Source organism: Pseudophryne corroboree, chromosome 2 (genome assembly GCF_028390025.1).
Source record: "Pseudophryne corroboree isolate aPseCor3 chromosome 2, aPseCor3.hap2, whole genome shotgun sequence".
Classification (NCBI taxonomy): Eukaryota; Metazoa; Chordata; class Amphibia; order Anura; family Myobatrachidae; genus Pseudophryne; species Pseudophryne corroboree.
Genome location: NC_086445.1, coordinates 570,503,933 through 570,576,021, shown reverse-complemented (window position 1 = coordinate 570,576,021; position 72,089 = coordinate 570,503,933). Strand labels below are relative to the sequence as shown.

At 45.2% G+C, this 72,089-nt stretch overlaps 2 pseudogenes; one reads left to right on the top strand and one right to left on the bottom strand.

Moving 5' to 3' along the window:
- Window positions 1-46,249: 46,249 nt before the first annotated feature.
- On the bottom strand, window positions 46,250-46,368 carry LOC135051742 (5S ribosomal RNA; annotated as a pseudogene).
- Window positions 46,369-49,185: 2,817 nt separating this feature from the next.
- Window positions 49,186-49,304, top strand: LOC135051741 (5S ribosomal RNA; annotated as a pseudogene).
- Window positions 49,305-72,089: the final 22,785 nt, after the last annotated feature.

Sequence of the window (72,089 nt, the reverse complement as noted above, 5' to 3'; positions counted from 1 at the left end):
CAGGTGACAGATGGGGGTAGTAGCAGGGGGTAATAACAGGGACACAGGTGACAGATGGGGGTAGTAGCAGGGGGTAATAACAGGGACACAGGTGACAGATGGGGGTAGTAGCAGGGGGTAATAACAGGGACACAGGTGACAGATGGGGGTAGTAGCAGGGGGTAATAACAGGGACACAGGTGACAGATGGGGGTAGTGAAAGTAGTATTAACATAAGGGAATGGTCAGACTAATTTGAATTAGAATTTATTTATGCATTAAGGCACATTTGACATATTTATAAAATCATATAAAAGTTAACACAAGTTATCTTTGCATAACCTATTAAGTACAACAATAAAATGATTATGGCAACTTGATGTCTTTCGCCAATAATTGTATCAATGTGCCAATACTTATAGTTATAATTTCATATTCGTCCCAAAAAGCATAGGACACAGGAAAAATAAAAGGTCCCGAAATCTGTTTATCCCACACGGGTGACACTAAATGTCTTTTATAAAAGCAGTCTTTAAATGTTAGGGACTTCCCTATAAAGACATACAGCCGTGTGTGACCTTGTCCCAGCAGCTCAATTGAATAGCTGATGGACTTTTTGGGATGGTCACTGAACTTAAATGTCTAGGTGGCTCCCAGCCCTCCTCTTTCCTACACACCTCAAGTGTGTGAGCTGGTGCTCGTAAGATGACAGTACCTGTGGATGAGCAATGTCCAGAGTCCTCCGTGCCTTCCTCTCCCGGGTCCGAATCTCGTGGACCTCCGGTGAAGCCGGGCAGCCGATTCCCAGAGCTACGATACGGCTTGTACCGTCTGGCCCGCAAGCGTGGAACGCAGGCCAGTCGCTTCCGGTTTCGCGGCTTCCGACTTCCGGGATAGCGAGTCGTCAACGGGTCAGTTGAAGTTAGAATTGAACTCCTATTCCTTCGTTCAGCATGCAGTGATCCAACGCGTTTCTCCCATACAGGGCTTCGTCAGGGATAAGTGGCATGCTGCAAAGGGAGCCTTATATACCTGGTGTATTCCAATAATTGGTCTCACCTGTAGTGGTCCCATTGTGTGTGCATTAACTCCTTCCTTACAGGAGTAATTTTGTCATTTCATTAAATGATTTACAATTTCATTAAAAAGGTGGACAAATTAAAATTTCAATTATATAAGAATCATATGAATTCATGATCGAATCAAAAATCCATTAGCCATTATTTTAAAAAATCAGTCTGACCAGAGGAAAAACAATGAAAGGAAAAGAATAAAGAAAAGAAAGAAGAAAAGGGGAGAAGAAAATGAATGAGAGACAGAGGGTGTATTACCCCTTATTTCTGATCCATAGGGGAGATCCGTAATTGTTTGTGTGGAAGATAGCTTGAAAGAATCGTTTAAACAGTATGTCATTCCAGGAAGCTTGCTAAGTCGAAATCGATATTTAAACCTTTAGGAGTGATGGTATCCATTTGGTAGATCCATTTTGCTTCCTCCTTTGAAATTTGGGCCATTTTGTCCCCACCTCTCCAGTTACTTTTGATCTTCTTTATACCGATGAACTTTAAACATGTGGGATCACTGTTATGATACTGTGCAAAATGTATTGGAATGCTGTGGGTTTCTACTTTGTTTCTGATATTTCTAATATGCTCTGAAATACGATTCTTTAGGGGCCTGATGGTCCTCCCTATATACTGTAGTCCGCATGGACACTCTAAAAGGTACACTACTCCTTTTGTGTCGCACGTTATTTCTTCTTCTATTTTGAATTCTTTTCTATTGGATTTGGAAAAAAAGTTTTGAGTATTTTTGGTACTGGTGTGGTTAGTATTTTTGCAATTCTGACATCTTAAACAGTGGAACAACCCCTTTGTTCTCCTTCCCTTATCTAACCAGGTGGGGTTTTCAATTTCCTTTATCCCTGATTCCATTTGGAGGGCGCTTTTTACTAGTGATGACTTGATGCTCCTCGCTTTCTTATATATCACCTTAGGTTTTTTTGGAAGGATTTCGCATAATTTTTCATCCTTCAGTAAAATTTCAAAGAGTCCAAGATGGAGGACGAGAGAGGATAAACTCTCATTCAAGAAACGCCCCTAGAAGATTTGAGAGAAGTCGATACATGAATGGAATTAACCACGAGGAGAAGTGGAGAAGACAGCACTCAGGAACGAGAGGGCGTCAATACCGCAATGAATGGGAAAGCAGGGGTGAATATAGAAGAAATAGAACAAGATCAGGCTATCAATATCAGAGGAATGGGCAGGAAGAAAGAATGAACTATCGCCAACATCTGACCAGGGCACTAGAGGGCTATAGAAAAGGAGTACATGATGCAAAAAAAGAAAGCGCAGCTACAAGGAAGGAACTCCTCGCAAATATAGAAAGGTACACCAAAGGAAAGGAAAAAGAAAAAGAAATTGATGATTCAAAAAGGAGAGAGGAACAGGATGGATATGGAAGTGCAGATGAACATATGGACCATTTTTTAGGACTCGCAATGCAGGATGCCTTCATCAAGAAAACAGACTGGAGAACGAATCCTACGCAAAAAAGAAAACTAAGACAAAACGAGGAAGAAGAGGAGGAGTTCTCACTAGGAGCAAGACCAAAAATAAGGAAGTAAAAACGGAAGGAATATATAACATCAGTAAGGTGCTATTAACAAAGGAACAAGAAAAAGTTTTAAGTAAAGGGCTCAAATATGCCCCAAGAAAGAATCTCAATAAATTGGAGACTTACATAAGCCTCCATAAATTCATACGCAAATTGACTTTGAAAAAACACTACTTGGGAATAAAAACAACGAAGGATAAGGAGAAAACCGAGTCAATATACCAACACACGAGCTTGAGGAGTAAATCTAAGTTCTATCCAAGCCAGCAAAAGGGTCCCTTCGTGGAAACATTTCAACGAATGGTAGAAAAAGAAATAGAGGAGATGAGCACCAAGAATACACATTACAATTTGACCAAGCAGGAATCCGAAGCGTTGAAAGAACTGGAAGCCAATAAAGAAATCTGCATCAAGCCGGCCGACAAAGGAGGAGCGCTTGTGGTAATGGACAGGTCATAATATGTGAACGAAGCAAATAGAATATTACAAGATACCACAACCTATGAACGACTAACCAAAGACCCCGTAAAAGAATATCAATTGGAAATGGAGGAGCTACTAGAGGAAGCACTCCTTATAGGAATCTTGAACAAGAAAGAGTTCAACTATATAAACGTAGAACACCCAACATTGCCGGTGTTCTACATCCTGCCTAAAGTCCATAAGAACAGAACAAATCCACCGGGCAGGCCGATAGTGGCAGGAATAAATTCCCTAACTTGTAATCTGTCAGAATACATCGATGGATTCCTCCAACCAATAGTAGCTAAACAAAAGAGCTACTTAAGAGATTCAATGGATGTTTTACGCATCATGAAAGATTTTGAATGGAAGGAGGGTTACATTTTGGTGACTTGTGATATCACCTCCCTCTACAGCGTAATTGGACACACAGTAGGATGTGAGTATGTGGAGAAGATCCTATGTGAAGACAGTGACATACATCATCGCCAAATAAACTTTCTCATAGCAGCAATTAAGTTTATCCTAAATCACAACTACTTCTGGTTTGAAGGAGAGTATTACAGGCAAGTACGGGGAACCGCGATGGGTACCAAATTCGCACCGGGGTATGCGAACTTGTTCGTAGCGGAGTGGGAGAACCAGAAGATATGGAATTCAGATCCATCGCTGGAGAATATAAGACTATGGAAAAGGTTCATAGACGATGTCCTATTCGTATGGTCCGGGAGTGAAGAGGAGCTGGATATTTTTATTGAACACATGAATCAGAATGACCTTAATCTCTACTTCACCGTGAATCATAGTAAGGAGAAAATCGTGTTTCTGGATTTGGAGATTTATGTGGAGGAAAACACACTTGACACACGGACACATATTAAAGAGGTAGACTGCAACACCGTTATTGAAAGAACAAGTGCCCATCACCCAAATTGGCTTCGGAATATCCCAAAGGGACAGTTCAAACGGATAAAAAGAAACTGTTCTAAAATGGAAGATTACAAGAAGCAAGCACAGGAAATGAAGACCAGATTTGTTGAAAAGGGATACGATGAAAAAAGCCTTAGAAAAGATTACGAAGAAGTTCTGAATCTGGAACGAGACAGCCTCATGATCCCAAAAGAGTCGAAGAAGGACAGTATGGAAAAAATGAAGAATGAAATATTATTCATTACCCAATATAACTCACAGTCAAAGAAAATGGAGGGAGTTCTAAACAAATACTGGCCCATTTTACTGAAGGATGAAAAATTATGCGAAATCCTTCCAAAAAAACCTAAGGTGATATATAAGAAAGCGAGGAGCATCAAGTCATCACTAGTAAAAAGCGCCCTCCAAATGGAATCAGGGATAAAGGAAATTGAAAACCCCACCTGGTTAGATAAGGGAAGGAGAACAAAGGGGTTTTTCCACTGTTTAAGATGTCAGAATTGCAAAAATACTAACCACACCAGTACCAAAAATACTCAAAACTTTTTTTCCAAATCCAATAGAAAAGAATTCAAAATAGAAGAAGAAATAACGTGCGACACAAAAGGAGTAGTGTACCTTTTAGAGTGTCCATGCGGACTACAGTATATAGGGAGGACCATCAGGCCCCTAAAGAATCGTATTTCAGAGCATATTAGAAATATCAGAAACAAAGTAGAAACCCACAGCATTCCAATACATTTTGCACAGTATCATAACAGTGATCCCACATGTTTAAAGTTCATCGGTATAAAGAAGATCAAAAGTAACTGGAGAGGTGGGGACAAAATGGCCCAAATTTCAAAGGAGGAAGCAAAATGGATCTACCAAATGGATACCATCACTCCTAAAGGTTTAAATATCGATTTCGACTTAGCAAGCTTCCTGGAATGACATACTGTTTAAACGATTCTTTCAAGCTATCTTCCACACAAACAATTACGGATCTCCCCTATGGATAAGAAATAAGGGGTAATACACCCTCTGTCTCTCATTCATTTTCTTCTCCCCTTTTCTTCTTTCTTTTCTTTATTCTTTTCCTTTCATTGTTTTTCCTCTGGTCAGACTGATTTTTTAAAATAATGGCTAATGGATTTTTGATTCGATCATGAATTCATATGATTCTTATATAATTGAAATTTTAATTTGTCCACCTTTTTAATGAAATTGTAAATCATTTAATGAAATGACAAAATTACTCCTGTAAGGAAGGAGTTAATGCACACACAATGGGACCACTACAGGTGAGACCAATTATTGGAATACACCAGGTATATAAGGCTCCCTTTGCAGCATGCCACTTATCCCTGACGAAGCCCTGTATGGGAGAAACGCGTTGGATCACTGCATGCTGAACGAAGGAATAGGAGTTCAATTCTAACTTCAACTGACCCGTTGACGACTCGCTATCCCGGAAGTCGGAAGCCGCGAAACCGGAAGCGACTGGCCTGCGTTCCACGCTTGCGGGCCAGACGGTACAAGCCGTATCGTAGCTCTGGGAATCGGCTGCCCGGCTTCACCGGAGGTCCACGAGATTCGGACCCGGGAGAGGAAGGCACGGAGGACTCTGGACATTGCTCATCCACAGGTACTGTCATCTTACGAGCACCAGCTCACGTGTGTAGGAAAGAGGAGGGCTGGGAGCCACCTAGACATTTAAGTTCAGTGACCATCCCAAAAAGTCCATCAGCTATTCAATTGAGCTGCTGGGACAAGGTCACACACGGCTGTATGTCTTTATAGGGAAGTCCCTAACATTTAAAGACTGCTTTTATAAAAGACATTTAGTGTCACCCGTGTGGGATAAACAGATTTCGGGACCTTTTATTTTTCCTGTGTCCTATGCTTTTTGGGACGAATATGAAATTATAACTATAAGTATTGGCACATTGATACAATTATTGGCGAAAGACATCAAGTTGCCATAATCATTTTATTGTTGTACTTAATAGGTTATGCAAAGATAACTTGTGTTAACTTTTATATGATTTTATAAATATGTCAAATGTGTCTTAATGCATAAATAAATTCTAATTCAAATTAGTCTGACCATTCCCTTCTGGTACTCTTTTCTTTAACCCCTGGTGCGCCAAGGTATTTTTCTATTTTTCTATTTCTGATTCAGTTCATACTAGTAAGGGTACTAGTCTACCTGTTGGCTTGCACCATTTCCAAAATCTTTCCAGCTACATCCCATCCCAACTATATCCCACTCTTTTCTCTATTTTCTTTTCGAAATTAACATGCATTTATACTAAGGGGATTTGCGCAGATAGTGTCTGTTTTTATGAAAGTAGTATTAACAGCAGGTTGGGGAAAGTAGAAGTGACATCTGGGGGTGTTGATAGTAGTGCTAGTAGTAGAGACTGTGTGTGTGTGTAATGGAGGAGGAGGATCATACAACATAACGGCGGTGCAGTCGATACCTGCCCTTCTGGAAGCCGGGATGGACCATCCTTCATTGGGCACAAGCTCAGTACAGGCGCTTTTGTGGGGCAGCTGTAGGGAGTGAGCACGCTCCACTCTCAGCCTCTCAGTTAGGATCTTCCCCAGCGTCAGTCTGTCACTCTGAGTCTCCGCCCCTGAAACAGTTAGCTCCGCCTCCTGCAGGTTCAGTCAGCAGGTGATAGAAGAAACGCTATGCACCAGCACAAAGTGATCCGACCCAGTCCGCGCCTGAGAGGACACGCTATTCCTCCACATACCTGTATTGGTTGAGGAGCTGTCAGTCTCCCACCGGCCACCACTACCAGCAGCAGCAGGACGCAGGAGATGATCAATGGTGAGTAGAGGAGAGCTAATGATCATGACTGGCAGCTCCGAGTCCCTTGTCCCGCCGCCGCTTATATGTGATTGGACCAGCGGATCCAGCACTGGATCCGCTGTCCAATCATATCTGCCTTGCTGACAGGGATGTGCTTTCCCTGTCAGCGAGGCACTTATATAAGTGCCGCTTTTATCACTGTTTTCAATGGGCTTTCACAGCCCAGTGCTTGCTTCCCCCGCTGTGTCCCCGTTCTCATTGTCCATGGGAGGCACTTAGTGTCGGTGCCTCCCAAACTTCTTTAATACATTGCAAAGATTAGAATAATATAAGGAGGATACTTATGACACTGAATATGTGTCATAGGTATCTTCTTTGTATTATTGTAATCATTATGACAGGGGAGGCACTGCCTCCCCTGACTGCACGTCCCTGGTTTGCACTTCCTTGCTTATAAATCATAAAGGGCTGCATTTCGAGTGTGCATATACAGTACCAGTTGTTTTCTGCAAGATGAGATGGTGTAGGCAAAGATGCACAGACACTGCACATAGGGCCTAAGGGGGACATTTACTAGGAATTGATAAGAGCGGAGAAGTGAGCCAGTGGAGAAATTGTCCCATCAACCAATCAGCAGCTCTGTATCATTTTATAGCATCAGTGATCGCAAAAAACACGCCATAGCGCATATTTTACATGATATTGTGGACCAGTGACTCACTTTTTCTGAATGGGTGGGTCCCCGGGGACGCGCTCCACAGGGATTGGCAATAGGTTTAGTGATTGATGTCTCACTTGACCGGCAGCAGAGAAGACTGAAAAAGTGGAGGAGGAGCCAGCTGGGCAAGGGAGACATCAATCACTAAACCTCTAGCCAGTCCCAATGGAGCACATCACCTGGGACCCACCCATAGGGGCTGGGGATGGTTGCATGCTCCCAAAACTCCCATCTTCGGCCCCAGGGATTCACGGTCTCCTGCACCATCTCCTGCCGTGATCCGCAGGGCCGCAGCCATGGGGGACCCACCAGGCGCCTAGAGACGCCGCCGGCTGCAGCGACGTGTCCTGCTGCTTCTGGGTCCGGGAGCTGCGCTGCGGCCCCCGCTACCTCCCAGCACTCACCAGCCTCGGCATCGCCCGCACACTCCGCCCGCTAGTCTCCTTCCTCATTCCGCCAGCTGGTCGGCTGACTTTCAACCTGCAGTGTCTGTCAGTGTACTGCGCGCCCCCTCCACTTTGTCAGTGAACTGTCCCCCCCCCCCTCTCCCTCCCATGTGTCAGTGAACTGGTCCCCTCCCCTCTCCCTCCCATGTGTCAGTGAACTGTTCCCCCTCTCTCCCTCCCATGTGTCAGTGAACTGTCCCCCCTCCCTCCCATGTGTCAATGAACTGTCCCCCCCTCTCCCTCTCATGTGTCAGTGTACTGTTCACCCCTCTACCTCCCATGTGTCAGTGAACTGTTCCCCCTTTCCCTCCCATGTGTCCGTGAACTATTCCCCCTTTCCCTCCCATGTGTCAGTGAACTGTTCCCCCCTTTCCCTCCCATGTGTCAGTGAATTGTTCCCCCTTCTCCCTCCCATGTGTCAGTGTACTGTTCCCTCCTCTCCCTCCCATGTGTCAATGTACTGCCCCCCCTCTCCCACCAATGTGTCAGTCAACTGTCCCCCCCCTCTCCCTCCCATGTGTCAATGCACTGCCTCCTCTCTGCCCATGTATCAGTGTACTGTTTACCCCTCTCCCTCCCATGTGTCAGTGAACTGTTCCCCCCTCTCCCTCCCATGTGTCAGTGTACTGTGCCCCCCTCTCCCTCCCATGTGTCAATGTAGTGCCCCGCCTCCCTCCAATGTGTCAGTGAACTGTCCCCCCCTCCCACCCATGTGTCAGTGTACTGTTTCACCCTCTCCCTCCCATGTGTCAATGTACTGCCCCCCCGCTCCCTCCAATGTGTCAGTGAACTGTCCCCCCCTCTCCCTCCCATGTGTCAATGTTCTGCCACCCCTCTCACTCCAATGTATCAGGGTACTGCCCTCCCCTCCCTCCCATGTGTCAGTGTACTGCCCCCTCTCCCTCCCATGTGTCAGTGTACTGCCCCCCCTCTCCCTCACATGTGTCAGTGTACTGCCCCCCCCCCCTTCCTCCCATGTGTCATTGTACTGTCCCCCCCCTCTCCCTCCAATCTGTCAGTGTACTGACCACTCCTCTCCCTCCCATGGGGTAAATTTACTAAGATGGGAGTTCTATTTAAGATGGGATGTTGCCCATAGCAACCAATCAGATTCTACTTCTCATTTATCTACCACCTTCAAGAACAGGGGTGGTGACACAGTAACAGAACGTGGGGGGGTGTCACGGTGACAGAACACGGGGGTGACAGGACACGGTGACAGAACACGGGAGGTGACACGGTAACAACACGGGGGGGGTGACTTAGTGACAGAACATGGGGGGTTACACGGTGAAAGAATCCAGGGGAGGGGGGGGAGTTGGGGGGTGGTACAGCAAGCATTAAAGATCTCCCCCCTAACCTAAAAACAGTCTGACGCCACTGCCCGCACACACAAACATATACACACACACAAACACACACACACACACACACACACACACACTCTCTCATATACACACACACTCTCTCATACACACACACACACACACACACACACACACACACACACAGACAAATACACTTTCTTTCCCTCACTTTTTCCATTAACTTACTGATCTGTGTCTGGCTGGCAGTGGCAGGAAGGGTGGATCTCTAGCAGTGGCTTTTGTAGCTCCGCCCCCCTAAAGCTCTGCGTAGCCCCGCCCCCTCATCTCCGCATAGCTCCGCCCCCTTTTTTGTCTGATCGCTGCCTTTGCCAATGGGGTCTCTGGAGGATGTGTGTCAGGCGCCGTGCAGCAGCAGCAGGGGAGACAGGCGCCGGCAGCTTGGAGTACTGCAGAGCAATGACAAGCAGATCAGTCAGTCGGGCCGCTTGTCATTGCATGCTGGTGGGAAGCAGTGGGCCGGTCAGGATCGGTTTGCAGGCCGCATCCGGCCCGTGGGACGTATTTTGCCCACCCCTATTCTAGAAGATAATACCTGAACTCTGATTGGTTGCTATGGGCAACATCCCATCTTAGTAAATTTACCCCCATGTATCAGTGTACTGCCCCCCTCTCCCTCCCATGTGTCAGTGACCACCTGGATACCCAGTGCCGGCTTTTCATACTGGACCCAGGAACAGCTCGTGGATGCTGAGTAGGATTAAATAGCTTATAGAACAAGGTGCCCCACAGAGGGTATCACCGTGCCCTTCCTGTCTGATCTCATTCAGTTCCCTCTATCAACTGTCACCCACTGTCTCCCTAGTCACCCACTATCTGCCTGTCACCCCCAGTACTGCCCCAGCTCATGTCTGCACTGCCCTTACCCCCAGCTTTCGCCCCATGATATGTGATGGGACCCAGAATCAGTGGAGTAGGACCCCCATTTTTTAAAGCAATGGGTCCCTGGGACCCACATTTTTTTTTGCTCAGCGCGCTCACTGAGTATGCAAATTATAGATGTTACTTCAGTGCTGATTGGTTGCCGTGGGCATTTTCTCCACTGGCTCACTTATCTGCTCTTATCACTGCTTAGTAAATGCCCCCCTAATTCAGAGTTGTTCGCAGCAGCAAATTTGTTAGCAGTTGGGCAAAACCATGTGCACTGCAGCGGGGGGGCAGATATAACATGTGCAGAGAAAGTTAGTTAGATTTGGGTGGGGTGTGTTCAAACTGAAATCTAAAGTGCAGTGGAATAAAGCAGCCAGTATTTACCCTGCACAGGAACAAAATAACTCACCCAAATCTAACTCTCTCTGCAAATGTTACATCTGCCACACCTGCAGTGCACATGGGCCCTCATTCCGAGTTGTTCGCTCGTTCTTTTTCATCGCATCGCAGTGAAAATCCGCCTAGTACGCATGCGCAATGTTCGCACTGCGACTGCACCAAGTAACTTTACTATGAAGAAAGTATTTTTACTCACGGCTTTTTCTTCGCTCCGGCGATCGTAATGTGATTGACAGGAAATGGGTGTTACTGGGCGGAAACACGGCGTTTCAGGGGCGTGTGGCTGAAAACGCTACCGTTTCCGGAAAAAACGCAGGAGTGGCCGGAGAAACGGTGGGAGTGCCTGGGCGAACGCTGGGTGTGTTTGTGACCTCAACCAGGAACGACAAGCACTGAAATGATCGCACAGGCAGAGTAAGTCTGGAGCTACTCTGAAACTGCTAAGTAGTTAGTAATCGCAATATTGCGAATACATCGGTCGCAATTTTAAGAAACTAAGATTCACTCCCAGTAGGCGGCGGCTTAGCGTGTGTAACTCTGCTAAATTCGCCTTGCGACCGATCAACTCGGAATGAGGGCCATGGTTTTGCCCAACTGCTAGTAAATTTGCTGCTGCGATCGGTCTGAATTACCCCCATGGCCACAAAGGTGTCGAATGCTCTGGTATCAAGTTTCTTCTTATTGTAGAGGTGTGTCCTTTTATGTCCGGTTATGCAGAAGTGCAGCAGGAACAGATTAGCAAGTGCAAACTGAGTACAGTAAAATTATTGCAACGTAATTAGACATGGTCATATCCCCAGGTGCCAAGGGCAGAGATACCATAGGTGCAGGCAGTGCAGCTGCTATGGGGCCCAGACCTGAGAGCAGGGCTGCCAAGAGAAATCCTGGGCCCGGTACAGTAACTTCCCGGGGCCCCCCCTGCAGCGGGTGTGGCCACAAACTGTTAGTTGCAAGGCTGCACCACTTTAGGGGCGTGTCTAGCACACGAGAAGCACCCACTCACAGGAGCATGACATACCTCCCAGCAATTGGGACAAAAGTGTTCACTATTAGGATGGTGGGACCAGGCCCGCCATCAGGGGGGTACTGCGGGCACAGTAGTCCCAGGCCTGGCCTCTCTAACAGATAGGAGAGGGCCCCGTGCTGCTCATGTCGCCATCCACCCACCGTTCTGCTCCGCCCCCTTTTTGTGCTGAGATCCGACTCTGTCACAAGAGGTGAGGACGCCAAAAGCATCAATTGTAAGCGTCCCTCCCAAAATGGCCGCCACCTGATAGGAGACAGTTATTAAAGATACTAGAGGAGGCTCCTCTAGTATCTTTAATAACTGTCTCCTCTGAGGCGGGGGCCATTTTGGGAGGAATGTTTTCAATTAAAGCTTGCAGCGTCTTCTCCCACCTCTTGTGACAGTGTCAGAACTCGGACATGAAAAGGGGCTGGAGCTACTGGAATGGAGGGGGCGAGGCTACATGGGACCAGGCTGGCTGCTACTACAGGAGAATCTGCAACAGCTCCTGCCAGCCTCTGATAGGTAAGTTGAGGGAGAGTGAGTAAGAGAGAGAAAGTGTGTGTGTGTGTGGTCATTGGGGGTCATTCCGAGTTGTTCGCTCGTTGCCGATTTTCGCTATATTGCGATTAGTCGCTTACTGCGCATGCGCAAGGTTCGCAGAGCGCATGCGCTTAGTTATTTTACACAAAAGTTAGGTATTTTACTCACGGCATAACGAGGAATTTTCATCGTTCTGGTGATCGTACTGTGATTGACAGGAAGTGGGTGTTTCTGGGCGGAAACTGGACGTTTTCTGGTTGTGTGCGAAAAAACGCTGGCATTTCTGGGAAAAACGCGGGAGTGTCTGAAGAAATGGGGGAGTGTCTGAAGAAACGGGGGAGTATCTGGGCGAACGCTGGGTGTGTTTGTGACGTCAAACCAGGAACGAAACTGACTGAACTGATCGCAATGGCTGAGTAAGTCTGGAGCTACTCAGAAACTGCTAAGAATTTTCTATTCGCAATTCTGCTAATCTTTAGTTCGCAATTCTGCTAAGCTAAGATACACTCCCAGAGGGCGTCGGCTTAGCGTGTGCAATGCTGCTAAAAGCAGCTAGCGAGCGAACAACTCGGAATGAGGGCCATTATGTGTAAGCGGCGCTACTATTAGAGGCATGAATAAGCGCCACGGCTACTGGGGGGCATTATGTGTATACGCAGCACCGGTACTGGGGGCATTAATATGGTTCAAGGGGCATTAATAAAGAGTTGCTTCGTATGTGCATAGGATTTATTTATTTATTTATTTTAAAGCAGAAATACCACAGAGCTTTCAGGACTTACCATGACTAATGTTGAATAAACTGAAATGTTGACTTGCACATTAGTGGTCATCACCAGAATATATTGTTACATTAGTAAGTTCCGAGAGTGCCACAGTATTTCTGCTTATACTACCTGTCATCTAAGGGCACCCGGGCAATTGTGCAGTATTTTGGACAGAGTGCCAGCCAGAGATATAGATAGATAAATAGATAGACAGACACACATACACACACATGTATATACTGTATATAGATAGATATTACACACACACACACACACACACACACACACACACACACACACACACACACACACACACACACACACACACACACACACACACACGGCAGTAGAGAGTCTGGCTGGGACCAGGTGCCTTTCAGGGGTCATTCTCTATTCACAGGAGGTGTGGTCATGCACCCTTTTAAAAAAAAACCCGGAAAACATTGTACTTTAATCGTGGGCTGGGCTTAGGAGAAGAGGTAAGTGCAGGAGTTAGGCTTGGAAGGGGGGGGGGGGGGGGACAACTGACTGTTGGTATTTTGACCACATCCCCTGTACACTGCACGCTAACATTTCACTGCACTGTCGGGATTTCGTACCCAACCCTAGTACAGTGATGGTAGGATCTAGTGCAGTGCAATGTTAGTGTGCAGTAATAGTAGATGTAGTGCAGTGAAATGTTAGTGTGCAGTAATAGTAGATGTAGTGCAGTGCAGTGCAATGTTAGTGTGCAGTAATAGTAGATGTAGTGCAGTGAAATGTTAGTGCGCAGTAATGGTAAGGTGCAGTCAGGGGCAAACGCAGGATGTTCATGGAGGGGGGGTTCCGCCATACGTGTGTGTGTGTGTGTGTGTGTGTGTGTGTGTGTATATACTGTATATGTAGCACATATACACATAGCAGACACACACAGCATACTTACAGTACACACAGGATATTTACCACACACACACACACACACACACACACACACACACACACACACACACACACACACACACACACACACAAGAATACTTACACATTGGTTTTGTTGTCTGGGTTAGGCTATTAGGGTTGGTTTAGCGGTTTGGGTTAGGGTATTAAAGACAGTTTAGTGTTCTAGGCTAGTGGTTTGGGTATTAGAGCTAGTTTAGGGGATTGGGTGAGGGCATTAGAGATAAGGTATTAGGCTTGGTACAGTGGTCTGGGCCAGATTAAGTGTTTGGGTTAGGGGCTAAGGCATTAGGGACAGGGCATCAGGGTTGATACATTGGATTCGGCCAGGGCACAGGGTTGGTTTAGCGGTTTAGTTCAAGGATCAGACCTCACCACACATGATGCTATGCCTGCACCTTTTCTTTCCTGCAGCAGTGCATCTTGTATAGGCTGACACTACATGCTAATTGGCTGGTCACAGGACAGGCACAGATGAGTAGCTCAGAGTCATAATCACTGTACTTCTCTGTCAAACAGTGATCCGATCGGCAGTGGTGGTCTGTCCCTTCTCTCCCAATCGTGGATGCCTCCCTCCACCCCTCAATGTCGGACCCTGCTCATAGATGCCTCCCTCCACCTCATAGACCCCACTCGCGGATGCCTTCCTCCTCTCATGGACAGACCCTCCTTCCCCACTCACGGATGCAGCCCCCCTGCCCCCGATCTCAGCTTAAAATGCCCTCCCCTAATTGCTGGTTCCCCCTTCCCCCGTTCTCTGCCACTGCCATCTGTACCACTTTAACAAACAGGTTGATGTCAAACCTGGCTGACGGGCGCTTCAATAGCGGCATCGGGTGACCTGCGACCAGTGAGAGACAAGGTTCAACCCCTCATGTGCGTCACCACACCTCCCTCCTCACCTTGTGTCCGTCGCTGCGCTAGGAGCTACTGTATGATGTACAGCAGCTTCTCTGAACCCGGAACCTCCTGGCTACCCCTGCCGCGATCCCTGTCTGTAGCCCTAATAGCAACGCTGCTGCTACATCTAACAAAAACATCAGCACGGCAGCAGCATGGATTGGCCTAGCGAGGGTGGGGAAGTTCTAAGCATGCAGCATGCACCAGTGACATCGTCATAGTCAATAGATCGGCGCATAGAGGGGGCTTCCAGGAACTCGGAAACCCCCCCTGCGTGCGCGTATGCCGTGTAGTATAATGTTAGCAGTGTGCCGTGATGGCAGGGGTCAGTGCATAGTAATGTTAATGTGCAGCATAGATCAATGGTGGTCATTCCGAGTTGTTCGCTCGTTGCCGATTTTCGCTATGCTGCGATTTGTTGCTAAATGCGCATGCGCAAGGCACGCAGGGCGCATGTGCTTAGTTATTTAACTAAAAACTTAGTAGATTTGCTGTGGAACCTGCGGCGCTTTTCAGTCACTCTGCTGATCGGTGAGTGATTGACAGGAAAGGGGCGTTTCTGGGTGGTAACTGAGCATTTTCCGGGAGTGTGCTAAAAAACGCAGGCGTGTCAGGGAAAAACGCGGGAGTGTCTGGAGAAACGGGGGAGTGGCTGGCCGAACGCAGGGCGTGTTTGTGACGTCAAACCAGGACCGAGCTGATCGCAATCTAGGAGTAGGTCTGGAGCTACTCAGAAACTGCAAATAATTATTTAGTAGCAGTTCTGCTACTCTTTCGTTCGCTATTCTGCTAAGCTAAGATACACTCCCAGAGGGCGGCGGCCTAGTGTGTGCACTGCTGCTAAAAGCAGCTAGCGAGCGATCAACTTGGAATGAGTGCCTATGTTAGTGTGTAGTGTAGAGTTTATGTTGTATCTGTGTGAAGGGTGTAAAGCAGAAGGGTCCATGTATATTTATGTGTGCTTAGCGGTCCCCTCCCCCCCCCCCCCCTCTCCACCCCCTCTTCTCTACTAGGTAGACAGTGCATGGGCTGCAGCTGCCGCTGATGGGATATCAAACCATGATTAGTGAAATTACTGGCATATATCTGTTATGTTCCACAAAAGAGTTATGATGTATTTAAAGAACACAAAGGGTAATAGGAAATCAACAAGAAAAGAAGACACTTTTTGGGGGGTGAAATAAAGGTAAATACAATGACACTTAAAGTGATGTAAAGATTGTTAGGTTAAAACGTAACTCTTATTAAATCTTATGTATGAAAAAGATATCTATGAACGTGATATCAAAGAAAGTTCAGAGACTTAGGGGGACATGTACTAAGCAGTGATAAAAGTGGAGAAGTGAGCAAGTGGAGAAGTTGTTACGTCAATGTTAATTGGTTGGGCAACTTCTCCACTGGCTCACTTCTCCACATTCATCACTGCTTAGTACATGTCCCTGTTTTGTTCATATGTTTGTAAATCCAGTCATCAGGACACAGAGACATGTGAGTTCACTGCTGTGCTGTTTTTATTCCATCACCAACTCCAGACACACTGCACACTGGACCACCCACTTCCCAGCATCCCCCTGGTCCTAGGGACCATCACTGAAGATTCAAGCTTACACAGATTAGTAAGGGAGTGTCTACAAATATTAAGCATTCTAATACACTAACATCACATCCACTTTTCTTTAAAGATAAGCCCTATACGCTTCAATGCAACAATTAACAACATCATATTAAGAACATCATCTAAAATGTTTCAATGAGTCTCTCAGGTCTGCGTATTTCCCTTTTGGGTCTTTCACACACAGTCTGTGTTTCATCGACCATGTTGGACCTTTCTAGAATCGTGGTTGGTTCACCATTATGAGGATCATCATACATGTCAGATGAAGTATATTCTTCAGTCATGTTGTCTTCATTATGGTTAGGTTGAGATCTTAAATCCACCCGATTTCTTCTTACTTCCGTTCCATGCTCTGTACGTATAGTATAAGATCTTGGTGCTACTTGTGCTTGCACAATACCTTTCTGCACCCAAATACCTTTCTCGCGATCTCTGAGACGGACTTGGTCACCCGATTTTAGATCAGATAAGCGTCTTGTTCGCCTGTCATGGAACAGTTTCTGTTTCGCCTGTTGACGTTCCTTACTCAGTCTGACCAACGCTGAGTTACGTGTATTAAGCAGTTCATCATGTATCGGGAGATTTGCTCTAATCCTCCTTCCCATCAGCATTTGTGCAGGAGAAAGTCCATTCTGTAAAGGTGTACTGCGGTAGATTAAAAGACTTTTGTAGAAATCTTCTTTACCTTCTTGAGCTTTTTTCATGAGACTCTTTACAGTTTTTACTGAACTTTCCACCAACCCATTTGAGCGTGGATAGTGGGGACTTGACGTAGTATGGACAAATTCCCACTCATCAGCAAATTGTCTAAATTCAGCACTGGAAAACTGAGGACCATTGTCAGTGAACACTTCCATAGGAACACCATGCCTTGCAAAGATTGACTTCATGTAATTGATTACGGCTTACTAGTAGTTGTATGTAGTGTCTTCACCTCAGGGTAGTTAGAGTAATAATCAGTCACGACAATGTACGTTTTACCATTACAATCAAACAAATCTGCACCAACTTTCTGGTACGGTCTCTCTGGCACTGCGTGAGGACTCAGTGGCTCGACTTGTTGTTTTGGTCTATACGTAAGACATAATTCACATGTAGCTGTAGTCTGTGCTATGTCTTGGTTCATTCTTGGCCAATACATAACTTCACACGCTCTCCGCTTACATTTTTCTTCTCCTAAGTGGCCTTCATGTATCTTGCACAGCATAGTTTTTCTTAGTTGTGCAGGTATGACAAACCTATTGCCTTTGTAAATAATACCACAGACAACTGTAAGGTCACTGCGGTACATCCAATAATCATGGATAGACAGCGGGCATGCATGTTTTTCTGCTGGCCAACCTTTCAGAATGATATCTTTCAACACTTTCATTGTGTCATCTGTCTCAGTTTCTTTCCTAATCTGTTCTTGTCTTGCAAGAGACACTGGTAGAGAAGCTACGATCAAATTAACATAGGCTTCTATCTCTTCATCTATCAGACTTTTGGAACCTTCACTTTTGTCCACAGCACGAGAAAGTGTATCAGCAATGTACATGTATTTGCCGGGACAGTACAGCAAGTGTACATCATATTTCTGTAGAAAGAAGAAAAAACCACCCTATTTCTGTAGTCTGATAAGCATTCGTTGAATTCTCATGGGACAGTCATGTAATGATTTAGTCATGATAGCTACCAATGGCTTGTGGTCAGTTTCCACTGTAAATGTTTGACCATACACAAACTGATGAAATCACTCACATGCATATGTGATCACTAGAAGTTTTTTTTCTATCTGAGCATACCTTGTTTCAGCACTTGTCAGTGCTCTTGATGCATAGATTACTGGTTGCCATGTATCCTCATGTTCTTGTAAAAGCACTGAGCCTAGGCCAAATTGTGAAGCATCTGCTGAAATTCTTATTCTTTTCACAGGATCAAAGAATTTTAACACTAGTTGCTCTGTAATGATCTGTTTCAAGTTTTGCCAACTTTCTTCTTGTTCATGTGACCACATCCACTCGTTATCATTTTCCAACAACCATCTAAGAGAGGCTGTTCGTTCAGAGAGTTGAGAAATAAACTTTCCTAAGCAAGTAATCATTCCTAGGAATCTTCTGACGTCGTCTTTGTTGTTAGGACGTTCCATGTTTACTATGGCTGATATTTTCCTTGGGTCTGGTTTTACACCTTGATCCGAGACCACGTCGCCCATAAAGGTAAGTGTATTCACGCCAAATTCACATTTGTCCTTGTTTAGCTTTAGATTCACTTTCTTTACAAGTTCCATTACTTGTCTCAATCTAGAATCACGTTCTTCCTTTGTAGATCCCCAGACAATAATGTCATCCATCATTGTTTCAACACCTGGAATATGTTCAAAAATCATGTGTATCTTTTTGTGATATACTTCTGGAGCAGACAATATTCCATATGGTAGTCGAAGAAATCTGTATCGACCTTCTGGTGTATTAAATGTACAAAGCTTTGAGCTGGCCTCATCTAGCTTCATTTGCCAGAATCCTGAAGATGCGTCCAATTTACTGAACCATTTTGCTCCCGCAAATTGCGACATGATTTCATCTCTGGTTGGTAGTTTGAAATGTTCACGTTTAATAGCTTTGTTTAAATCTCTGGGGTCTAGACATATTCTGAGTTGTCCATTTTTCTTTTCAACAATTACTAAGGAGCTTATCCATTCAGTAGGCTCATCAACTTTCTGTATCACACCCAAGGCTTCCATGCGATTTAACTCTTGTTTCAGTTTTTCTCTCAGCGCAAACGGCACTTTTCTACAGGGGTGTATCACTGAAGAAACTTGCGTGTCTATATTTATTTTATGCTCTCCAGGCAAACAACCTAGACCTTCAAACAAGTCTCTGTATTCTGTAAACATCGATTTGCAGTCATCTTCTACTTGTGATGTCACCATAAAAACTTTCTTTAGCAAGCTTAGTTTCTCACAGGAACTTAATCCTAGAATCGGTTGCACATTTTTATCCACAATCAGTAGAGATGTTTTAAACTGCTGTCCCTTATATTCCAGTGTCACTAAGCATGTACCTTTCACAGGAATTTCCTCCCCAGTGTACCCTGTAACCTTCACTTTGGCTGGATGAATTTTAGGTTTTACTCTAAAAGTCTTATAGTCTTGAAATTATATTAAATTCACCTGCGTGCCAGTATCAAGCTTAAAGGGAATGACAATCTCGTTCACAGTTAAAGGGACAATACATTCTTTCTTATCTGCACTGCAAAGTTCAATGCAATCCACAAAGAATTCCTCTGTTTGTTTAACAGCATGCACTTTGGTTGTTTCACTTTTCATTTTACAGCATTTGGCAAAGTGATTAAGTCTACCACATTTCATGCAGGTTTTACCATAAGCAGGGCACATTTTAGGACTGTGAGCATTTCCACATCTACTACACATTTCCTTGTGAGACTGTGGCTTAGATGGCTTCATTCTTGAGAATGGAGGTTTGCTTGGCTCTGTTTTCTGCACTACATGTACAGCACCATCAACTTACTTGTGTAACATTTTGGCTTGAAATATAGTTATTTCTGCAGATCTGCACATAGTCACTGCCTTATCTAGTGTTAGGTCTTGCTCTCTCAGCAGTCTCTCTCTGAGTCCATTATCAGGTATTCCACAGACAATATGATCTCTAATCAGTGAATCCTTTAAATCACCAAACTCACACGTTTTACTGAGTGATTGCAGCTCTGTAACGTACTGATCAAATCTATCTGCAGACTTCTGATCACATGTGAAAAACTTATATCTTTCATATGTCACATTTTTCCTTGGCACAAAGTAATCTTCAAACTTTTGCATTATAGAAGATAGCATCATATTCTGTCCCTCATCAAACTGAAAACTATTATAAATGTCCAGCACATCCTCTCCTATCACATGGAGGAAAATGGATGCCTTCGTTTTGTCAGCCTCTGTATAAGCTCCACATGCAGCAAGATATATATTAAACCTTTGCTTAAATCTTTTCCAGTTTTCAGACAAGTTACCAGACATCAGCATGCCGGTTGGAGGAGCCAGTTTATCCATGGTTACTCACTGTTTGAAGAGAGGAGCACACGGCAGGCTTTGCAGACACTATCACAGCCTTACAGACTGCTGCAGGATTCTTTCACACTCTGAGAGCACTAGCAGTCCAAGTTAAACTTCTTCTGACACCATGTTTTGTTCATATGTTTGTAAATCCAGTCATCAGGACACAGAGACATGTGAGTTCACTGCTGTGCTGTTTTTATTCCATCACCAACTCCCGACACACTGCACACTGGACCACCCACTTCCCCGCATCCCCCTGGTCCTGGGGACCATCACTGAAGATTCAGGCTTACACAGATTAGTAAGGGAGTGTCTACAAATATTAAGCATTCTAATACACTAACATCACAGTCCCCCTAAGAGACTATGGGCCTAATTCAGACCTGATTGCAGCAGCAACATTGTTCTCTAATAGGCAAAACCATGTGAAGTGCAGGGGGTGGTGGTGCAGAACCATGTGCAGTGCAGGGGGGGGCAGATTTAACATGTGCAGAGAGAGAAATCTAAATTACAGTGTAAAAATAAAGCAGCCAGTATTTACCCTGCACATAAACATTATAACCCACCCAAATCTAAGTCTCTCTGCACATGTTATATCTGCCACACCTGCAGTGCACATGGGGGGTAATTCCAAGTTAATCGTAGCAGGAAATTTTTTAGCAGTTGGGCAAAACCATGTGCACTACAGGGGGGGCAGATATAACATTTGCAGAGAGAGTTAGATTTGGGTGGGTTATATTGTTTCTGTGCAGGGTAAATACTGGCTGCTTTATTTTTACACTGCAATTTAGATTGCAGATTGAACTCACCACACCCAAATCTATCTCTCTCTGCACATGTTATATCTGCCCCCCCCCCCCCCTGCAGTGCACATGGTTTTGCCCAACTGCTAAAAAATTTCCTGCTGCGATCAACTTGGAATTATCCCCATGGTTTTGTCCATTAGAGAAAGGTTTTGCTGCTGCGATCAGGTCTGAATTAGGCCATATATATCGGAGGCAGTAAGACTGCAGCATTAAGGTGTATGCTGCACACAAATATTATGCTGGGTGATCAGGTCCCACCGTGCTCAGTGGCACGCTGTTGCCGTGACTGGTATGAACAGATTACGCATTTCACCGGCATGGGCTTGATCGCATTGCATTGTGTATCAGTCATGTACCTTGGGAAATTACCAATTTGCTGGTACTTTGTATCAGACTACACAAGAGCTTTCAATTTCAAATACAGTATATGTAATTAGTAAGTTTTAGCGCTGATTTGTGTTCCTGCACATGTTGAGTTCTATTTATTGTTACTGAACACTTGTATTATAACTTACCACATGGAATCTTATTCTAAGGGACTCAGCACTGTGGTGTTATGTATAGGGGTATACGTAATTGCAGTCAAATTCCGGCTGGAATTTGACCGTTTTTTAATTCAACACAATTCGACAGTCAGACAGACACCCTCCCGCCGGGACCCGAATTCGACATATTCAATAAAAAAAGGATTCGACAGTCCCGCTGTCGAAAAACGGACCAATTGACGATAGTGTGCATCCTGGATTCGACTTCATGGACGGCACAAAAGTGTTTAAAAAACCCTGAAAAAAAATGCGTGGGGTCCCCCCTCCTAAGCATAACCAGCCTCGGGCTCTTTGAGCCGGTCCTGGTTGTAAAAATACGGGGGGGGGGGGGGGAATGACAGGGGGTCCCCCGTATTTTAACAACCAGCACTGGGCTCTGCATCCGGTCCTGGTGCAAAAAATACGGGGGACAGAAGACGTAGGGGTCCCCCGTATTTTTCACACCAGCACCGGCCTCCACTAGCTGGAGAGATAATGCCACAGCCGGGGGACACTTTTATACCGGTCCCTGCGGCCATGGCATTAAATTCCCAACTAGTCACCCCTGGCCGAGGTACCCTGGAGGAGTAGGGACCCCTTAAATCAAGGGGTCCCCCCCTCCAGCCACCCAAGGGCCAGGGGTGAAGCCCGAGGCTGTCCCCCCATCCAAGGGCGGCGGATGGGAGGCTGATAGTCAAGTGTCAAAATAAAGAATATAGTTTTTTGTAGCAGAACTACAAGTCCCAGCAAGCCTCCCCCGCAAGCTGGTACTTGGAGAACCACAAGTACCAGCATGCGGGGGAGAAACGGGTCCACTGGTACCTGTAGTTCTACTGCAAAAAAATACCCAAATAAAAACAGTACACACACACCTTGATAGTATAACTTTATTACATACATGCACACCGACACACACATACTTACCTACCTATGTTGACACGAAGAGTCGGTCCTCTTCACCAGTAGAATCCACAGGTTACCTGTAAATAAAATTATACTCACAAAAATCCTGTGTAGATCTGTCCTCTTCTGCTTGTAATCCACGTACTTGGCAAAATAATAAAACGCAAAACCCGATCCACGCACTGACAGGGGTCCCATGTTTACACAGGGGACCCCTTTCCCCGACTGCCGGGACCCCCCGTGACTGCTGTCAAAGAGGGTCCCTTGAGCCAATAAGGGAGCGCCACGTCGTGGCTGTGCGCGTCTGAGCTGTCAGGCGGCGCACTCGAGATACAATGTAGCGCATAGGCGCTCCATTGTATCCAATGGTGGGAACTTTGCATCAGCGGTTGAGGTTACTCGCGGTCAACCGATGACCGCAAAGTTCCCACCATTAAATATAATGGAGCGCCTATGTGCTATGCGCCGCCTGACAGTGCACCTTTTTACACATTACTGCAGACAGCGTCCCCTTTTTACACATTATGGCAGACAGCATCCCCATTTTTACACATAACGGCAGACAGTGTGTCCTTTTTACACATTACGGCAGACAGCATCCCCCTTTTTACACATTATGGCAGACAGAGTCCCCTTTTTACACATTACGGCAGACAGCGTCCCTTTTTACACATTACGGCAGACAGCGCCCCCCTTTTTACACATTACGGCAGACAGCGTCCCCCTTTTTACACATTACGGCAGACAGCGTCCCCCTTTTTACACATTACGGCAGACAGCGTCCCCATTTACACATTACAGCAGACAGCGTCCCCCTTTTTACACATTATGACAGACAGCGTCCCCCTTTTTACACATTACGGCAGACAGAATAGATAGAAAGAAAGAAAGAAAGAAAGAAAGAAAGAAAGAAAGAAAGAAAGAAAGAAAGAAAGAAAGAATTATACTTACAGTCTCCGCTGGCAGTCAGACTCCTCGGGCAGGTTCTTCTAGCAGAAATCCCGGGCAGGGGAGAAGGAGGAGGAGGGAGGTGGAGGAGGGAGCCGCAGCAGCGCAGTGTTATTGGTGGAGGCGCTGCTGCTGCTGTCCCTGTCCTTCATCATAGGCTGTCCTCCGCCGCTGTGAATGCTGGGATGCGCTTCCCAGCATTCACAGCAGCGGAGGACAGCCTATGGTGATGGAAAGGGACAGCAGCAGCAGCGCCTCCACCAATTACACAGCGCTGCTGCGGTTCCCTCCTCCACCTCCCTCCTCCTCCTTCTCCCCCGTGGCCGCTGCACTCCTCTCCTCGGCGGAGGATGTGTGCTGCGGGCGGCGTTTGCCCGCACCACACAGCGGCATGTAATGAGTCAGTTTGACTCATTACATGCCGCGCTGCTTTGGGCCCCTGGACAGTGGCGGGCCCCAGTGCAAGGCACTGCTTGCACTGGCAGTAGTTCCGCCACTGAGTCTCTTAGTTCCGTGAATTATCTTTGATATCATGTTTATAGATATCTTTTTCTGCATAAGGTTTAATAAAAGTTAAGTTTTAACCTAACAATCTTTACATCGCTTTATGCGCGGCACTGTATTCAGCGCCGGCAGGGCCGGTGCTAAGGTGTTTGGCGCCCTCCTGCAAACAATAAATTTGCGCCCTCCCTCCATTACGTAATAAGGGACAGTGCGTACTGCAGTGATTGACTGTCTGCCGGGACGTCTGCGAGGTAAGCCGCGGGGTGGTTAGGTTTAGGCTGCGGGGAGACGGTTACGGTTAGGCTGTGGGTAAGTTTAGGCTGCGGGGAGGGGGGATATGGCTGACACCACTGGGGAGGGTTAGGGTTAGGCTGCTGGAAAGGGGGTTAGGTTTAGGCTGCAGGGAGGGGGGGTTAGGGTTAGGTTGCAGTGAGGAGGATAGGGTTTGACATCACCGGGTAGGGTTAGGTTTAGGCTGCGGGGACTGGAAGGGGTTAGGGAATTTTAAACACTGGGATGCCATGGTCGGTGTTCTGACTGCCGGCATCCCGCACGCCGGCATTTCAGCCCCAACCCAAACACCTAGGTGACCAACAGATAAAACGGGGCTCTAGATAACACCAAAGAATCCTTTTAGTAATATGCAGACCAGTATGTAAAATCTATTCTAAAATCTCCTCAGCACTAGGAACTGGTCACATAATGCTCCATGCACCCAACCAGCTCATAATTATTTTCTTTCCCTGGATTGCGCTCCGGAGAGAGTCCCCAGCACTCTGCCCCATTCAAGCTCAGCAGGGACACTCAGCAAACACAGCTCCGCATGCTACAGTGCATTTGCTTTGAATTTACCTGAACGTTCTTCAGCCATGTCCTCTTCTGCCAGCAGTTTTTGAGCAGGACGACGAGTGGGGGCGGGACGGATACTCTCACCTGCCTTGGTCGGAAGGAACTGCTGCAGCTACACTCCGCCTGTGTCAGCATCTCCAGCCTCCTCCACAAGCAGTTCTCCAAAACAGTAGTGCTCCGGCAGGGTGGTACACCAGTACGGCGGTTAAAAGAGGGAGTCAGAGGGACCTGACCCTGAGAGCCGATGCCGTGCACACAGTAGGACAGGCGCAGTGGCAGGCAGTAGCCGGCAGCAACATCAGCAGGGTTGCAGAGCGGGGAGTGCGCCTCCTCAGCCATGAGCCTCCCTGCATTGCATACCCTTGCTGAGCGGGTTGCGCCGGCTCTGAGCACCAGTGCTAGGTTGTTCGGCGCCCCCCTGCAAACTATAAATTTGTGCCCTCCCATATTTTATAAAGGGACAGTGAACATTGAAAAAAGGGGGTGTGGTTTCAAAAATAAGGGGCATGGCTACACAATAGTATCCCGCCGGAATCCCGACAGCTGACAATGGCGACAGCTGGTATACCGGCGCACAGAGGCTATTCCCACTCGTGGGTGTCCATGACACCCATAGAGTGAGTATAGAACCTGTGACGAGCGTCGCGAGTCACTGAGCCTGCAAGGGGAGTCGAAATGATAACCCAGTTGACGGTATTCTGGCAGTCGGGAAGCTGCCGTCCGGATCTTGACAGTTGGCATCCTGCCAACCGGTAATTAGTATGTATTCCACATTCTTTATAGCAGGATGGTATCAAATATGGAGGAGGCTACATACAGCATACCTCCCAACTTCTATAGAGGGGAACTTGGGACACCCTCACACAGTGAAGCTACGCCTGGATGAAAAGGGGCACGGTTTATGGAAAATGGGTTGTGGCTTCACTGGAGTACCACGATCGCCTGCCACGCACCAACATTTCGTCACTATAGGGGCATGGCCAGTACTCTGTGAGCTGCTGGCATGCCCCCAGACCCTCTCGTCTCCGTGAATAGACACTGTGCGCATGCGCACAGTGTCTATTTATAGCTGCTCTGCTACGCAGGGCAGCGAGTGACAAGAGCCTCCCAACTGCCCCCCCACCGTGGGACCCTGCGGCACGTGGATGGGACAGCGGGACAGTCCCGCGAAAATCGGGACAGTTGGGAGGTATGCATACAGTACAAGTGTAAACCTCCCTGCATGCAGCATTCTCTGCCTGAGCAGGGAAATGAGGACTGGCAGCCATGGATTTTGTCCTCAGTCAGCCCCCAGACAGGTCTGTTAATAAGTTGCAGGACACCCCTACCCCCTACCTTGGGTGAGTGGTGGGCAGGAGGTAGGGGTAAGATGGCACCAGAGAGTGCTGTGTTTTTACTTCTCCCTCCCCCTCACCCCACACAATAACACACATACTACACAAACACACAGTGTTGTACTGGGGCATGTAGGGCCCACCGGGGGGATGCAGTGGTAGGGACCCATGTTTAGGGGTGTGGCCAGTCTGCAGGGGGGTGTGGCCTACCATCTCATTGGTTTGACTAACCATTATAGAGTGCATAAATATATAGAGTAAATTCAGCTGCTGCATGCATGATAATGTACCAGATTAATAACAGCAATGCACTGTCGAAAATAACAGTATTTCACCCTGGAGATTCAATGGACAGTATTTACTAAAAATCTGAGTTTGGGCGATTTGTGTTTTTTTTTCTAAGTCCCAATCCGGGAATTTACTAAGCACCAATCTCGGCAGTGTCTGGTCTATTCGTAATGGTTTGAATGACAGCCTTCCGAAATACGAATGAATAGACCATCGGTCAAACGTGGCTGTTATTTCATAGAATACGGCCATTCACTATTCTTTCGTATTTGGGTGTTAGTTTCTGAGTGCTCAAGTGCGGGTCTGTTTTTTTTCGAATCGTTTAAAAAAGCAGCAAAAAAATAGACCTGCTTGTTCCAGTCAAGTTTGGATAACCATGCACGGATCAGTGAGATCTGTGCATGGTTATCTATGGGAAAGGGTCTGTTTAGTGTAAAATCAGTTAAAAAAATTGCGTGGGGTCCCCCCTCCTAAGCAAAACCAGCCTCGGGCTCTTTGAGCCGGTCCTGGTTTAAAAAATATGGGGTAAAAAATGACAGGGGTTCTCCCATATTTAATCAACCAGCACCGGTCTCTGCGCCTGGTCCTGGTTCCAAAAATACGGGGGACAAAAAGCGTAGGGGTCCCCCGTATTTCTGAAACCAGCACCGGGCTCCACTAGCTGGGGAGATAATGCCACAGCCGGGGGACACTTTGATATCGGTCCCTGCGGCCATGCCATTAAAACCCCAACTAGTCACCCCTGGCTGGGGTACCCTGGAGGAGTGGGGACCCCTTCAATCAAGGGGTCCCCCCCCCCTCCAGCCACCCAAGGGCCAGTGGTGAATCCCGAGGCTGTCCCCCCCATCCGCTGCCCTTGGACCCGACCACGCACTGAAAGGAGTCCCATGTTTACACATGGGACCCCTTTCCCCGACTGCCAGGACCCCCCCTGACTCCTGTCAAAGAGGGTCCCTTCAGCCAATCATGGAGCGCCACATCGTGGCACTCTCCTGATTGGCTGTGTGCTCCTGTAGTGTCTGTCAGGTAGCACACGGCAGTGATACAATGTAGCGCCTATGCGCTCCATTGTAACCAATGGTGGGAACTTTGTGGTCAGCGGTGAGGTTACTTTCGGTCAACCGCTGACCACAAAGTTCCCACCATTGGTTACAATGGAGTGCATAGGCGCTACATTGTATCACTGCCGTGTGCTACCTGACAGACACTACAGGAGCACACAGCCAATCAGGAGGGTGCCACGACGTGGCGCTCCCTGATTGGCTGAAGGGACCCTCTTTGACAGGAGTCAGGGGGGGTCCTGGCAGTCGGGGAAAGGGGTCCCATGTGTAAACATGGGACCCCTTTCAGTGCGTGGTCGGGTTTGCGTTTTATTTTTTTGCCAAGTACGTGGATTATTCAAAGGCCGGATTCTTCACTGGATTATGTGAGTATAATTTTTTACACAGGTACCCCAAGGATTCTACATGGAGAAGAGGACCGAGCCTCGTGGGAACATAGGTAAGTATGTGTGTATGTTGGTGTGCATGTATGTAATAAAGTTGTACTGTCACGGTGTGTGTGTCCTGTTTTTATTGGGGTATTTTTTTAGTAGTAGTACTACAGGTACCAGCGGGCCCAGTTTTCCACCACATGCTGGTACTTGTGGTTCTCCAAGTACCAGCTTGCAGGGGAGGCTTGCTGGGACTTGTAGTACTGCTACTAAAAACAATATTCACACTTTCACACTTGGCTATCAGCCCCCCATCCGCCGCCCCTTGGATGGGGGGGACAGCCTCGGGCTTCACCCCTGGCCCTTGGGTGGCTGGAGGGGGGGGACCCCTTGATTGAAGGGGTCCCCACTCCTCCAGGGTACCCCGGCCAGGGGTGACTAGTTGGGGTTTTAATGGCACGGCCGCAGGGACCGATATCAAAGTCTCCCCCGGCTGTGGCATTATCTCCCCAGCTAGTGGAGCCCGGTACTGGTTTCAGAAATTCGGGGGACCCTACGCTTTTTGTCCCCCGTATTTTTGGAACCAGGACCAGGCGCAGAGCCCGGTGCTGGTTGATTAAATATGGGGGAACCCCTGTCATTTTTTACCCCATATTTTTTAAACCAGGACCGGCTCAAAGAGCCCGAGGCTGGTTATGCTTAGGAGGGGGGACCCCACGCAATTTTTTTCAGATTTTTAAAGACTTTAATTAACTTTTTAAGGTACACAATGAAGCCCTGCATGGATCTCACAGATCCGGCCGGGTTTCCTTGTGTTTTTCAGGCAGTGTTTTACTCATCACTCCCGTAAAACACTGCCTGATATTACGAATCACATCGACATCGGAAAAAACGATTGAGCAAAACTCGGCAGCTTAGTGAATGACCGTATCAGGATTCAAAAAGTTGCAGTAAAATGCACCCGATACCATTCGAGTTCAAACACCCTTCAAAACGGACAAAACACGAATATTAGTAAATAAACCCCAATGTGTCACTAGTTGAGCTAGACACACAAAAAAAGAACCCAGGAAGAGTTCCTGTGCAGATTCCTCATACCTGTCTCTTTACAAAGGGTATATGGGGGGTCATTCCGAGTTGTTCGCTTGGTAAATTTCTTCGCATCGCAGCGATTTTCCGCTTAGTGCGCATGCGCAATGTTCGCACTGCGACTGCGCCAAGTAAATTTGCTATGCAGTTAGGAATTTTACTCACGGTTTTTTCTTCGTTCTGGTGATCGTACTGTGATTGACAGGAAGTGGGTGTTTCTGGGCGGAAACTGGCCGTTTTATGGGTGTGTGTGAAAAAACGCTACCGTTTCTGGGAAAAACGCGGGAGTGGCTGGAGAAACGGAGGAGTGTCTGGGCGAACGCTGGGTGTGTTTGTGACGTCAAACCAGGAACGACAAGCACTGAACTGATCGCAGATGCCGAGTAAGTTTCGAGTTACTCAGAAACTGCACAGAGATGTCTTATCGCAACATTGCGAATCTTTCGTTCGCAATTTTAAGAAGCTAAGATTCACTCCCAGTAGGCGGCGGCTTAGCGTGTGCAAAGCTGCTAAAAGCAGCTTGCGAGCGAACAACTCGGAATGACCCCCATGATCAGGTGTAAAATAGTTTAACATATTAGCACACTTCTAACCATTATGCACAGAGGAGGGAGGTTTGGGCAAGAAATCACATGTATTAAAATTGATTAAATTATTTTAGATGCTATGGGGCAGATACAACTGTGTCCTGCGCCGCCTTCTGGGCATCTAAAGCATTGGGCATCTATCGGAGCTATTCAAATGTTGCTACGATCAGATGCTCATTACCAGTTAAGGTGCCTGATAGCTACGCGTTTACCCATACAAAGTAGCTGAACCCATTTAAATTGCTTGAATGGGTGTCCAAAGTCTGGGTTTGGGTGCCCAAACTATGGACTTTTTAACACATTTTTCTTGTACCTCCTTAGGCTGTGAGAACATGTGACTGCCGCTGTAATGGACATCTATTGGAGAATCAACTGAATAGCTCCGACAGACGGGGAGCACACTCAATGAGCAGCAGCCTGGCAACTCAGCAAGGGAGCATACTGACGGACCAGCAGCCCGACAATCTATGTGACACTCCGCTAACAAGATTGCTGGACGCAGATGCGTTGTGGGCAATGCACCACTGGAGTTATGGCCCTGATTGGTCGACTGTGACTAGGTAGACAACTTGCATTAGGTTGACAGGTACAAATGTCGGCAGTGCTTAAGGCTGCAGGTTCAAAAGGTTGACATGACAATGTCAACATGTTTTGTTAGATTTCTCATGTTTTCTCAATAATTGGTGATCACATAACATGAAATTGACAATATTTGGCCCAATAAAAGGTGTCGACCATTGTCATATCGAACTCTTGTACCCATTGACCTTTGTACCTGTTGACCTAATGCATGTCGACCATCTGTAGTCGACCTTAACATTGTTGAGCTATAGATCCACCCCCATCCATACCTTCTCATCCATACCTGTCCACACCTTTCCAAAAGTGACAATGTATATTTTCTGCTTTTGTGTTTTATTTTAATACAGTAAAACTGATTTACATTTGTATGTATTTATGTCAATTTGTTATGAGCATTTGCATTTTATAACTATTGTGACTTTTTGGCATATTAAACTCCAGTTAATAGCATTCTGGCTTTGTGTTCTATACATCAAAGGAATGGCACTTTTGAGCAATTGCTAACGCTTGCACACCAGGACATAAACACATGTTCAGGCGAGAAATCCTAATTATTTGCGGGTGGTCAAGAGCAGCTGCATATCATGCTTGCCTACTCTCCCAGAGCAGTCCCCTGCATCTTCCAACACCCCCACCTGAAATGGTGCACAAGTGAGCGGTCCAATGACTCAATTCGCGTTGAATCGCATCAGTGTGGCCCCACCCTCTGACTCACAATTCTGGTCATCTCAGCATTGGGTAGCAGGGGCGGGGCCACAATGATGAAATCATGTGGCCACTCCTCCTGCTCCACCCCTTTACTGCATCACAGGTCACGCCCACCCAGTGCACCACCATGCCCCCCCCTGCTGAGCCACCCCAGAGGGGGCAGCCAGAATGTCAGCAAGTATGGTGCATATAGATGATTATGATAGTGTCTGCCAGCTTTAATGGAACACTTGTGATTTGATGTTTTGAAAATGCACCTCTTCATGCTGATTGGTTTTTTTTTTTCGTGTATGTGCTTACGCAAAAAGTTTTGTGTTTTTATCACTTGTGACAGTTGCAACTTTGTGTATGCACACAACTGTGTCAATTTTAGTGAATGCAATTGTAGCCAATTCTACATCAGCCCCTTTGTGCACATTATGAGATACAGGTATATAGTATGTTGAGGGATTTTAGTATTTCACAATTAAGTCACAGGGGGTGGCGGCAAGGGCTAAGACTCGAGGGGGGGGGAGGCTGCGGCTAACACCCCCCTTTTCCCCCCTGCAACACTGCCTTCCGGTCAGTGTTTCAGGCGCCGGGATTCTGCCGCGTCGGTCACCACTTCCAAGTAAGCAGCAGCGATGCTCATGCCAACCACATCTGAATCACTCCCCTTATTCATTGTAGCCAAAACAGAAATCACTTATAGGGGGGAATTCAAATGTTTGAAAGTCAGTTGGGTGTCTGTTTTTTCCTATCTAAAAGACAGGGAAAAACAGACACCCAACCGACTTTTCAAACATTTGAATTTCTCACATTGGGGTAAATTTACTAAGATTCGTATTTTCCCGTTTCAGGTCAAAGTTCAATCACGAATGACATCGAAAGTGTAAAACTGCAACTTTTTGAATTGGTTACGACGGATTTACTAAGCTGTCGTATTTGGGTTTTTCTTTTGTTCCGATGTCGATGTCATTCGTGTTTTTTTTTTTAAATTTTTACGGCAGTGATTAGCAAAACACTGCCGACTTTTTTACAATGAATCTCGGCCGGATCTGTGTGATCCGTGCTGGGGTTCATTTTTTTTTTTTTTTAAATTAAACACTGTAAAATCCCCCAAAAAAATTGCGTGGGGTCCCCCCTCCTAAGCATAACCAGCCTCGGGCTCTTTGAGCCGATCCTGGTTGCAAAAATATGGGGGGAAAAATGACAGGGGTTCCCCCATATTTAAGCAACCAGCATCGGGCTCTGCGCCTGGTCCTGGTTCCAAAAATACGGGGGACAAAAAGAGTAGGGGTCCCCCGTATTTCTAAAACCAGCACCGGGCTCCACTAGCTGGACAGATAATGCCACAGCCGGGGGTCACTTTGATATAGTGCCCTGCGGCCGTGGCATCAAAAATCCAACTAGTCACCCCTGGCCGGGGTACCCTGGGGGAGTGGGGACCCCTTCAATCAAGGGGTCCCTTCCCCCCAGCCACCCAAGGGCCAGGGGTGAAGCCCGAGGCTGTCCCCCCCCATCCAATGGGCTGCGGATGGGGAGGCTAATAGCCTTTTGTGATAATGAAAAGATATTGTTTTTAGTAGCAGTACTACAAGGCCCAGCAAGCCTCCCCCGCATGCTGGTACTTGGAGAACCACAAGTACCAGCATGCGGCGGAAAAACGGGTCCGCTGGTACCTGTAGTACTACTACTAAAAAAATACCCAAAAAAAGACAAGACACACACACCGTGAAAGTAAAGATTTATTACATACATGCACACAAACATACATACATACTTACCTTATGTTCACACGAGGGTCTGTCCTCTTCTCCAGTAGAATCCAAGGGGTACCTGTTGAATAAATTCTACTCACCAGATCCCGGGTCCCAGGGTCCTCGGGGCAACCATTTGTAATCCAGGTACTTGAATAAAATAACAAAACGGACACCCGAGCCACGAACTGAAAGGGGCCCCATGTTTTCACATGGGACTCCTTTCCCCGAATGCCAGAAACCCACTCTGACTTCTGTCTAAGTGGGTTTCCTCAGCCAATCAGGGAGCGCCACGTTGTAGCACTCTCCTGATCGGCTGTGTGCTCCTGTACTGAGTGACAGGCGGCACACGGCAGTGTTACAATGTAGCGCCTATGCGCTCCATTGTAACCAATGGTGGGAACTTTCTGCTCAGCGGTGACGTCACTTTAGGTCAACCGCAGGGCAGAAAGTTCCCACAGAAAGGTGCATGTAATGAATTATACTTTTGTCGCATTAGTGATGTAAGACCCAAGTGTGGCAGGACGCATGGTGCGACTTAGTCACATAGTCTGTGGTATGCCAACTAGTGCTATTTAGCACGACTTGAGATAGGTGTATGCGGCCACATCTGTACTGTATATGCTGCCAATACATCCTGTACATACTGTACTGTGGTGTTATGTCGTCCAATACCAAGAAATGTGGGGGGAAATGCAGCACCATTCACCACAAAAGTCCCTCACCTTTGTGTTTAAAACTGATGTCCCTAGCTTGGAGACTTTTGCTGCTTTTTCTATAATATTTTCTTGGATTTCCTTTGAATATTTCTAGATCTTCATAAGCACTAACCAATTATGGTACCTTTTACAAACCAGTGTATTTATTTGTAATACAAATTAAATACATTCTTTTTACGCAATTATTAGAAAGTGCAAAGGTTGGTCAGTGTGCGAATGGATAAACATGGGGTAACAGACATTATTATTATCCTTTATCTATATGGCGCCACAAGGGTTCCACAGTGCCTAACAAAGTACATAAACAAATGAGCAAAACAAGAAAGCAGTGACTGAAGGTACAAAAAATTGCTGGACAAGGACATCGTTTATAAATATTGTTGTATCAGCGGTCATAATACTCAAATAAGCAGCATGGTGGCAGAAACCAAGAGTTAGGTGCTGTTGTAGGGAGTATGGAGTAAATGATAGTATGAGGTAGAGAATGAAAAGCACATGAAGGAAGAGGGCCCAGCTCGTGAGAGCTTACATTTCAAAGGTAGGGGCAAACAGACAGGGGTGACACAGATGGGGTAGACAGTGAGCATGGAGCAGCGGGTTGGGATGAGAGCTAAATGACTTTCCTGAAGAGGGTTTTGAGAGCTCCCTTGACGTTTTGGAGAGAGGTGGAGGGTTTTAGAGGGATAGGCTGTTTCTAGCCAATTTGACTCCCAGTGCGAGATTTAAAAATGCGCCCCCCCCCATTGACGTAACAAAAAAAGCTTGCACGCGTGCTCCCACAATGGGGTGTGGCCTCGTTAAATGGGCGTGGCCCCATCTGAAAAGACTACCTTACACCCTAGTTTTTCACCTTGCACCAACAGATCATGGCCATCACAGGAAAAAATTAAATAAAATATATATATATATATATATATATATATATATTATGCCATACACCGTGTCAAAGTCGGAAAAATATCACGCTACACGTTGCCATATATTCACCTCATGCGCTTGCCCGCTGCACATGCACTTTCTCTGGCGTGCGTGCACATATTCGCAATTGCGTGACGGCGCCTCTACGGGCATGCGCTCGAGCGCATGGTATGTGCATTTACGGTAGAGTTTGTGTGCGTCTAGCGAGCGACTCAATCGCTGCTTAATAAATCCATATAGCAGGTTTTATTGGTAATGTTCCCCTTAGTGATAACTGTAAGTTTGTTTAAAGTGAGTTGGTCCCTGGACAAGGGAATTCCTCTTTTCATGGTACAAAGGGCCAGACAGGGTTTGAGCACTTGTGTTTGGTACCTAACCGAAGAGTATTTTATTAGAAACAATCCGGTGCTGGTTAGGTAAAGATTAATCGCTCCAGCGTATAGTTATGGCCATTAGTAGTTTCTGGACATTTATTTATTGTCCATGTGTTGGAAATCCTGAGTTTCCCTCCCACCTGAGCAATTTGATATAGTCACAGCCCACCTGTTCAAACTAACCTATGACCTTTTGCTATGATGCGAGGAGACATTCCTGTGTCCAATGAACAATGAGATTATAGGTCCCTTTGTAGTGTATATAAGAACAAGCCAGCCTGAAGCAGCTCAGTCTCAATCTCCACAAACGGTTTTCATCTTGACTAACTTGGAGCTGGTACCAGGACTAGCGCAGCGATTCGTTCCTAGTGTGTGTAAGTAATTCTCTGTAATCAACTTGTTCTCTGTTTGTATTGGCCATTCTCTCTCTCTCACTCTGTTATAGTATAAGATTGTGACGCTATTGTATATTTCTGTCTAGATATTCTGTTAGAATGATATGTTAGCATGTAGTGTATGACTTGTAAACTGTGTACCCCTTTTGATATATCTAAAAGCTCGTTAGTAAAGGTGTTGGAACCTCAGCAGGGTGTCTGTGTCTCTCTAGCTAGTACAAAGAGTTTCTGAGTATCTCAATTGCTCAAACAGCTTGCATACTCACAAAGGTTCAGTGTTATACCATTATAGTACCACGGTATTAAGGTTTACAGTGTAAGCATATTCTGTGTTTAAAGTTTATAAAGGTTACTGTCTGTGTGTATGCTCGCTGTGGGTATTCCGTACACCCAGCACAGCGTGTGTACTTAATTTGCGTACCACGTGCGAGGTCTTCATACGCAAATAGCGTACGGAGTGCGTAGCATGTGCACGTGGTTTAGCAGCCATTACGGCTACACGGTATTAGTATATAGCTAATGTTAAAAGGTAGATCTCTGACTCTATCAATTGGGGCCTCGTCCTCCCTCCACATATCCACACTAGTGCAAACAGACTTTATCTGTCAGCAAGGGCGGGAAAGCAGTGTCCTTTCGTATCCGTATTGGTGGTGAGGGATACAGTGGTGCTGACTAGATAAGCGTCTGTTACACTACGTTGTAGGAGTGCTGGTGGAATCCGGAACCAGAGGTAGGAACATTAAGCTATTTTCTTTGTAAATCTGGTTTTTATTTCTATTTGGTGCCAACTGCACACGCAGATTGGATGGCTTGTCTGTTTAAATAGGTTTAAAAGTATTTTTAATCGCTCTGCATAGCGTGATAGTTTTTAGCTCAGGCCTAGAATAACTTTAGGGGCTTGAATTATGACTTTCTTTGTGACAAAAGAAGCAGCATGGTCTGTCCACCATTTTGTGTAGCCCTCATGGATGTGGAAGGGGGAGGAGCAGCGGCCATTTTGGGAAGGTCAAAAAAAAAATTCCTAAGCGGCTGATTTTCAGTTGACTCAGGAAATAATCAGCCATCCATTGTCAAAAAGAAATCATCATTTAATGAGTTTTTTTTTAATGCATTTGTTTAGTCCATATCATAGTCAATCATAAGTGGTTCAGATAGAGTTTAATAAAAGTTAATAATAAATTAAATATTTGATTTAGGAAATACACAAATAAAACGTAGGTTTTTTTTTGTCACTGTCTCTCTTCAAGAGCTTTAACTCTGCTACTTCTGAGATGGGCCATTGAAATGCAAATGAACCTGTGTAACTGGTTTTGTTCCCTAGCAGTGAAGAGAATCGCCTTCACAGATTAGTTAAAAAGCACATTCATATGCAAATTAGAAGCTCTGAATAGGGTCTCATATATGTAATAGTGATTAGTACATATATGTAATATCTATATGTGCGTGCTTACATCAATGTATGTTATTAGATTAATTTAGAATTGCATTTTCATTTGTGTATTTTCACGTATCTCACTTTCCTGTTTTGCCATTTATCATTGATAACGTGCTGAGAAAGATTTGTTGCTATTTGTAGTTAAAAGTAAAAATAATACGTAAGGAAGTAATTTGTAAAACACGCACACGGCTTGCCTAAGATACAAGGAAGTTCTGTGTGGTGTTCAGTAGATGATTACAGTTAAAGATCATCTACATTGATATAAACGTGTTAATTGTATTTCTGTGGATATACCTGGCTGGCGTACACGTGTCTCTAACACTAGTTAGTGGGACTAGTGTACGCGACGCAAGGGCCGACGCACGGAGCGTATATTACGCAACGGAGCGTCTGGGTACGCCCACATAATACAAATCACACGATAGTATTGTTTTAGTTAGGCGATAAGGAGGCAACACGATAATAGCGCAAATCGATCTCAGTGTCCAAAATTTTAAGCTAATAGATCCTTCTCTAGTTGCAACTCCTCGGGATTAGCCTGCGATACTGAATGAAAGGGATTTCTGCGCAGAAACGAAAGTAAAGAGTATATGAGGTGAAAGAGTGTGTATATATATATATAAGTTTCTAATTTTTGGGGTTGAACCACAGGAAATCATCGAGTTCTCGTGAGGTACATACATGTAAGTGACTGCACGGTGGCTTGGGAGGCATCCCTTGTTAAACATTTAAAAAAGAGCATTAGAGTATAGCAGACCAGGAGGTCTACTGTAGCACAGACCAGGAGGTCCAGACAGACCAGGAGGTCCAGGTACAGCAGACTAAGAAGTCCGCTATAGATAAAGAGTAAAAGAGCACAACACCAGAAAGGGTTGGTGCGGTACCCATATAGGCCATTAAGCTCAGGCTGAAGGAATTCGCAGCCACAATTTTCGATTCCACTGGTCGCTCCGCACATAAGATTAGTTGCTTATGTGCAGAACGATTGTACCGCACGTAATTGTGTGCATTAGTTAGTAACTTGACCCAGTGCCATTTGCGTACGCTAGAGGGGTCATAAACGCTATTTGTACATTCTAACGTGATTTGTGTAATTTTTTATTTTAAGGGAAGTTCGCTGGTCACTTGGGAACTATCCAACAACCAATAGTTACTGGAAAGGGTTAAGTGCTCTTCGGATCACACCCACATGTTCCAGTAAATAGAGGTTCAGGTCGCAGGGGCCCTAGGTCGAGTACGCCAGCGCTAGGGCAGTGTGTGGGCGTATTGGTCGACGTGGGCGAGTGAGTGGAGTACTCGGTAAACTTCCGCCGCCGGCCTACCCCGGACATCTTGGTTTTTGTAAGGGTTCGCTGAAGACCCTGATTTGAAGGTCAGAGGTAGTGAAAGCAACACCTGCAAAGATGGGGGCCAGTTGTTCAGGTAGGGGGCGATCAATCTCGGTTCGGGTTGACTTAGTAAACCGGCCAATAGAGTCGGCAAGGATAACGTGTGATACAGACCGGGAAGTCCGAAATGGATCACACACAAAGGTATTGTGCAATGAATGGGAAAGAATGACTGTGCATGACGGGGAAAAGTTCCCACGGGTAGGCAGTTTTGGTCCAGAGGTGTTACAAAATTTAAGGAGAAGGATATGTCTCATTAAATCTGCAAAGAGACGGATCAAACATTATGATTATTTACAGTTATGGCAACAGGAAGGTGAAATACAAGGAGAGTTAGCTTACACAGCTGACTCTCACTGTGGTAGGAAAAATATGGCAACAGGGGAGAAGGTGGTTACAGAGAATGGCACACTGGTGTATGATAAAAATGCACTTAGCAACTGTATTATAGATGATAAGGATAAGTGTAACAAATGTAACAATGATAAAAGTAAAACTGTTAAATGTACAACTGTTAACCTGTGCAAGTCGCACCCCATGTTAAACTTCCCTCAGGATTACCAGCAAGAAAGTGAGCCCAGCACGATGTCGGCACCTTTTCCAGCAGCCATCACACAAGACATCCAGGTGGACGCTACCAATTCAGTAACGGCAATAATCAAACCCCCTAACGGAGGGTCAGAAAGATTGCAGATTTGGAAGGAATATTGTATCACCGGAGTGTTCGTTTGGAGGACTGAGAGACAGCACCTTTGAGATGACAGCAGAGCAAGAAAAACAACAAGACTAGAGGACATAAGACATCGTAACATTTTTCTTTCCCGTCAAAGTATTTTTTTGTACTCCATTACAAATTTCTCTTTCTCCTCCTGTAAGATGGACTCGCCCCAAGATACTGCAGTCCGTGTTTTCCTGTTGACCATGATGTTGACCAGAGCAGTCTGTCTCGGTGAGAGTACCAGTGAGGTCGAGAAAGGATCCAGAATGGGTTTCCGATGACAGAGACGGAGGCATAAATTTCCAATAGAAACACAATCACCGAGCAAAGGCGAGTACCGGAAAACGATCTAGCAGCCATGTTATTTATAGACATTGTGAAGGATTGTTAGCTAAAGAGAACTGCATCTGTAGAACACTGTGACAGTATAGTTGAGGATGGGTGCATCAAGAAATGTCAGTCCAGTTTTAATGTCCACATGGACCGGCATCCATTGAGTGACTATCACTCCCTAGTGGGTAAAGTGTTAAATCAGACAGATTGTTGGGTATGCTCTCAAGTACCTCAAGGCCATAGCAAATCAGGACTAGTACCATTCCCTTTAACTGTAGGAGAGGTACTTGAGCTAAGTGGTGGGAGGCCGGTGGACAAGAGGTTTAATATCTCTAGTCCTCCTAGTTTGAAGCTCCACCAATATCATGTGGATAGGTCCTTAGTGTGCTTTAACATTTCCAATCCCCGAAAGCCGGGAAATTGGGAAGTGTCATGGAGTAATCAAACCATGACCTTTTCATACAGACCCGACAGAATGCCCATAGACACAGAACTTATACGCCAGATAGCCGACCATAGGAAATTTTTCCGGTATAGGTACACCTTAGGAAGTAGGACCATGCGAGTTGGAGAAGTATCACCAGGATACTGTGCACAGATCGTACAAACTGATACGTGTACTAAACAGATGGGAGAATTAGGGTTAGGAGATTTCACATGGAAAATTTGTAACATGATAATGTCACACTCCGTCCCATATGTTCTCCCCGATGATGCATATTTCATATGCGGTAGGAAGGCGTATAAGTGGCTTGCCCCAAACTCAGAGGGATTGTGCTATATTGGAAAAGTACTGCCTGAAGTAATGACTGTAACCCATAACAAAATGAAAGATATTCACCGCAGTGCCCAAGCTCCTTATACTCACACTCATTACGAGCACGTCGTTAAACGGCACCTGATAGAGAGGACAGAGCATTCAGCCTCTGATCTGATCCATGAATCCACCGGGATTCAATTCCTACTCGCGTTAGATATCACTCGTACCGCCAGAGGAGTGATAAATTATAAATATATATCTGCGCTTGCAAATTTATTAGACAATATCACCGAAATGTATGACGACACATTCAGGTACACTGGGAAAGAGTTACAAGCCTACAAAACAGAACTGGTTCAGCATAGGATGATTCTCAATTACCTCACAGCTGTGACAGGCGGGTATTGTGTTACCCTGGCAACTCAATATGGAATAAAGTGCTGCACGTACATTACAAACAGCACGGAGGACCCAGCCGAGGTCATAGACCAAAAGATGGATGACATTTTACAATTAAAGTGGGAGTTTCGAAGGAAACACAATCTCACACTCGCTGCTGTGGGTAATGAGCTGACCAGTTGGGTGTCATGGTTGAACCCACGAAATTGGTTCTCGGGCTTAGGAGAATGGGCCCAAGGTATTATTATGGACGTAGGGAAATTTCTTTTGTGTATTCTGGGAGTCGTCATATTGGTTGGCCTGATATTTAGATGCGTTCGGGTTTTAGCGAAGCGTAAAAGTAATACCAGGGTGATGAATCTAAGGAGCGAGGACACTGTACTAACAACAACTAATTTGATTTATGACCCAACGATAGAGACAATGTTGTGATGAAAATGTGATTCCACGGTCCGTTTCTTTCACCCGTTTCTCCTTTGTTTTCCTCCAAGGTACAAAGACATCCGCTTGGAAGAAGAATTTGACAACCTCTTTTATACAGACCATTGATGGACAATGCCATAGACCCCCAATATCCCTAGTGACTTTAACTTACACGATAGCCCAATACTTTAAAGATTGTAAGTCTATGGACATTGAGAAAGCTTTTTGCTCACCATTTATAGCAAAAGCATCGGGAGACTACAGTCAACATGTACATCGAGACAAGACACAAGACAAGACCTCAATCAACAAATGTATATTAACCTCACATAGATTATGACTGCATTTGCCATAATTACTTCTTATCTTCATTTCTACAACCTTCAGGTAATGACACACATAGTCGATAGGGAATATAGACACAGATATCAGCACTCACATATTCCCCCATTCATGTATCATCAACTAAATGTGCTCCCCCATTTGTTGCAACCAAAAGCCGAAAAGAGCTCGGTAAAGTTTGACAGCCCATCCACAGACCCTTAATACGGGATAAGAAGGATTCAAATGTATACTTCGCAATACCTCGAAGCTTGATTTAAAACACGTACGGCACGATGATACATGACCCCTCAAACATGGATTCATACACACATGCTTCTACTATCTCACTAGGTCATACCCTTTTCCCACCTTCTTCTCTCCTCCCTTACCCAATCATAGAAATGTATTTACATATGACATATATTTTTTCTCTTTTTGAACTGTTTTAGGAAGCGGCAGTTACAGGTGACTGCCAAAGGGTGGACTGTCAAAGTCGGAAAAATATCACGCTACACGTTGCCATATATTCACCTCATGCGCTTGCCCGCTGCACATGCACTTTCTCTGGCGTGCGTGCACATATTCGCAATTGCGTGACGGCGCCTCTACGGGCGTGCGCTCGAGCGCATGGTATGTGCATTTACGGTAGAGTTTGTGTGCGTCTAGCGAGCGACTCAATCGCTGCTTAATAAATCCATATAGCAGGTTTTATTGGTAATGTTCCCCTTAGTGATAACTGTAAGTTTGTTTAAAGTGAGTTGGTCCCTGGACAAGGGAATTCCTCTTTTCATGGTACAAAGGGCCAGACAGGGTTTGAGCACTTGTGTTTGGTACCTAACCGAAGAGTATTTTATTAGAAACAATCCGGTGCTGGTTAGGTAAAGATTAATCGCTCCGGCGTATAGTTATGGCCATTAGTAGTTTCTGGACATTTATTTATTGTCCATGTGTTGGAAATCCTGAGTTTCCCTCCCACCTGAGCAATTTGATATAGTCACAGCCCACCTGTTCAAACTAACCTATGACCTTTTGTTATGATGCGAGGAGACATTCCTGTGTCCAATGAACAATGAGATTATAGGTCCCTTTGTAGTGTATATAAGAACAAGCCAGCCTGAAGCAGCTCAGTCTCAATCTCCACAAACGGTTTTCATCTTGACTAACTTGGAGCTGGTACCAGGACTAGCGCAGCGATTCGTTCCTAGTGTGTGTAAGTAATTCTCTGTAATCAACTTGTTCTCTGTTTGTATTGGCCATTCTCTCTCTCTCACTCTGTTATAGTATAAGATTGTGACGCTATTGTATATTTCTGTCTAGATATTCTGTTAGAATGATATGTTAGCATGTAGTGTATGACTTGAAACTGTGTACCCCTTTTGATATATCTAAAAGCTCGTTAGTAAAGGTGTTGGAACCTCAGCAGGGTGTCTGTGTCTCTCTAGCTAGTACAAAGAGTTTCTGAGTATCTCAATTGCTCAAACAGCTTGCATACTCACAAAGGTTCAGTGTTATACCATTATAGTACCACGGTATTAAGGTTTACAGTGTAAGCATATTCTGTGTTTAAAGTTTATAAAGGTTACTGTCTGTGTGTATGCTCACTGTGGGTATTCCGTACACCCAGCACAGCGTGTGTACTTAATTTGCGTACCACGTGCGAGGTCTTCATACGCAAATAGCGTACGGAGTGCGTAGCATGTGCACGTGGTTTAGCAGCCATTACGGCTACACGGTATTAGTATATAGCTAATGTTAAAAGGTAGATCTCTGACTCTATCAACCGTAATGCCCTTGATACATTAAATCCCCATTTTACACATTACGCAGGCAAGTGTCCCCATTTTACACATTACAACAGGCAAGTGTCCCCATTTTACACATTACGGCAGGCAAGTGTCCCCATTTTACACATCACGGCAGGCAAGTGTCCCCATTTTACTCATTACGCAGGCAAGTGTCCCCATTTTACACATCACAGCAGGCAAGAGTCCCCATTTTACTTATTACGGCAGGCAAGTGTCCTCATTTTACACATTACAACAGGCAAGTGCCCCCATTTTGCACATTACGGCAGGCAAGAGTCCCCATTTTACACATCACGGCACATAAGTGTCCCCATTTTACACATCACGGCAGGCAAGTGTCCCCATTTTACACATCACGGCAGGCAAGTGTCCCTATTTAACACATCACGGCAGGCAAGTGTCCCCATTTTACAGATTATGGCAGGCAAGAGTCCCCATTTTACACATCACGGCAGGCAAGAGTCCCCATTTTACACATTACAGCAGGCAAGAGTCCCCATTTTACTTATTACGGCAGGCAAGAGTCCCCATTTTACACATTAGGCAGGCAAATGTCCCCATTTTACACATTAGGCAGGCAAGAGTCCCCATTTTACACATTATGGCAGGCAAGAGTCCCCATTTTACGCATTACACAGGCAAGAGTCCCCATTTTACACATTAGCCAGGCAATTGTCAAGTGAGGGGGAAGGGAGAGAGAGAGACACTTATATTTGCAGAGGTTCTTCCCGCTCTTCGGCCCGCCTCTCCCTCATGCCGGCCGCCTCGTCCTTCTAGTAGCTTGGCTCCCCCTCCTCTTGTCATCAGTACTCCGCTCGGGGGGCAGAGTTTCACAGAATGACGCGATTGCATCGTGACATCACGACGCAACCGCGTCATTCCGCGAAACTCCGTCCCCCGAGCGGAGTACTCGGTTGCACGGCTCGCCCGCCCCAAGAAGCGGCACTGGGCGGCATGCATTTGTGGAGCAAAGAGGGCGGGCAGAAGTGTGAAGGGAGATAAGGATAGAAATATAAATAGGAGGGGGCGTGGCCTGACCGGCAAGTGGAATAGACGTGCCTGCTCAGAGCTCCTGGCCAGCACCTATATATTTCACTTAATTACTGGACAGATAAAACGACAGATAAACTGTCACTGCCCTCGGTTCACCTGTAAGCTGCCACAGTGGTCTGGGTGTCTTGGTTCTCGGAGCCGGGAGACGCCTCCTGCGTCTCTGCGGGTTGAGGCCTATGCACCCTGCTGATGCCGGGGACTGGACCTCTGCTGCTGCCCGCCGGGTGATCCCTACGTCCCGCAGCCCCGTGACGCCGGTTTTCCCATTGGTATCCTGCTGCCTCGGTCTGCCTACCCCCGGGTCTGCTGTGCCCCAGCCCCGTCCGCTTCCTGCTTGAAGAGACACGCTGTAGATCCCCGGCACCCGCGACCGGAAGTGCCGCTGACTGCTCTCTTCCACTGGGCTCCAGGACGCGTTCCTCTGCTGCCTGAAAAGACGTGCTGGGAAACCCCGGCACCCGCGGCCGGAAGTACCGCTAACCGCTCTCCCCTGCTGGGCTCCGGACCTGGTAATCTTCAACATGGAGGGCGCACAGTGGATCCACGGCACCCGCGACCGGAAGTGCCGCTGCCTCCTCTCCCCTGCTGGGCCTCGGAGCTGAATTTCTGCTGCCTGGGGGGTGCGCTGTTGATTCCCGACACATGCGTCTGGCAGTGCCGCTGACGGTTCTCCCCAGCTGAGTACCGGACCTGCTCACCTACTGTATGGGCAACGTGTTGTGGATCCCTGGGCCCAGGATCAGAGGTATTGTACATTATTGCCTCTGCATGCTCCATCCTACAGGCGTCCTCCTCTGCAAGCTGTCATTCCCTGGCTCTGACTGGCTCCTGGGCTTTATTTATATATATATATATATATATATATATAGGTAGTGGGAGTATGGCGCCACAGGTGTGTGTGTGAGCAGATAACTTATTATACTATAATACTTTGGTTCAAGACACTCCTTTTAATAATATAAGGTGTCAGCTAACTCCTAAATACTCGGCAGGGATAAGCTGCCTTTAGAGTTAAAATGTGGAAAAAAGGGGGGATAGGGGTATCAGCGACTTACAGTGTCTAATATATTGATATAAATATGAAGAATATTGCAGGATACGGTTTAGAAAAAAAGTAACAAAATATTTATTTATACAATTTAAAACATAATGATGGGATAAAAAAATAGAATATAAAAGCTTGATAATACCAAAAGAATAGATAAAAAAATATATAATTTAGCTAGAACCCTGAATCACATAAAATCAGTAAAAACAATATTGTACTGATAAAAGATATTTTAGGATAAGGGAATGATGCTTATCTTTAAAAACGGAGAGTCAGTAGAGGTACACCCAACGCGTTTCGTCCATCAGACTTCATCAAGGGGTAAGGGACTAGTGTGCAAACACTCTTATTTATAGCAGCTATGATTAAGGATAAGTGACTGTGACATCACTTCCTGTTAGTACTAACATTCAGTATTCTAACACAAAGTTTGATATAAATGTAAGTAAGGAGTAGGGCTACTAATGATGAGCCCAGATACTGTTTATCTTATGAAAACGAGAGCTGTACATGGAGTAATAATAAAAGATCGTCCAGGACGCCTCCTGCGTCACTTCCGCCCCACTTCCTGTATCCACAGTCTCTTATTGCGCATGCGCACCATGCGCTACTTCCGGTAAAACGTCCTCGTGATAATATAGTTGTTTTGCCCTTCTTCCGGTTGGGCGGGTGCGTCATTCTGCCCTTCTTCCGGTTGGGCGGGTACGTCATATCCTGCCACGGCTGGTCCCAGCATCTCTGTGGTGATCATGGGTTGGGGCGGGATGTACAATGATGCGGCGGCCATCTTTGAGTTGGTTTTAGATTGTGCTTTCAGTTCATGTGGCGGCCATCTTTACGGAGCCTTTAAATCGCGGACATTTCCTTATATTTAAGGTGCAGGAGCAGCTCACAGATAAATGAAACAAATGCAAATATTAGTGTTTGTTATTGTAATGAGCGTACATGAGAGTCAAATTACCTTAGAAAGACTAGTGTTAATAAATACGTCCGGAATATATTAAATGCATAGTGGAGTGCTAGATTTATTAGATGTTATTATACGCTTGATTAAAGAACAAGGGGGACTTATATGCATATTAGGGATAAATTAGGTGAGTAGTGATATGGGAGTGTAAGTATAGTATTTTGTTGAACGAGAAGACCATTAATTAGCTGGTGCATAAGTGCTAGGATAATATGGGAGATAAAGAAATAGGGGGGGGGGGGGGACAAAAAGGGGGTAAGTGACAGAGTGCTTACAGAGAAATAAAAAGTCGTCAGTTGTAAATTATCGATTAGTGGTGTATATGAGGATTGTGTATTTGTGTACGACTAGTCGTTAAAAATAATTAGCGAGAATGGAATATTAAAGTAATATCTGTGCAAAAAATGGATTATCCGTGTGTCAATATTCCCTACAATATTGCCGTTACGAGCCCGCTGGTCTAACCTTATACAGTACCCAATCTTCTCAAGTGGTTACCCACTTGGTACTGATTGGGCCCAACACTGCTTAGCTTCCAAGATCGGACGAGATTGGGCGTGTGCCAGTGCGGTGTGACTGTATTCATTGGTGAAATTACTTATTCACACAGTAACAGGTTTTTATTAGGAATAATTGACATTCTATCTTAGAACCATAGTTGTTAAAGTGCAGAGTGACAAAGGATAATAAATTGTAATATACAAATCCATATATGCTTGATTGTAGATGCTTCTGTCAAAGAAAGGGTGCAATTTCGTATCCTTCATTAAAGCCCAGCGGGTGTGTGGTTTTTAATTGAAAAATCCAGAACATTTCTCTTTGGGAGAGCTTCTTGGCCAGGTCTCCACCCCTGTCGCTGCTGGTCACGTGCTCGATGGCTTTGAAGGACATCTCTTCTGGATTGGAATTATGTTCAAGTTTAAAATGTCTATAAAGTAGATGAGTCTCCAGTCTATTCTTGATGCTCCTCACATGTTCTTGTATCCTAATTTTAAGAGTTCTTTTTGTCTTGCCCACATATTTCTTGTGGCACGTGCATTTTATTAAGTAGATTACTGATGTGATATTGCAGTTCATGAACTTTTTGATTTTGAACTCCTGGGTGCCGTCCGTAGTACTGAAGGTTTTCCTGTTAGGGTTAAGGTACTTGCAGATGTTGCAGTGTCCACATTTATAGGATCCAATGCATTTGGGTAAGGTATGCTGGTTATCTTCAGGTGGTAATTCCCGTAGCATGCTGGGTGCAAGGATGTCTTTGAGGTTTCTTGATTTCCAAAACACAAGTTCTGGTTGGGTCGGGAGGATTTCCTTGAGGATTGGGTCCATAAGAAGTATGGGCCAGTGGTTTCTTAGTGATGTCCTGATGGCATGTTCATGGTTGCTGTAGGTCATTATAAATGAAACCGCCTCCTTCTTCTCTGTCTTGTCCTTGTATGTCAGCAAGTTTTTCCTCTCCAGATTTCTTGTCTTAATGACTGCTTTGTCCAGTATTGCTTTGGGGTAACTCTTCTCCTCAAACCTTTTTCTATATATTCCCAATTGTTCCTCAGGGATATTATTACAAAAGAGGAATTTTCTTTTTTAATGTCATCCAACCCCACGACCCCCATTTTTTACTTTTTACCAAAGATTCATAAGGACCTATCCAATCCTCCGGGGAGACCGATAGTCACAGGGATAGACTCTCTCACGTCCGGCCTATCCAAATATGTGGACATATTTTTAAATCCATATGTTAAGAAACTTCCATCCTTTCTTAAAGACACCACCACGGTACTGAATGAAATGAAAAATGTGGAATGGAAGGAATCATACCTATGGGTGACTATCGATGTACAATCATTGTACACTTGTATAGAACACAATAAAGGAATTGAAGCAAGCAGAGAGTACCTGAACAAAGATGACTACCTAACAGAACCCCATAAGAAATTAATTTGCGACCTAATGGAATTTATTTTAACCCACAATTATTTTAAATTTTTAGATAAATTTTACCTACAACAGTGCGGCACTGCTATGGGTACTATTTTTGCACCCAATTTCGCTAATTTGTTTATGGGACAGTGGGAGGAGAAACATGTTTACTCTACACAGTACTTCAAGGAATCAATCATCATGTACAGGAGGTACATTGATGATATCCTGATCATATGGGATGGGAGTGCAGAATTATTTATGGACTTTTTTAAACTTTTACAAATCAATGATTTTAACCTTTCATTTACTTGTAATTTAAATAAAACCTCTATTGAATTCCTGGACCTGATTCTAACCGGAGAGCAAGGTATGGTTTCCACCAAAAATTACATCAAATCTGTTGACAAGAACAGTTACTTACATTATAAGAGCAATCACTCAAAAAAATGGAAAGATAATATACCGTATTCTCAATTTCACCGAATTAAGAGGAACTGTTACCAAACTGAAGACTGTGAGGAACAATTTGGGAATATATAGAAAAAGGTTTGAGGAGAAGAGTTACCCCAAAGCAATACTGGACAAAGCAGTCATTAAGACAAGAAATCTGGAGAGGAAAAACTTGCTGACATACAAGGACAAGACAGAGAAGAAGGAGGCGGTTTCATTTATAACGACCTACAGCAACCATGAACATGCCATCAGGACATCACTAAGAAACCACTGGCCCATACTTCTTATGGACCCAATCCTCAAGGAAATCCTCCCGACCCAACCAGAACTTGTGTTTTGGAAATCAAGAAACCTCAAAGACATCCTTGCACCCAGCATGCTACGGGAATTACCACCTGAAGATAACCAGCATACCTTACCCAAATGCATTGGATCCTATAAATGTGGACACTGCAACATCTGCAAGTACCTTAACCCTAACAGGAAAACCTTCAGTACTACGGACGGCACCCAGGAGTTCAAAATCAAAAAGTTCATTAACTGCAATATCACATCAGTAATCTACTTAATAGAATGCACGTGCCACAAGAAATATGTGGGCAAGACAAAAAGAACTCTTAAAATTAGGATACAAGAACATGTGAGGAGCATCAAGAATAGACTGGAGACTCATCTACTTTATAGACATTTTAAACTTGAACATAATTCCAATCCAGAAGAGATGTCCTTCAAAGCCATCAAGCACGTGACCAGCGGCGACAGGGGTGGAGACCTGGCCAAGAAGCTCTCCCAAAGAGAAATGTTCTGGATTTTTCAATTAAAAACCACACACCCGCTGGGCTTTAATGAAGGATACGAAATTGCACCCTTTCTTTGACAGAAGCATCTACAATCAAGCATATATGGATTTGTATATTACAATTTATTATCCTTTGTCACTCTGCACTTTAACAACTATGGTTCTAAGATAGAATGTCAATTATTCCTAATAAAAACCTGTTACTGTGTGAATAAGTCATTTTGCCAATGAATACAGTCACACCGCACTGGCACACGCCCAATCTCGTCCGATCTTGGAAGCTAAGCAGTGTTGGGCCCAATCAGTACCAAGTGGGTAACCACTTGAGAAGATTGGGTACTGTATAAGGTTAGACCAGCGGGCTCGTAACGGCAATATTGTAGGGAATATTGACACACGGATAATCCATTTTTTGCACAGATATTACTTTAATATTCCATTCTCGCTAATTATTTTTAACGACTAGTCGTACACAAATACACAATCCTCATATACACCACTAATCGATAATTTACGACTGATGACTTTTTATTTCTCTGTAAGCACTCTGTCACTTACCCCCTTTTTGTTCCCCCCTATTTCTTTATCTCCCATATTATCCTAGCACTTATGCACCAGCTAATTAATGGTCTTCTCGTTCAACAAAATACTATACTTACACTCCCATATCACTACTCACCTGATTTATCCCTAATATGCATATAAGTCCCCCTTGTTCTTTAATCAAGGGTATAATAACATCTAAAAAATCTAGCACTCTCTGCACACTAATGCTAATTTCTACTAAATATCCGGATGTCTAATAATTCAGCACTATATAAATTCTGGGTATAAATAACACAGTCCCTTTATGTGTGAAATTTTGGGTCCACTATGCATTTAATATATTCCAGCAGTATTTATTAACACTAGTCTTTCTAAGGTAATTTGACTCTCATGTACGCTCATTACAATAACAAACACTAATATTTGCATTTGTTTCATTTATCTGTGAGCTGCTCCTGCACCTTAAATATAAGGAAATGTCCGCGATTTAAAGGCTCCGTAAAGATGGCCGCCGCATGAACTGAAAGCACAATCTAAAACCAACTCAAAGATGGCCGCCGCATCATTGTACATCCCACCCCAACCCATAATCACCACAGAGATGCTGGGACCAGCCGTGGCAGGATATGACGTACCCGCCCAACCGGAAGAAGGGCAGAATGACGCACCCGCCCAACCGGAAGAAGAGCAAAACAACTATATTATCACGAGGACGTTTTACCGGAAGTAGCGCATGGTGCGCATGCGCAATAAGAGACTGTGGATACAGGAAGTGGGGCGGAAGTGACGCAGGAGGCGTCCTGGACGATCTTTTATTATTTCTCCATGTACAGCTCTCGTTTTCATAAGATAAACAGTATCTGGGCTCATCATTAGTAGCCCTACTCCTTACTTACATTTATATCAAACTTTGTGTTAGAATACTGAATGTTAGTACTAACAGGAAGTGATGTCACAGTCACTTATCCTTAATCATAGCTGCTATAAATAAGAGTGTTTGCACACTAGTCCCTTACCCCTTGATGAAGTCTGATGGACGAAACGCATTGGGTGTACCTCTACTGACTCTCCGTTTTTAAAGATAAGCATCATTCCCTTATCCTAAAATATCTTTTATCAGTACAATATTGTTTTTAGTGATTTTATGTGATTCAGGGTTCTAGCTAAATTATATATTTTTTATCTATTCTTTTGGTATTATCAAGCTTTTATATTCTATTTTTTTATCCCATCATTATGTTTTAAATTGTATAAATAAATATTTTGTTACTTTTTTTCTAAACCGTATCCTGCAATATTCTTCATATTATATCAATATATTAGACACTGTAAGTCGCTGATACCCCTATCCCCCCTTTTTTCCATATATATATATATATATATATATATATATGCTGTCTGATCCATGCACCGGGTCACATACATAAGGGGCCGTAACCTGTTTGCTCCGTGTATCAGCGTCCGGAGTCTTACCGGTACGCTGGGGCCGCGGGGCTGGCTTCCTTGGCGATGTGCGGGCAGCGGCGGAGGTTGGCTGCTGCGCCGGATCTGTGGGCAGCAGTAGCGGCGGTGAGGGGGTCCGCTCATGGCGGCGGGACGCCGCTACAGTGGGTCGCTCTTGCTGAGCCGTTGCTAGGAGACCAGGGGCAGTGAGCAATGTGGCTTTCCAAAAAGGTCTGCATTACTGGGCGCCGCCATGTTGGAGACCAAGTTTTGAGCATAGTTCCTGTTTCCTGTTTCTTCCAGCCAATCCAGGGGAAGCTCTCCCTATAAAAGGGGGCTGGTTTAGGACAGGGATGCCAGTGCTTCAAGTTACAACCCTGTTGTAGGTGCTTTAGCCTGTGCTCCCAGGATTCCTGCTGTATTCTGGTTCCTCCTGATCCTGTTTGGTCGGTTCTCTGTTGCCGCTGCAGCCCTGCCGTTTCTATCCTGCTACTGCCTGTGGAAGCGCTCCTGGAAAACCCGGTCCAGTAAGACTCTTTGGTCACAGTCGGCCCCAGGTCTTCTGCCTCGTCTTTCAAGCCACACTCCACAGATCTCCTTCACCTGCCATGCCTTTGTACCATCGATCACAGCCTGCAGATTATTATCTTCAGACTCGTTTTCCAAACCACAGTCCACAGTCCTTGTCTCCAGCCACGTCTTCAACCATCATCCACAGTTCATCATCAACAGTCTCGTCTTTCAAATCACAGTCCACAGTTCTTCGCCTCCAGCCACGTCTTTAACCATCGTGCTCCAGCCTCGGTTCTCTACCTCAGCCCTGTACATAATAAATACTTTCCATTGACTCTCAAACCCCGCCTACGTTCTTCATTGCTCCGTGTCCCATGCGAAGGAACTATATCCAGCCCCCTCATCTGGTTCATTCACAGCCTGCTACCTCCTCGGGCAAATATCAGCTGCCGGATCCTCAAACTTTGCTAGACGTGACAGTAAGCACTGGCCCAATGGATTCGACGGGTAATCAGGCCTCAGGAGGGGATTCAACTGCAGATATCTGGTCTCGCTTAAGTAAGCAGGAGGCCACACAATCTCAAATAGTGCAGTTCATGCAGAGTATGTCCGAACGTCTCGATTCTCTCTGTGTTGCCATGACGGCCCCTCAAGTATCTACAGCTGCTCCCACAATAGCACCTCCGGTCCCGCTTCCTCCTGTACCAGTACCACTTCCTCAGTTGCATTTGCCACCTCCCAGTAAATTCGATGGGAATCCAAAACAATGCCGCGGGTTTCTTAACCAGTGCGAAATCCAGTTCGAACTACAGTCGGACAACTTCCCATCAGCACGAACCAAAGTAGCCTATATAATTTCTTTACTTACCGGGCAAGCGTTGGAATGGGCTTCACCTTTGTGGGAGAGGATGGATCCCATCTTATCTAACTATCCAGAATTTGTGGCCGCCTTTCGAAGAATCTTCGACGAACCGGGCAGGACCTCTGCCGCCTCATTGGAGATCCTGCGCCTGCATCAGGGCACGCGTACGGTCAGTGAGTACGTGATCCAGTTTTGCACCCTTTCCTCAGAACTGAACTGGAACGAGGAGGCTCTCATTGCAGCTTTCTGGAGCGGTCTCTCCGAAAAGATCAAAGATGACCTCGCAACTCAGGACGTACCTGATAAGTTGGATAAACTAATTTCTTTATGCAATAAGTTAGACCTGAGGTACAGAGAACGCTGTATGGAGAGGTTGCGGTCAGATCGCCCTAAGCCTAGAGTTGTTCTTCCACCAACACCATCATCACCAACTGCGGAAGAACCCATGCAGATTAATCGCTCCCGCCTCTCCAATGAAGAACGTCAGAGACGGCGACAGGGGAACCTCTGCCTGTATTGTGTTGCATCTGACCACTTTGTTAAAACTTGAAAATCTACGTCTGGGAAACGCCCGCTCCTAGTTTGTGCTGGAGAGGTCAAGCTAGGAGAATTCTCAGAATTACATACCAAGAAAGAGTCTGTCCTGTTAACCCAATTGGAGCTCCCTTCTTCTTCTCTTCTCATCCCTGCACTACTCGACTCCAGAGCCGCTGAAAGCTTCATTACGTCAGCTCTGGTCAAACGATCTGGAATACAAACAGTTCCTTTGGATCGTACCATTTCTGTTGCCGCAGTGGATGGAAGTTATATCCCTGAGGGTATTATATCCTTTCGTACTATTCCTCTCAAGATGAAGGTCGGAGTTCTCCATTCAGAAAAAAATCTCTTTTCTTGTAATTCCTAAAGCCTCTCATGAACTGATCCTAGGGTTTCCATGGTTAATCAGACACAATCCCCACATAGATTGGCAAACTATGGATGTTCTCTCTTGGGGACAAGACTGCTTTCAGAACTGTTTACCTTCAGTTAGACCTCTCTGTTCTTCCAGCCCTTCCAGCCTTCCTGTGGAGGACCAAGCTTTTCAAGATGTTTTCAGTAAGCATGGGGCGGACACCTTGCCTCCGCATCGTACTTGGGATTGTCCCATTGAGCTAGTACCCGGTAAGACTCCTCCCCGAGGTCGAATTTACCCTCTCTCACTTCCCGAGACACAGGCCATGTCGGAGTATATCCAGGAGAACTTGGAGAAAGGGTTCATCAGGTCTTCTACATCTCCGGCCGGAGCGGGGTTTTTCTTCGTCAAAAAGAAGGATGGGGGGTTGCGGCCCTGTATTGACTATAGAGGTCTCAATGACATAACAGTTAAGAACAGATATCCGTTACCTCTGATTCCAGAACTGTTCGACCGTGTTAAAGGAGCTACTGTATTTACTAAGTTGGACTTACGGGGGGCCTACAATCTTATACGTATTCGCCCATGGGACGAATGGAAGACGGCATTTAATACCCGCGACGGCCATTACGAATACCTGGTAATGCCTTTTGGCCTATGTAATGCCCCAGCCGTCTTTCAAGAGTTCATTAGCGAAATTTTCAGAGATCTCCTCTACGACTGCTTGGTAGTGTATCTGGATGACATCCTCATTTTTTCTAGGGAACTGAAGACCCATCGAGAACAAGTCAAAGAAGTGTTAACTCGTTTACGAAGGAATCAGTTATTCTGTAAGTTAGAGAAGTGCACCTTTGAAGTACCCACGATTCCATTCCTCGGTTACATTCTTTCAGGGCAGAGGTTACAGATGGATCCTGCTAAAGTCCAGGCGATTCAGGATTGGGTACTTTCAGCTACCCTTAAAGGAATTCAACGTTTCCTGGTGTTTGCTTACTTCTACCGAAGATTCATTCAAAATTATTCTTCTGTCATAGCTCCTATAACTGCATTAACTAGGAAGGGAGCCAATCCTGCCAAGTGGTCTCCTGAGGCTTTGGAAGCTTTTTCATCTTTAAAGGAGGCCTTCACGACTGCTCCAGTTCTTCGACAACCTGATCTCAGCCGTCCGTTCTTGGTGGAGGTTGATGCCTCTACTGTGGGAGTGGGAGCAGTATTATCCCAGCTTTTCGAGGACAAGAAGGTACATCCTTGTGCGTTCTTCTCGCGAAGATTCTCCCCCGCTGAACAGAATTACGCTATTGGGGAACAGGAATTACTGGCAATTAAGTTGGCCTTTGAGGAGTGGAGGTATTTGTAGGAGGGAGCTCAGCATCCAATTTCGGTGACCACGGATCACAAGAACCTCCTGTATCTACAGTCAGCCCGATATCTGAACCCACGCCAAGCAAGTTGGGCACTCTTCTTTACCCATTTTAATTTTAAACTCAGTTACCGACCAGGTTCCCTCAACAAAAAGGCAGATGCCTTATCTCGCTACCTAAGTTCAGAAGAACCCTCTGACCGTTCAAAAGAGCAATTTATCCTGGAATCCACCTCTTTTTCTGCAACTAATACCTCTCCACTTCCTCCTCCAGGGAAGATCTTCGTTGCACCAAATCTTCGCAAAAAACTTCTTACATGGGCTCACTCCTCCTCCTCCTTCATGGGCCATGCGGGCGGTCATAAGACATTTAAATTCATTCAGCGCTCCTACTGGTGGCCTCATCTCAGGACTGACGTTCAGGAGTTCGTGGCTGCCTGTCCAAAATGTGCTCAGATTAAAAGTCCCAAAGGTCCACCAGCTGGGTTACTCCATCCTTTGCCGGTACCACTAAGACCATGGACGCATATTTCTATGGACTTTATTACAGATTTACCTACGTCTGGTGGGCGGAACACCGTATGGGTCATAGTTGACCGATTCTCTAAAATGGCACACTTTGTTCCTCTGGCTAATCTTCCATCTGCATCCCAGTTGGCAAAATTGTTTATAGCAGAGATCTTTCGACTCCATGGTCTACCACAGGAAATCGTGTCTAATAGAGGTCCTCAATTTGTGGGCAAGTTTTGGAGATCCCTATGTTCTGCTCTTGGCGTGAAATTAAACTTCTCCTCAGGATATCATCCCCAAACGGATGGTCAAACAGAGAGAGTAAACCAGGATCTAGAGACTTTTCTGCGTTTATTCATGTCCTCCTCACAGGACGACTGGCTGGACTTCCTCCCGTTCGCAGAATTTGCCCATAACAATCTTCATCACTCTGCCAAAAAATCTTCTCCATTCTTCATTCATTATGGTTACCATCCAAGAGTTCCTGACTTCCAACTTCTGCCTACGCTCGAGGTTCCTGCCGCAGAGTCAACACTTCGACAATTTACTGAAGCCTGGAAACAAGTTCACAAGACTTTGCTCAAGACATCCAAGAGATATAAGACCAATGCAGATCTGAAACGAAAAGCTGTACCAAGGTGGTCATTCCGAGTTGTTCGCTATTTTTTTCGTTCGCACAAGGTATGCGCAAAATTGCGAACATGTAGCAAAATGGCGAATATCCGCCTCCAGCGTACTTTTGCTAATTCGAACGCAGTATTACATAAAGTGGGCGTATGCCAAATGACATCGCAGTAATGCGAATCCATCGCATTAACACAAACCTCATCGTAAAAATACTAACTTTTAGTAGATTTACACATTTTTCTTAAAATTGCACACGCTTTTGTTTAAAAAATGCACAGCAATGGTTTTTTTTTCACTTTTAAGTTAAATAAGGCTCCACAAGCCTTCCTCAATTACGAATCCAATTAGTGTAATGATTGTTAATGGTCATGACCAATTAAGTCTCCAAATAATACCTGTCGAACACTTTGTAGGTATAATTTGCCATTAACATTCTAAATAAGTTATTTTTAATATAGATTTGTTTTTTTTTTTTGTTTTTTTTGTAGACGTGTAGTGTGTGAATAAATGTGTTAACATGTTTTTAAAATCAATAAGCTCCTAACTATTTTTTTTTTTCTGTATAAATTTTAAATTCACATTCTTAAGTTACATGTCAGATATGTTTAAGTGAACCAATTTCTGCTAGGCAATCTGCAGTTCGTTTATTGCATAAATAAACACAACACCCGATTATCTTGAATAATAAATTTTTATTTTTTTGTTGTTTTTTTTTAAGTTTTGTGTATTTTTTTTTTTTGGGTTAGACCAATTTTTGCATTACATCAACTGTTGCCAGTAAATTTTGGAGTTGCTGGCGCATGCTGCCCAGAATTTGGGCCAAACTTGTGGGATCTCCAACCGCAACATCTGAAATTAAGATGCGAAATAAACATTAATAACTTCATCACATTACCTATTATACAAACAAGGCACAAAGCACACTTTAATGCAGGCATGTCCAAACTGCGGACCTCCAGCTGTTGTGAAACTACATATACCAGCATGCCTTGACACAGTTTTGGGGTCAGAGAATGCAAAACTGTGTCAGGGCATGCTGGGACGTGTAGTTTCTCAGCAGCTGGAGGGTCGCAGTTTGGACAGGCCTGCTTTAATGCCTAAGTGACTACATCATGGCTGTTTTAAGGATAAATCAGTAGCAGAACAACACACAAGCCTGCTCAGCAATGTTTTTTAGTTTATTTAAAGAAAGTGTACCACACCATGGGGTACATTTACTACTACGGGAGATCTATTTAAGATGGGACGTTGACCATAGCAACAAATCAAATTATACATATTGGCCCTCATTCCGAGTTGATCGGTCGCAAGGCGAATTTAGCAGAGTTACACACGCTAAGCCTACGCCTACTGGGAGTGTATCTTAGCTTCTTAAAATTGCGACCGATGTATTCGCAATATTGCGATTACAAACTACTTTGCAGTTTCTGAGTAACTTCAACCTTACTCTGCCTGTGCGATCAGTTCAGTGCTTGTCGTTCCTGGTTTGACGTCACAAACACACCCAGCGTTCGCTCAGACACTCCCCCGTTTCTCCAGCCACTCCTGCGTTTTTTCCGGAAACGGTAGCGTTTTCATCCACACGCCCATAAAACGCCGTGTTTCCGCCCAGTAACACCCATTTCCTGTCAATCACATTACGATCGCCGGAGCGATGAAAAAGCCGTGAGTAAAAATACTATCTTCATTGTTAAATTACTTGGCGCAGTCGCAGTGCGAATATTGCGCATGCGTACTAAGCGGATTTTCATTGCGATGCGATGAAAAATACAGAGCGAACGACTCGGAATAAGGGCCATTATCTTGTAGAAGTGGTAAAAAAAAAACAAGTATAATCTTATTGGTTGCCATGGGCAACATCCCATGTTAAAGAGAACTACCATCTTAGTAAATGTTACACCATGTTGGCATTCATTCACATCTGGAGTGAAGAGAATTCAATTTTTGGGTGTTTGGCCCTGCATCATCACACTGCATATCAACATCTTCAGAAGGACAACATATCCTAGCATGCCCACACTCCCTGAAAGGCGACCTTACTAAATAAGGTCAAACAGGTTTGGATAAATACAATAAGCATTTTGTGAGTCTAACTTTCACACCACAAATCATTGTGTTGTTAGGCAGGCTAACAAAGTGAAGCATGTGATTAGAAAGTGCAAACATTATGAATACACAGGCACAAGTGTAAAAGACTAACAACATACTAAACTCCACTCAGGTATAAATGTTAGCCTGAAAACCGAGCACATACAAACCATGTTGTCCTGGCAACCCTGTCGAACTAATGAGTGTCGACCTAGAGTGGACACACAAAACATTGCACACATAAACACTGTACATATAATGACACTCACAAAAATTTCAAGGCAACATGTAGAACATGAATAATAACACAAATATTTTTCCTTGGTACAAGATTTCCAACAGTACAACAGTGCATGTTTTGACATTGTAAGTGTAAGTAGGTAATCATTATTTTCAAAATGTTAAAACACTTACTTTCCTCTGCAACATATTGAACATCACTAATTTCTTCAGGGGCTTCTTCTGCCCATTCACTGGGTGGGGAAGGCGGCTGGATGGGGGAAGGAGGCTGGATGGGGGAAGGAGGAGGGATTGGGGAAGGAGGAGGGATGGGGGAAGGAGGCTGGATGGGGGAAGGGGGAGGGATTGGGGATGTTATTTCAGAGGGTGGGTCTGATTGAGAGGGCGAGGGGGGCGGAGAGAGTGTTTGGCCAATAGAGGGTGAGGGGGGCTGAGAAGGGGAGTTGGAAGGAGAAGGAGAAGGGGACTGGGAAGGAGGAGAAGGGGGCACAGAAGGAGAAGGAGAAGGGGACTGGGAAGGAGGAGAAGGGGGCACAGAAGGAGAAGGAGAGGTGGGCTGAGAAGGGGACTGGGAAGCTGAGGTGGACTGGGAAGCTGAGGTGGACTGGGAAGCTGAGGGGGACTGGGAAGCTGAGGGGGACTGGGAAGCTGAGGGGGACTGGGAAGGGGAGGGGGACTGAGAAGGGGAGGGGGGCTGAGAAGGGGCCTGATCTTGCCTCCCTGCAGCAGCTTGCCGTTGTGGTGGTCCTAGAATGATATATGTATTATATTTTGTGTTGCATGTCAAATTTAATAAACACCATTTGACAATTACACTGTTCTGTCCCATGTAAAAGACACAGGGCTAACAATTTTTTATTTAAAAAAAAAAACAGTTGATGTTGTCCATAGCAACCAATCTGATTATACATAACATTTTTGAAGCTCATTAATGAATCTATTCCATTGAGTCATATTGATTGGTATAGGCAACATCACCAGATCTCTATTCAACCCACCTTATTATATTGACACCACTGATCAAGTTATTTGGTACAGTTTCCAGCCTGTGTAGCAATTCAGGACAACATGCACTTGTTTAGAATCACTTTGCTACAGTCAGTACTGCTTGCCCTAACCACACACACTCTCATATTTATTAAACTAGTTCAGTCAGTGTGGCAATTTACATACTATCACTCAGTGTAAATTTGCACAGTGTATGCTAATAATCTCTGTGTTATGTAATGTAACTTACTGCGTGCACGTAGTTGGCGTATTTGCTGGCGGAGCTCCGCCAACAGTTCAGGAGTCCTCCTGCGGAGATCACTCCATCTCCTCTCCAGTTGGATGATGGTCCGCCTGCTGCGGGAGCGAGTCCTCAGTAGGTGGCGGGCCTCCGCGTAGGCCTGGCGCTTAACCCGATTTGGGATAAATCGCGCTACGCGGCCTACGCGGCGGTCCATCACCGCTACCAGTACGCGGAGCTCCCGCCTGGTAAAAGGTGCTGCACGCATCATGGCAATGGCGTTTTCCTTATTTGGGCATATATTTATAGTGTGTGTTGGCATGTGATTGGTCGAAAATATATGCTGTCATCTAAATAAACTTTATTGATGTGTGCATTGACAAAACTTTATTGCTGGCTGCAGTGCTGTGAAGAGTAGAGGGGTGTTCGCTAGAGCGGAAATACGCAGTCGCGGAAGTGTATGACAATAAACGTATTTGCGCATATTTGCAAGTATAGTGACTCATATGTGTGTAGTTTGTATGTTCTTTGTATGTAATATTTTTTTGACTTTGACAGTCCACCCTTTGGCAGCAAACAATAACTGCCATCAATTATTAACATAAGAAAAACATATTTCATACAATAATCGGTGACCTAGACACAAGTATGTATGCATTTCGCAAATCAGACACTTGCCTATATTTGGGGAAGACAGGGAGGAGGACGAGACATCCTCTATATGCACTCAGCGGTCACGGGACCACTGGTTGGGTGTGGGACAACATTCAACCTATAGAGTATGCTGGGACAGTGCTTTGGCCTATAATGTCTGATTTGCGACCAACATTTCACACATACATGTACCTACGTCTTTGTACACTGATGTTTGGATTCGATTGAGGTTCTGCTGGGTAGATGAAGAAGACACAAACAAATCGTGACAGTGACATATAAAATTTTCATGATCTACATATTCCTATCATTTTCTGAACATTGTTTCCATTTCTGGAACGTATGCTAGTTCTGTTTAATAATTGAACAAGGGTTATAAGTAGTGTCCTTCCTGAATAACATAAACCTTCGGAGTTCAGGGAGAGCCACTCATAAACATTTCTTCCGCATATATTAATGAGCTCTTTATCTGCAATGTGTGAATAGCCATTGTCTGATTGTTCCTGATCACCTCTGAACTCCATAACTACTAGACCTTTGATTTTTCTCTGACTTTAACAAACTGATCGGCCAATCCTGGGATCCTATAAGGAAATCACTCCTTCCTCCAGAACCAGTTCCAGTCCCACACTCGACTCATAAAAAAAAACCTCGCAAAAATAGAATATCCTGAAAGAAAATGTTTGTCAGTGGGAAAGAGAAAAATAGAACAAAACAACTCTTGTTCATAACAAATCAATTACAATGACTGGTCTTTCTGCAGTCCTTTAGTACGCTCAGGTAGTGTTCAACAGTGCCGCCTCTCAGTCTTCACGGAACAGAGTCTCTGGTGATACTTTTGCGATCTCACTCCATTTACGAGTTCCTCCTGGACTACCGACTTTCCTGCAATGGGAATCGTGGACCCAAGTCTCTCTCTCGGCTACTTTCACTGGGGTAGTGCTGTCAACAAAACTTGGTATGGTCCTTCCCACCTGTCTATTAGGCAACCTGAGCGTAAGAACAATCACACAGTCTCTTGGTTCACAATCAAGACAGTTAGCATTTGGCATACCAGCAGTCAACAGTTTCAAGTTCTTTTGTCAAGTTCTCAAATGCTGGTTCATCTCAACAAGGTACTGTACTGTCACCTCATTGGTGTATTTCTGATCATTGTGCAGATCAATCATGACATGAGGTTGTCTTTCAAGAACAACCCAAAAAAAAAGACACAAATACCAAAACAAAAACAAATTTCGAAGAGGGTGATTCGTCGAGTGAAGATCTGGGAGTGGTTCCGAAGCTACATAATACTAGTGGCAGTATCTATGATCACAATAGTACAATTTCAAGCTTTGCTCCTACTTCTAGGGGTACCATTATCTGCACACAAATTTCTGCGCAATTTTTCTTTGCGGTAAACACAGCAGCGTCCGTGGTGGCAGGAAATGCCTCTACCCAGTTTGAGAAAACATCAGTGCACACCAATACATAACAATAATTCCTAAAGGGTGTTAACTGTACGAAGTTGATTTGTATTTCCTGAAAAGATCTGTCTGCAGGAGGGATATGGGATGGCTCTGTTGGTATTGCTTTACCAATATTCTTCCTCAAGCAAGCAAGACAGGTCATTGCTCTCTTACCTGCATGAGAATAGAATCCTGGCGCACACCAGTAGGCTCTCATCAGCCTGCACCTACCCTCTTTGCCTAGATGAGTCAGACCGTGTGCCACCTCAGCTAGACTTGGAAGGTATGCTCTGGGGGCAACTGGCTTACCGTGTCCACCTGTCCACAGTCCTGAGGACTCCTGGCCATACCCCTTTGTCCTCCAGACTGCCTTTTCCTGTAGGGAACACAAATTTTTGTATCTTAATTTAACTATTGTGTGTTTGCAATGTAGAGTACCATGAGCATAACTCAAAAAAGAAAAGAAAAGAAAAAAGAAACATCTCTAGAGGGGAGAAAGAAGAAGAAAATGAAAAAGAAAATGTCAGGTTTGCCATTCACTAACAGGCATATCAGTGTCTATACAAAATTTCCCTTCACCAGTATTCCCATTCTCCACCCTTTGTGCATGACAAGGCACACTGCAGTAATACTGGTGTCATCGTGCTGTTGAGATATACTGGGTTCGAGCAGAACTCTGAAGGACCTAGGCATGTGGTGTTTGGACTGTACTTGGGTCCATGTATTGTACCACCCTGTGTGAATGCAAAAGATGAAGAGGAAACTGTAGAGAAACAGAATAGAGGTTGGTGACAGATGAGTTTGTAGAGGTGAAGATTTTATAAAAATTTGACAACTGGATTGGGCACTACGGGGAAGTGATTCTCTACTTGGTCTACTCCCCTTAAGAAAAAATGTCTGTGTTTGTCGTATCGCTATTGAGACTATCCCAGCCATCAATCCAGTGTCCTGTCCATCCTAAGTTCATAGGGAACCCGGTATCTGTGAGATAATTTCCTCTACCTGTGATGGACATGCATCTAGAACAGTAGAATGCGACATTAGTCTTCGTGGGTGTCTAACATACTTTGTACTTCCTGAGCGGGAGCATACTATATGTATATCATATCTAACAAAATTAAGTTAATCAGGGGCCATTTCTGCTAGGAAAAAGAAGCAAAAGTTTAGAGGCCCCATCTTAACCCCAGCAAGTTTTGTCAATGGGTAATGTTGCATTTATTTTGTTCTTCCCATTAGCCGAATCTGTGTTTTCTATATGGCTTATGATTCCTTACTATGGGGGTAATTCCAAGTTGATTGCAGCAGGACTTTTGTTAGCAGATGGGCAAAACCATGTGCACTGCAGGGGAGGCAGATATAACATGTGCAGAGAGAGTTAGATTTGGGTGTGGTGTGTTCAATTTGAAATCTAATTTTCAGTGTAAAAATAAAGCAGCCAGTATTTACCCTGCACAAAAATAAAATAACCCACCCAAATCTAACTCCCTCTGCACATGTTATATCTGCCTTCCCTGCAGTGCACATGGTTTTGCCCATCTGCTAAAAAAAAGTCCTGCTGCGATCAACTTGGAATTACCCCCTATATGTCCCTTGGTCCCGTCTATGTGTTTAATAATGTGGCTTGTGTTTTCTGTCTAGGGGATCTATATTGACTATGTGTCCTACTACTCCTACAATCTCTGGCAAAATGCCCTTCCTTCCTACAAGTGTAACATATTATTGACCATTAGGGATCTGGGGTTTGGACTGATGGGTCTTTCCTCTATGTTCCAGTATACTTACCGTCCTCAACCTCTCCACCTGTTGTTCTCTGCGCCTAGCACTATTCTGGTGATGTTCAATAGCACACTATCTAAGATTAGCTATTGTGACCCCTTTCCAATTTTGCAAAGAAGTCTGCACCCTGACACTCAATGCCTTATTGAGCCCGTCCATTTGCACGGAGACAGCCATCTCCCATTTGCCGAATTAGTGTTTACCAGTGATCTTATCCAGATGGAGAGTTTTCTATTTCTGCAAGAGACAAAAAAAAAAAAAAGTTTAACAAGCTTCTAGGTCATGCGAAGCATTCATTCAATCCTTCTCATCCCGTATTAAGGGTCTGTACATGGTCCAACAAACATTTCCGAGCTCATCTTTACTAGGGGCATTACTAGGAATGAATACTTTTTATATGGTAACTGAAAGAAATACCCGGGGGTTACTTGTCTCTGTCCACTTTCCTACTGGCAAATACTAATGTGCGGACAGGTTTTTCTCCATTTCTGACGTTACTTTCTTGATTTTTTTGTTTTATTTTTGGGTTTTACTATATATGTACACGAATGATACCATACTTACCTGTTCCACTGGTCTCAGCCACTTCCCCCACAGGCTACTGCTCTTCTTTTACCGGTTGGATACTCCTCTGGGTACATGAGAAATGGCTGAAAACAATCAGGTCACCTTCTCCTCCTAAATAAAACTTCAACATTCATTAGTACATACATAGGTTACAGTCATATTTTTCATATTTTTATTATTTTCTATAGTTTGTATGCTGGCCGTAACTGCTTCCACATCTACATATGGCGGTGTACTTGCATTCCTTTTTTTTTTTCTCCCTACTTGTTTATTGTTGCTACAAGTTCAAACAGTTCTTATCTTTCCATTCTTGTCTTATATGACTTTGGTTAGACATACCACCTGCAATACCTTAGGATCAAACTCACCAACCCCTCTTGCTGCCACAGGTTTAACCAATTTGTATGTCTGACCCTTTGTTTTTGGGATTTTATCAGACATATCCTTATCCTTAAGTTCTGCGATACCTCTGATTCAAAGCTTCCCACCTTAGGGAATGGTATCCTATCTTTGTCAGTCATACCTAACCATTCATTGCAAAAAGCCTCCGTGTGTGAACCATACTTTTCACACATAATAAACCTTGCTGACCCTCTCGGTCGCAATTCTGACCTTCTCGGTCCCGAGTCTGACCTTCTCTGCCCCAACTCTTCTTCAGCTTGAACCCTAGCTACCAAACGCCCACTGCTTGTGCAATTGGATCCCATTGCAGACTTTTTGCCAATAAACGCAATCCCCAATGCACACCGCAAATAGACGGTGAAAGACACCTAGCGCTTTCACTCGCTCCTTCTCCGCTGAGTACCACGACTCACTCCAATAGTGAACACCGCGTACCCAGTGAGGCCCTATCTAGTTTCTATTTACTGGAAGTGTTAGGAGTGGCTTAAATTTTCCAGTAAATATCTGCCGCTGGAGATTTTCCTGAGAGAGACCAGCGAAAACTCCCTATACACTTATACACAAATCACGCTTGCGTATGCTCTATACAGCGTAATGATACCGCGATTCTATGCAAAAAGCTCGTAAAAAGGGTATCAAGTTGACTATCTATCACACCCACAAACGCGCGGTCCATTCGCACAGCGTATAGGTACTTGTTACCTATCTGCCGTACAACCACGGATCAATGTACAAACTGTGACCCTCAGCTCGGAGCGTAACAAAAAACCTTTTTACTTCAATACTACACAATAAACAATTCCCTATTATGCTCCTCTGCAAATCTCCTCACGATTTGCGTATTTCAATTTATATTAACATGAGTCAGCCGCCTCACGCAACCAAGCCTCCACTTACTTGATGTACCACACTCTGGGATCCCGAATTCCCTGGGTTCAATATCCACTCACTCCTACGTTCGTTCACTCAAATACACTTTGGTTTTTCTGTACAGAAAATTTCAATTCATTCAGATAGGCAGCTTTACCCCAGAGGCAATACAGTTTTTAAACTAAATTTTTATACTAATCTGCTTAAGAAACCGGGTAGTTTTGTGCTATTGTATTAAATGTCTACTATCCCACCTTTGATCTAAACGACACTATTGTGTAATTTGTACTTAGCGCCCGCATTCTTACGCACTTTGCGTACACACGCGACCGTGTGTGTCTCTTACGCTGCGTACGCAGTCCTTTACTTTGTCCGAGACACGTGTACAAAACCCTGCGTCCACAATAAACCAAATCACACAGCTCTATAAATGTGAACAACACTAATTACTATTGCCCACTAGACACAACTTGTTCTGTATAAACTTTTATGCAGACCTGCGTAGCTATCAGCTATTTAGAAAATGACCTTCCTAAAATGGACGCTGCTCCTCCCCCTTCCACATCCATGAGGTTTACACAAAATGGTGGACAGGTCATGTGGTTAGTCCAAAATGGAGGACAGACCATGCGGCTTCCTTTGTCACAAAGAAATCACACATTATACAAGCACCAGAAGTTATTTTAGGCCTGAGTTTAAAAAAAACTATATCAAGGCTATGCAGCAACTTTTAAATGTACTTTTAACCCTACTTAACAGATAAACAATTCAATCTGAATCAAACACAATATGACTTATTTGAACTTTGTTTTGCAACAATAAAAATACATTTTAGCATCTTAAATATTATGAGAAACGCATTGTCCCTTGAAATTTCATATCATTGGCTTACTGATATCACAATACACGTGGATGTTATTTTCATCAGCGTCGCGATGCGTCCATCGGAGCCGGTCGATTACAGCCACGTTTGTAATGTACAGTGCATCATTAAGACCCTGATATCCCGTAAGAGCCCTCATCTGTGAATGCCAAATTGCTTTCTCACAAATATTTAAAATGCCCGCTCTAATATATATTGCAGACGCAAAACGCATCTTATTACCATATACGATAAAAGTGCGCTGTACATCGCAAAACACTGCATCCCATAAGAGAAAACAATACACCCACACATTATCTGAGTTCCAAAGCTCATTGATGTATATATTTGTTATTAAAAGGATATGGATTCAATATATTACAATGTACAGTATACCTATAGTTACAACTCATACAGTAAGCAGTTAATACATACAGTTACAGGCCAGCAATACAATACCATTCCCTCAATGCTTGTCTCTGTCTCTCTCTAAAATCATGCTGGGACTCCATCTTACGCTGAGACCAAAACAGTAACTGAGCTCCTGTGTGATCAGCAATGTGTTATCTAGTTTTTGGGGGAGGGAACGTACTCATTCATGATGAGTCACTAGTTTCTTTGTATATGCTAATCAGGTTCAGCCTTGGGGACGTCCAAAGGGGCTGGCCTGAGCTTCCTGTCCACTACCTGTACTAGTCTCTTTGTATATGCTAATCAGGTTCAGCCTTGGGGACATCCAAAGGGGCTGGCCTGAGCTTCCTGTCCACTACCTGTTTGGAATATCTATTGTTCTAATAAAAGTGATTTTAGCTTTTATACATTTAATCATAATTATTTGTTGCAATGTCCTACAACTTTATAACAAGTATCAAATGAATCTACACATTAATCTGGTTGCTTAAATACCAAATATGACAGGTGTATCTGGTTTCGTTCAAATAATACACATACATGACATTAATTCATTATATAATTTTAAATCATCATGACATCTGGCGCTTGATATTATTATAATTATGTACTGCATGAAATAAGTGTCGAATCAATCTCTGTGGCATGACCGTGTAAATGCGTGTGTTACCATATATTGCTGTGCTCGCTGCGCGTATTTGCAAATATAGCTACTCATATGTGTGTAGTTTGTATGTTCTTTTTATGTAATTTTTTTTTACTTCGACAGGTGGTACTATGTCCTGTCCAGACTTAGAAAGATCTTTCCTGATACTTCCGATAGGTGTTGGAGAGGGTGTACCTTAGAGGGCTCATTTATGCATATATGTTGGTCTTTCCCCAAGATAGCTAGCTTATGGAATATGAAGTCGTCAATTTCATAGCAATCCTATTGCATACCCCCATTCCAAATGACCCCAAATATTTTCTTTTACCACTTGATATTCCAACATTATCCAAACATCAAAATAAATTGATACGCCATGTGATCTCTGCGGTCACCTGCCAAATTGGAATGGACTGGAAGCAGTTAGCTGCCCCTTCTCTACACACTATAATGTCCCACATTTGTACATGTACCATATGGAGTATATGACGAGTATCCTTAATAACTATTCAAAAAAATTCACTGCCATTTGGTCTCCGTGGATCTCCCTTCAACGAATTAGCTCTCCTTTTGCTACCTGACATTTACCTCTACTAGCGGTATTTTTTTATAGACAGGATCTTCTGATCCTTTATTTCTTTTTGTCAAGGGTCCAACCCCAACGCCACCCCCCCCCATATTCCTTCTTCCTTACCCTCTGTTCTTCTTATGTCCTTTAACCCTCTTTTTTTCTTACTCTGCCTATTTTATGCTTCTTACTTTCTTAAATAAACACACCGTCCAGACGTTTGTCTTTTCTTTTTTCTTTATTTCTTTAAAAAATGGATAAAATAGATCACATACAGTAATCTGATGGTACAATATTTTTTAGGTCTTTCTATATGTATTTTTTGTGTACTGGATTGTGAATGTTGGAACTTGTATTATTGATGTATTGTGATCTCCCAATAAATAAATCTTTAAAAAAAAAAAAAGAAATATAAATAGGAGAGGATCGGGTGAGAACTTTGCACGTGTGAGAAGTTTGTATTGGGTTCTGAAGTAGAAGGGGAAGCAGATGTAGTACATTTGGAGAGGAGGAAGAGATGGGCAGCAGCACGGAAGGTAAATTGGAGTGAAGAGAGGCGGTAATCAGGGAGGACAGATAGGAGGAGGTTACAGTAGTCCAATTAGATGACCAATGAGTGGATGAGAGTCTTAGTAGCATTCAAGGGAGAAAGGTCTGATCCTGGAAATATTTCTGAGATAGAAATGAGAGGACTGCGAAAGGTACTGAATGTTTGGTTTGAAGGAGAGGGAGGAGTCGAGGATAACATCAAAACAGTGCCCTTGAGGGCTAGAGGACATGACAAATACATTGTATTGTGAGCTCACAGTCACAACACAAGTTACACAGTGACATAGAGCAGCAGTGCCTCCTGATGCACCCCACCATGATGTTGCCCAGAGGGGCCAGGGCTGCCAGCACAGGAAATGCTGCTGTACAGACTGCAGGATGCATGCCTGGAGCGTTTATCTTTCTGCAGAAGGGTACACTGTATTCCACAGGGAATAACATCAGGGTGTAGAGTTGGATCTTGATCCGAGGCACAAACAGGCAAAAAGCTTTGACTGTTCCCAGGATGCATAGCGCCGCCTCCTCTATATCCCCGACATCCGTGCACGGGAGCTCAGTTTGTAAGTTGGTGCCTGCAGTACAGGCAGCTAACAGGGAGGGCTGCGCTAGACAGCCCTGAAAAGAGCTTTTACAGAAGATAGAAGACTTCCAGGGCCACAGCATAGGCACTTACAAGTGCTATATGTCAGTCTGACATATCATTCTGCGGCTCCCTCACCTTCCCCGGCGGCGCTGTATACTCCCGCACCCTGGTTGCTGGGTACTTACAGCGGAGGGCTCTGGTTTTCTTTAGGGCACACACACTTGCCACTGCTCTCCAGGATCGCGTGGCCGCATCAAGGGAGGAGGTAAGAGGGTCCCCCCCGGAGGGACCCGCTGGAAATCACAATCCGGCGCGGTCTCTAGGACACGGGCCGAGCGCGCTGGCGTGGACACTGTGGCCGTACAGGGACCCCACTAGACCACCAGGGCTAGGGCACAGGTCGGATTCCATAAATATCCGTTTAACTAAGGCCCACAGTACCCGGTGGTGAAGTCCAGCAAGGGGATAAAGCTCTGACCTGTAGCCTCTCCCCCAGCCCCAGGCGCCATTTACTGCAAATGTTCCCGCCCTGGAGCTGAATCTCTCTGTCTCCCTCACTCCCTGTCAGCGTTTGGGCGCCATTTCACTTATGCTGAGCTGATTATGGGACTGCTGGGCAATGGCCCTCATTCCGAGTGTCACAACTGAGGGCTGGTGCTGACTGTGGGAAGGCTCAGTTGTAGGGGCTGAGGAATACTTAAACTTGGTAGGCAAAATAGGATTCCTGAACAAGCGTGTGAACTTGCAGTACCAGTGCCCGAGGGCGTGACCACGACAAACAGAGAGTAAGTTCAAGGGTTTTATTGAATACACAGCTCACAGGTATATTGGCAGGCAGTGGCAGTATGAAGTTCAACAGACAATAAGACCCAGTTCCTCAAAGTGCAATAGGAAGTCTCTAGGTGTGGTATAACAGGAAACAGTCTTAAAGGACCTGGAGGTGGTATGTCCTTACCAACACCAATTCACTGAGTGGTGACTTGGAAACAGAAGCTGGTGACTGTGTAAACTGCCGGGTTTTACCAGATAGGACTGGTCCAATGGATGAGCTGTGTTAGTAGTGCTGGTGAGCACTAATGTAGCTAGAGAATGAAGGTATATACAGGTGATGCTTGAGAGCATATACAGGTGATGCTTGGGAGCATATACAAGTGATGCTTGAGAGCGCAGATTACCAGGGAACAGAAACAGGACACCGCTGGGAGATTGGAATGCTGGAAGCCGGTGTTGAGTAATCTGCCAGACGCAGGATGCAATGTTGAGACACTGCGGAGTCAGGCTGCACCAGGAGGAGTAGAACTGGTGCGAGTCTCTAGTGGAGTTTGTAGACAGGAACAACCACAATGAGGAGAGACTGGAATCACTGGGATGACAACTGAAGCACTGACCATCCTCCAGCACAGGAACAGTATATTTATACCTGCTGGGATGCAGGCATTGGCTAAGCAATTAAGCAGGATTCCGTGGCGCAGTGGATTGGAGGAAACAACAGCATGTGACCAAAAGCAACATGGCTGCGCCCATGTTACAACTTGGAGAGAAAGTCAGCTTGGGGAGAAACATGTAAAGAACAACAGTAATGGTGACGGAGGCCGCGGCAGGCAGGAGACGCCACACTGATCCATTTGCACAGCCAGACCACAGGGACAGCGGCAGAGACCGCAGTGGGCAGAAGACGTCATACCCAGCTCTCTGCACACTGAGGGCACAGGACCGGCGGCAACGGAGATCGCTGCGGGCAGGAGATGCCACACCTGTTCACCCGCGCAGCAAGGCCACAGGGACAGTGACAGAGGCGGCAGTGAGCATGAGACGTCATACCCAGCTCTCTGCACACTGAAGGCACAGGCACGGCTGCAGCGGTCGCGGCGGGCTGAGAACGCCATTCTGGGGCTTGACAAGTATACTGGGCAGGACACTACCAGCGCTACGGGCCAACAGTGAAGCGATGCAGAATACATACATCAGCAACACAGCTGAGACCTGACCCTGGAACGCAGAGCCAACCTCAGAAGACACTTGACGGGTAAGAAATGACGACCAGTTACCCGAACCGTGACACCGAGATGATCGTAGCTGTGCTAAATTTAGCACAGTTACGATCATTCACACTGACATGCGGGGGGACGCCCAGCACAGGGCTAGTCCGCCCCGCATGTCAGTGCCCCCCCCCACCGCAGAAGTGCAAAAGCATCGCACAGCAGCGTTGCTTTTGCATTTGAGGAGTAACTCCCAGCTAGCGCAGCTCCTGTGGCTGGCCGGGAGAACCTCTTCACTGCCCCTGGTCACAGCAGCTGCGTGTGATGTCACGCAGCCGCTGTGGGCCACCCCCTGCACGGTCCAGCCACGCCTGCGTTGGCTGGGCCGCACCCCCAAAACGGCAACCAAATGCCGCTGTGCCGCCCCCTCCCACCCAGCAACCGCCTCTGCCTGTCAATCAGGCAGAGGCGATCACTAGGGAACGACGGACTTCGGCATGCGCAGTTCCAACCCGAACGCTGCGCTGCGATAAATTGCAGCGAGCGATCGGATCGGAATGACCCCCTATATGTTTCAAAGTACAAGGAGGGGGAGCACACTACAGGAAGGGTGCACACACAAGTAGTGAAACACAGAAACATGGGACCAGTGCATCAGAATCTGTGCAAGTGGCCAATCCGCCCCTGCACCAACATGATAATGCAAATAATGTAATTAAAAATAACCTCTCTGTGGGTATAGTGAACCCGGTTTAGACCATTGCTATGCTGCTGCTCCCGGGCCGGGCTCATTGAAGAGACCTTTGGCCGGGGCCAGGGAGAGGATGCTGCTGGGCTGGTTAACTTTCTCCAAGTCCTCTGTTGGTAGAACAGCTTCACCATTTTCATGGCTAGCGGCACCCGGAAGTCTTTTCTAGCCTAACTTCCGGATTGCGTTCCAATTAACCGCAAGTACTGGAAGCAGTGTGAGCCAGCCAATCGGCCTGGCTGAGAGGGGTATGGGACCGGCCCATCGGAATCTGTCATGGTGTCCTGGTGGGCCTATCCGCCCCTGGCAACATCTGATGCAGGTGTCCTGGCGGCCAAAGCATCTACTACGTCCATTCTGGCTCGCTGGATTCTCTGGTTGCGGTCCTTGTCTGTAGATCTGGACTCTAAAAAGACCTTGGAGGTGATCCCTTTTAAGGGAAATAAACTTTTTGGGGAAGATCTCAACAAGTTTGTTGCTGACTTGGCATCAGCTAAGACTGCATGTCTGCCTAGTACTACTCCTTCAGCTCCAAAGGCTAAGAGTACTTCCTTTCATTCCTTTTGACCTCCAGGTAAAGCAAAGGGTCAGGCGTACCCGAAACAGGCTCGCACTTCCAAATCCACTAAGCCCAAACCTAAACGTGCCTGGGCTGCCCGTCAGCCCGCTTCCAAAACAGACAAGCCTGCTGCATGACGGGGCGGGCCTCCCCCTGGGGGATCCCAGGGTGGGAGGCCGACTTCTACGGTTTGCCCAGGTGT